This window comes from Oryx dammah, unplaced genomic scaffold (assembly GCF_014754425.2).
Source record: "Oryx dammah isolate SB20612 unplaced genomic scaffold, SCBI_Odam_1.1 HiC_scaffold_2, whole genome shotgun sequence".
NCBI lineage: Eukaryota > Metazoa > Chordata > Mammalia > Artiodactyla > Bovidae > Oryx > Oryx dammah.
The window spans coordinates 146,500,810-146,564,334 of NW_024070186.1; the positions used below are offsets into that span (position 1 = coordinate 146,500,810).

At 39.6% G+C, this 63,525-nt stretch overlaps 1 long non-coding RNA gene across 1 annotated transcript; it reads right to left on the minus strand.

The window, feature by feature from the left end:
* Positions 1–26,340: 26,340 nt before the first annotated feature.
* LOC120853704 lies at positions 26,341–45,846 on the minus strand. The gene is made up of 2 exons (XR_005718825.1): positions 45,155–45,846; positions 26,341–26,944 (listed from the first exon to the last, which is right to left on the minus strand). It is a non-coding gene; the product is annotated as an uncharacterized LOC120853704 (long non-coding RNA).
* Between the last annotated feature and the right edge of the window lie 17,679 nt (positions 45,847–63,525).

Here is a 63,525-nt window from a genome sequence, read left to right on the forward strand (position 1 = left end):
TGTTTCCCCATGACCAACCTAGACAGCATATTAAAAAGCAGAGACATTACTTTGCCAACAAAGGTCCTTTTTAGTCAAGGCTATGGTTTTTTCAGTGGTCATGTATGGATGTGAGAGTTGGACTATAAAGAAAGCTCAGCACTGAAGAATTGATGATTTTGAATTGTGGTGTTGGAGAAGACTCTTGAAAGTCCCTTGGACTGAAAGGAGATCCAACCAGTCCATCCTAAAGGAGATCATTCCTAAGTGTTCATTGGAAGAACTGATGCTGAAGCTGAAACTCCAATACTTTGGCCACCTGATGTGAAGAGCTAACTCATTTGAAAAGACCCTGATTCTGGGAAAGATTGAGGGCAGGAGGAGAAGGGGACGACAGAGGATGAGATGGCTGGATGGCATTGCCGACTCGATGGACATGGGTTTGGGTGGACTCCGGGAGTTGGTGATGGACAGGGAGGCCTGGCGTGCTGCAATTCATGGGGTCGCAAAGAATCGGACACTACTGAGCGACTGAACTGAACTGAAGGGACAGACAGGAGTAAGAGTGTCACATAGTCAGGCTACTTCTAGGAAGGAAGCATCATCTGTTATGGCTCAACCTTGATAACTGGGGTGAGACTGAGGATGTGTTCAAATAAAGGACAGGGACTTTGCAGCCATAGAGTGAAAGGAGGAATTCCAAAGAAGGATACATTTCTGCACAAACATGTGGCTCATACAGTGCCAAAGATAATCTTTGTTGGTTTTCCAGTTTTACCTGAGGCTGTCTCTTATTCTGTAACTTGAACTGAATCAGTGACCCTGCCTGAACCTTACAAGTATTTTGTGGACAAAATATCCTGTGATCTTGCTGAAGCAAAGTAGCTTGGTTAACTCTATATTATAGCCAGGGGCAAGAGTTGGTATTCGATATAAAGTTTGCTGCCTTGCTTTTCATTTGCCCTTAAGAGTTTTCACAATCAATATAATCTATAGTTCTTCCCCTAAAAGGACTCAGTAGACCACTGTACCTCCTTCACATTGATTTACTTAAAATTCTAGTTTTAGAAGAAAGAGGTTAGTCCTTAGCCTTCCTAAATACGGTGAAGATAGTTAATGAACAATGTCAGGGGTACAAATTAAAGGAATGAGGATTATTTGGTATCTTATTCATCTTCAGAACATTTATCAATCCTTTTTCTTTAAACAAAGAATCATTGAGATTAAGAAGTAATATATGTTTAAACTTCTGAAACTGTTTTTAGGATATTTAAAGTTATGGTAATTTTATCTTGATTTTCCTCTTAGGTTATACATTTTGGGAAAAAATGGTATTACTTCCTTTATTTATTTAAAGAAAAACACATTTCTGAATTTATACTTAAAAATTTAAGACATATTGAGCAGTATAAAAGCAAAACTAAAAGTGCCCTGAATTATCTACTAGTACTTATGTAACTGGACTTCCCTGGTGCCACAGTGGTAAAGAACATCCCTGCCAGTTCAGGAGATACAAGTTCATCCTTGGCGTCAGGAAGATTCCCTGGAGAAGGAAATGGCTACCCACTCCAGTATTCTTGCCTGGGGAATCCCATGGACAGAGGAGTCTGGCGGGCTATAGTCCTTGGGGTCACAAAAGAGTTGGCTATGACTTAGTAACTAAACAACAACTCAGGTAACTATGCTGGTAATTACTCAGAATTATCCATTATTCATATATTTTCTACTTTCTCTATTCAGTCATATTAATGCATATGTAAATTTACACTACCACAGTTTTATGTGGTGTATGTGAAGATGTTTACACCTAAATCAAATCTGTCAAATGCTGGATAGTTTTACATGATGCATTGTCACTTAATTTGTCATTGACTGTTCTTCAAAAATATGAATTTTGAGAAATCCAGAAGATAAGAACATATGGATGCACCATATTTTATTTTGAAAGTGAAAGTGAAGTTGCTCAGTCGTGTCCAACTCTTTGCGACCCCATGGACTGTAGCCTCCCAGGCTCTTCTGTCCATGGGATTTTCCAGGCAAGCGTACTGGAGTGGGTTGCCATTGTCTTCTCCAGAGGATCTTCCTGACTCAGGGACTGAACCCAGGTCTCCCACATTGCAGGTGGATGCTTTACCCTCTAAGCTACCAGGGAAGCTGGATATTTTATTTTACTATCCTATATTTTGGGGCATTTCAGATGTTTCTGATTATCTGTTATTAAAAATAAGAGTACAGTGAACACTTTTGTATATCAACTTTCTACTCACCTTTGAGGATGTCTGGATCAAACGTCATGAGTGATTATTTTTGCTTTTTTTAAAATGAAGTATCCTTGATATACAATATGAGTTACATGTGTACAATATAGTAGTTCATAATTTTTAAAGGTTATATTCCACTTACATTTGTAATAAAATATTGGCTATATTCTCCATGTTGTACAGTATAACCTTGTAGCTCATTTTATACCTAATAGTTTGTGCTTCTTAATCCACTACCCCTACATTGCCCCTTCCCCTTCCATCTCCTCAAAGATGACCACTAGTTTCTTTCTATATTTGTAAGTCTGCTTCTTTTCTGTTATATTCACTACTTTGTTGTATATTTTAGAGTCCACATATAACTGATGTCATACTGAGTTTGTCTTTTTATGTCTGTCTTATTTCACTTAGCACAGTGAAGTGAAGTAGCTCAGTCATGTCCAACTCTTTGCAACCTCATGGACTGTAGCCCACCAGGCTCCTCTGTCCATGGGATTTTCCAGGCAAGAATACTGGAGTGGGTTGCCATTTCCTTCTCCAGGGGATCTTCCTGACCCAGGGATTGAACCCAGGTCTCCCACATTGCAGGCAGATGCTTTACTGTCTGAGCTTAGCATAATGCCCTCCAAATTCATCCTTGTTGTTCAAGAGACAAAATTTCATTCTTTTTTATGGCTGAGTAGTATTCCAAATAAACAGCTATTTAAAAATAATGTTTGGTACATATTCTCAACTTTCCTTCTGGAAGAAGTGTGTCAGTTTTTCCCGGTCACAAGGGTGCTGTCTCATTGTATCGTCATGTACTCTTCAGAATATTATGCTAAGAACAATGCTGGGCAAAACTGCCTCCGATTGTTTTAATTATTTTTATCTCTGATAGTCAAAGATCACTGATGCATAAGATATATTTCTTATATCAGTGCTCTGTAAGACATATTCATTTTCCTTTCCCTTCCTTTAACCCTTGAAAAGTAATGGTAATAGTTACCTTGTGGGGAAGTTTGGACATATAAATATGTATAAGCATGCTATATACATGTTAGGAATTATTATTGCTTTTAAGCCGTATGTCAAGATGGAGAAATCTTCATTAAGTGAGAGTCAGTTGTAAATAGCATGGCCCCTGCTGTCTCCTTTGCTGTCCTCGACTGAAACAGAGGCCCTCGGGGCCCAGGTTGCACTTACTCAGGTCTCTTCTGATTTTAACCACAGCTGTGGTGGACAGAGCATGGAAGCTCAGGTTCTTCTCTTCCTGCCAGGATTTTGCAGCAGCACTTGCGCCGTCTCTCTGCAGTCCTCCCCAGAGCCTTCTTCAATGCACGTGTCCCCCAGCTGGTTCACACTGGGGAACCCAAAGGTGCAGGGCTGAAGGAGGATGGATGCCCAATGGGAGGAGCCAGTGGAAAAGTGTTCCCTTCTCTCATCGTTCAGATGACCGTCTCTGGGTCCAGGGGACCAAGGGAATGTGCCCCAGCGAACCCGTGCTCTGTCTCTTTGGACTGCAGCATCCGGGAGTCCCTGCTCAAATAGTGTTGAACCTGCTTCCAGGGTCTCTGCCAGCGCTCGGGTTGGACTTCTCAGGAAGCAGTTTCTGAGGAGCTTAGCACGCAGCCTGTTTAGAAAGAAGTGGTCTTGAGATGGAAACCTGGAGAAGCTCAGGGAAGGAAGCGGGATTGGGCAGAGAGTGAAGTTGAGCTGTGTTGCAGAGCTTCCCAGGTGGCGGTTAGTGGTAAAGAATCTGCTTGCCGATGAAGGAGACCCAAGAGATGCAGGTTCAATCCCTGGGTCAGGAAGATCCCCTGGAGGTGGGAATGGCTACCCACTCCAGTATTCTTGCCTGGAAACATCCCAAGGACAGAGGAGCCTGGCGGGCTACAGCCCATGGGGTTGCAAAGAGTAGGAAGGACTTAGTGACTGACCATGCATGCACACAGGTCCAGCAAAAGTCTTAGCTGACTGCCTGGGAGCTCGGGACCTAGAGTTGGGCCAGGTGGGGCAGTCCCGTTTAGTCTCACATCAGTCAGTCATTGAATGTGGGATGCCCCTGGAATGCGCATGACCTTAGGTGAGACAGCTGAGCAGTCCTTAATGGGGCTAATAATGAGCAATGATCTACCTGCCTGCAGTGATCCTGTAGGATCAGGCAAAAAGAAGGGGGTTTGGTATCACATTACAGGGCTCACTGCAGCAGACCCCTTCCTAAGAGTCTGTCCTCACAAGAGGATATAAGCTCTCTGGTACACACACCTTGCCACCAAGTGTGGCCAAGGAGAGGCTGATGGCAGGGTATGGGGCACTGGGGGTGAGCTTCAATTCTTGAGCTGGGATTTCTATATGTGTGTGTATGAAGACCTTTGAGATGTGGGATGGAGCTGGCGTAGGAAGGAAAATGGAACAGGATCAGGCCTAAGGCTGGGGACTGGCTCTTATCGCACTTCATGCTCTAGCGAAGTACCCCCAAAGGTCAGAGGATTGTACATTTGAACCAGGCCTCCCAGGTTGCAGGAATTTTTGCCAAGGCAGAAGAGTAGAGAACCTATGTCATTTAACAGTGTATTAACTTTAAATATTAAAAAATCTTTCGATAAATAGAAGAGGGGGTCCGGTTTGTACTATTGTGTTGAGTCCTGCAAATGTGGCAGGGGACTGTAGCTGACCGTTTCCCCCTGTTGAATCATTTCTGGATAAATTCAGTAGTACAGTTTTCCAGGGCACAGGTTCACTTCGTAAAATTTCTCCCAACTGAAATCCTTAAATTTAATTGTTTCATATTATACTTCAGTTTACCTGCTTCAGAAAAAGATAATGGGGCCTAGAGGCTTCCTCCTTAGGAATTACGGTCATATTCATTTCACCCACTGGAGTCAGTCATATGATCCCCCTTGCCCATGCTCTGATGCACAGGCTTTGGAGTAGCTATTTTTACTGGGTCGTTTTCCAGTATCCTGTGGGCCAGTGGGAGCCATGCTGGGAGACAATCACATTTTCATGACCAGATCGAACTCCCAGCTGCTAAACTCCTTTAGGGTAAGAGAAGAGCAGCCCTTGCTAAAGATGGAAAGACTTTCTTAGAGACATTAGGTTTTTTTTTTTTTTTGATGCACACGGCCCATTTCCCTTCTCAGCTGGAATCCAATCTAAAGTAGGTGGTTTATTCCCCTTTATTGTCTCACATAAGCTAGAATTCTTGCTCACTTGCTCTTCTTGTTTCTAGTAGATGTGTATTGTTTTTGCCCGCCCTGAAACCTGTCCCCTTTACTTTAGACATCTCCCCTCCTGCTCAGGTCAGGGGTGTTGGAGAGCTGTCAATCACAGTGGCCTGCGTAGGGAGTGGGTGAAGGGAGTGTCCATAACCCTGGCACATTTGGATAATCTTTGCCAGGTCTCTAACTTTGAACAGAGTCACAGTTTAGGCTTAAAGTTGGTTGATACTGACTTGTTCTAAGGAAAACGTCCAGAAGAGACCTGTTATTGCTACTGAAGTCTCTCAGGGTACCCTTACTTATCCTTACTTAAGCTTGCAGGGTTGGCTTTCCTGATTCTGTGAGCTACCTAGAAGCTTTCCAATAAGTTCTTTTGTTTACCTGAGTTAGCCAGAGAAGTGTCAGGCTGTTCTTTCTTTGTGGAATGCCTTCCTCCAACCCAACTCTTATTTCCAACTTGACTCCCTACATTTAACACATGTTACTTTCTTAACTTGATGGGATAGTCTGCTCCCCACCCTACCCCCACCCCCGACCCTAGAATTTTTCCTTGCTGGTTGCCTGTATGGCAACTCAGAAATCTCTCTGATTTACTGCAGGGAACTTTTGTTATCAGAATCACTGTTGGATTTTTCTCTCCTAGTGTCTCTATTAGCTTAGTGTGATCATTAAATCTAAGAAACTAGAACTCATAGTGCTCTATGCTAATGTAGATAGCTATGTTTATCCTTTAGAAAGTTCATAAATTGGACAAAAAGCTGAAGTAAAATTAAAGCAGTGTTAAACTGTTCTGTTTCAGGAAGTGTGTATATCAGAAATTGATTGTTGTAATAATTCTCTCTAATAAACAATAGCAATCTTCAGTGGGATATAGCAATATGTGTTTATTTAGCTTCTGAGTCTGCAGGTTCAACCAATCAGGACTGGATTGGGTTCATCTCAGGTGTTCCCCTGGGCTGGGAAGATCTCTTGCAGAAGGAAATGGCAACCCACTTCACTCCAGTATTCTTGCTTGGGGAATTCCATGGACAGAGGAGCCTGGCAGGCTGCAGTCCTTGGGGTCACAAGGATTCAGGCACGATTGAGCAAGTAATGCTTTCACTTTTCATTTTCACATGTTTGCAGTCAGCTGGAGGTTGGGTAAAGGCTCTGCTGATCTTAGCTAGGCTCTCTTCCAGGTCTGGGAGGCTTCTAGGATAGCCTTGCTAGGGTGACTGGGGCAACTCAGCTCTGGTTCTTGTTATTTCTCATTCCCTGGCACAAGAGGGCTACCCGGGGCATGCCTTTCTTATGATAGTGACAGAAGCAAGCTCTCATGCAAGTACCTTCCATGTGCTTGTTTGTGTCACACTCATCACAATCTTACTGGCCTAAAATGAGTTCAAATGTCTGAGCACAAGATGGGAGATTGCTATACAATTACAGACAAAGGTTATAGATACAGGGAAGAATGGCAAACTGAGGCCATTATTACCTTTGATCTACCACAGAGGTACTATTTTTTTCTTTCTTTTCTCCCCTGCTTTTCTACATTTTATGATCTTTCTTCAAGAAACTCTACAGCCTATTTAATAAAGCAAAATTCCTAAACTATTAATAGAACAGACTGAAATTTGTTGAATGCTTAGAACTGTATATATATACATATATTACATACATTTGGCTACTCCATTGGTTAAAGTACATAGTAATTTATTAACACCAAAGTAGCTAACTTGCTTTGCGTTCAGGTTATTTTCACATTCGGTAAGTACATCTTTCCCTGTTTCTATTCAGTGTGACTAGAGTTGGCAATTGAGTGCTGAAATTTATTTCTTTTGTAAACTTGAATGTACCAGTAATACCCTGGTGAGGATTAAGTGCTGTGTGCTATCTTGCTACGGACTGAACCTAATGAGCTGCCTACTTCTGTAAGCTGTTTACAGTGAGTTTGGAATTTCATAAAACTAGAAGACAAATCACCGGAGTCTACTCATTATCTTCTTTTTACATCAACTTTTTGGTGTCCAAGTGATTGTCACGCTTTAAGAGGGACACGAGGCATGTAACAGGTTTATTTTGAGAAGCTGGTCATTTTTGCGCTGTACCTTAGAGCTGAAATGTTGACATTCTGATCATGAAACAGAATTTACCTTGACTGTGGTCCAGGTATGAAGTCTGAAAGAAAGACCACCTCCTCAGAGAGGTCTTTCCAGTTTATCCTCTAAAATATCTACTCTCTACTATTATTCCCTAACTCATTCTTGTTAGTTTCTTTCACACAGCTCTCAACCATGCATAGTTTTTTTTTTTCCATGTTCTTAACCCTTTTATTTATTTTTAAAATTTTATTGGAGTATAATTGTTTTACAACGTTGTGTTAGTTTCTGCTGTATAGCAAAGTGAATCAGCTATACGTATACATGTATCTCTTCTTTTCTTGGATTTTTTTTTTCCCCCTTTAGGTCACCACAGAGCATTGAGTACAGTTCCTTGTGCTATACAGTACGTTCTCATTAGTCATTTTATACGTAGTATCTGTGTAGTTGTTTAATTATTTGGCATCCTCCCCCATTTGCCAAACCATTTGGAATCCCAGCATGCCTTGAGGAAGATGCGGGCTTGATAGGATACAGCTACTGGCTTCTGTCCAAGGTCTAGCTCTCAGCCGATACTCTTCTGCCTTATGTTCTTACTTCTGGCGCTACATCTTGTCCCGTTGCCCATGCTTTTCATTTTCCAAGCCATCTTCTAAAACACCTATAAAATTGTCAGAGGAACTAGAATGTTCATTTGCAAAATAATCAATGAGTATTTTGTGCTATAATCCAAAGTGCTTCCAACAGTTGATTCTTAGGAAAACCTGGCTTTTAAATGCAGACATGGATATTTGCAGCAGACATCTGCCCAATTTCTAATATTGGTAATACAAAAGTCTTTTTAAGTCCATACTTTATGATATGCTTTGCAGGAAAATGCTTCTTAGCAGTTTTCATGGAATCGTGTCTTTTGCATAATAATGAAAGGCAATTCTCCATTTTTGTGCAGCTATTTGACAAATTGAAATCCTCTTTTTTAAGACTGAAAAGACAAAAGAACAGAGAAGGATATTTGGTTTGTGATGATCACTTACCCGGTTGGTAAAAGCCGAAGGTGTTTCTTATGTGATAACCATTGCATTTTAAATAAGTAGCAGAGATGAGTCTCATTCAGAGATAGTAGTTGTACAAAAATCAAATTTTTGTAAATTGAATTATAATATACAATACCCATAAATACACAATATACAGTATTAAATATACAATACCCATAAATTACTTACAGGATTTTTTGTTAGTAGAATATTTGTTTTACATAAATAATTGCTCAATATTCACCAATATAAATTCAGATACTTAATTACAATAGTGGTTTGTTTTAAAAAGGAATCTGTATCATATACATAAAAAGTACATATAAAGTACACAGATCAAATATACATATTTATTATAAGGTAATTTGTGGAAGAAAAGAAAAAAATGCATGTTTGTGAAGGACTCAGTTGTTTCTAAACTTGTAGACATAATGTTTGATACTTGAAAAGTAGTTGTATTGATTTATAAAAAATAGCATATTATTATCTCTTAAGCTGGGCAAAAGTTAGCCACCATAAAAGAAGAAAACAGAGTTTCTTAACTTTAGTTAAAGACTAATTTTATATTTTTAGTCAAACATTTCTATGTTTGTTCAACTTGTTACTTGGAAAAGTTTCAACTTGTTATTTGGGAAGTTTTACCTGAAGAATTTCGTCCTTTATCACACACCATCATTTTACATAGGTGTTACTGTTGAAGTTATTTTGAACCCTTTCCTTCTTGAGTTAGAAGTTAAATGTCATGTTCTCTCTCTTTGAAATGGGCTTAAACTAATTCTTTATTTTGAACTAAAACTTTCGACGCTGCCTCCTGCTAGTAGGGTTCCAGTTGGTTAAATAAATGAATAGGTGATAAATAGTTGGCCCTTGAAGAACACAAATTTACACTGGCTTTTTTTCCCAACAGTAAATGCTTCAATACTACATGATCTGTGCTTTGTTGAAGCTGCAAATATGGAGCAATTGTGAATACAAAAGGCTGACTGTAATTTTTAAGTTAAAATGGAGATTTTCGACCCTGCCTTGTTGAAGTGTCAACTGTATATTCTGGTTACCACAGCAAATCTTTTTTTTTATTATAGGGAGTCTGATTATGAAGGTCAGATCAGGTAAGCAAAGCTGCTTTTACATCTGGAAAACACACAAATCAAATATACATTTCATTGTTCTTAACTGACCAAAGAATGTACATTATATTAACTTTATTATAGTGGAGAATTGCATTCATTTTAGTCTATACACATTTTAGTGGATTGAATGGTGCCCCTCCCCCAAAATATGTCCATATCCTAATACCAAGAACCTGTGAGTGTGGCCTTATTTGGTAAAAAAAAAACAAAGTCTGCAGATTTAACTAAGTTAAAGGTCTCTGAAAAGTGAAAGTGTTAGTTGCTCAGTCATGTCTGACTCTGTGTGACCCCATGAACTGTAGCCTACCAGGTTCCTCTGTCCATGTGATTTTCCAGGCAAGAATATTGGCGTGGGTAGCCCTTCCCTTCTCCAGTGAGTCTTCCTTTCCCAGGGATGGAACCAGGGTCTCCTGCATTGCAAGTGGATTCTTTACCATCTGAGCCATCCTTTTGAAAAGATAAAAGGTCTCTGATGAGATCACTCTGGATCTAGATGAGATTATCTGGGTGTGCCCTGAATCCAGTGACAAGTATTCTTAGATCAGAAGAAAGGACACAGAAACTTTGAGACTCAGAGAAGGCCATGTGAGGACAGAGGCAGAACTTGAAGAGATATGGCTGCAACTCAGGGGCCACTTGGGGCCACTGGAAGCTCGAAGAGGCAAGGAAGGATCCTTCCCTAGAGCTTTCTGGGGACGTACAGTCCTGTTGACATTTCGATCTTCCCTAATCATCTCCAGAACTTGGAGAGAATAAATTTCTGTTCTTTTAAGCCATTAAATCTGTAGTAATTTACTTATGACAGTCTCAGGAAATGAATATATACATCATATAGGAAGAGATCAATATGTTAAAGAGAATGAAAGTGACCCAAAAGGGATCACGGTTCTTCATGCTGGACAATGAGGAAGGAAGCAAACCATCAGGAAGTTCATCTCTTACTTCTGCACTGAAAAGAGAACTTGGATAAAACTTTCACTTACTTCTGCTACGAAGATGTAAAATACTTATTTATTAATTTTTTGTTGCAGTATATAACATATACCCTACAAGGCATACAAGTCTCAAGTGATAAATTTTTATATGCATGTTTTATACACATGTTTTATGTTTATATACTAATGTGTTTTGAATTTCTACACACACACGCACACATACATACACATTGTTTAACTGTAACCACCACCCAGATGAGAATACAGAATGTTTCCAGCATACCAGAAGGAGGTCATGGTTATTTAAGGAGGCTGTATGAATAGTGGAAGAATGAAGAAAAGCAAAAAACAAGGGAGTGAGAGAAAGGTACATCCAATTAAACGCAGGTTTCAAAGGATAGCTAGAAGAGACAAGAAGGCCTTCTTCAATGAACAGTGTTTAATAATAGAAGAAAGCAACAAAAGGGGAAAGACTAGAGATCTACTCAGGAAAACTGGAAACATGAAGGGAATATTCTGGCCAAAGATGGACATAAAAAAGGATAAAAACAGTAGAAACCTAGTAGATGCTGAAGAGAATGAAAGATAACATGGAAGAACTGTATTAAAAAAGATCTTAATGAATTGGATTACTACCATGATGTGGTTAGTCATCCAGAGCCAGACATTCTGGAGTGCAAAGTCAAGTGGGCTTTAAGAAGCTGTTAATAAAGCTAGTGGATGCAATGAAATTCCAGCAGAACTATTCAGATCCCTAAAGGAGGATGCCATCAACATTTTACATTCATTATGTTGGCAAATCTGGAAGACCCAGCAGTGGTGACAGGACTGGAAAAAGTCAATCCTCATCCCACTTCCCAAGAAGGGTAGTACCAAAGAATGCGCTAAGCATTGGACAGTTGCACTCATCTCCCATGCTGGTAAGATCATGCTTAAAATCTTGCCTGCTAGGCTTCAGCATTATGCTAACCAAGAACTTCCAGATGTCCACACTGGGTTTAGAAAAGGAAAAGGAACTAGAGATCAAATTGCCGACATTTGCTGGATCATAGAAAAAACAAGAGAATTTCAGAAACATACCCATATTTCATCAACTACACTAAAGCCTTTGAATGTGTAGATTATGACAAACTGTGGAAAGCTCCTAGAGAGATGGGGATACCAGACCATCTTACCTGTCTCCTGAGAAACCTGTAGACAGGTCAAGAAGCAACAGTTAGAACCCTGTATGGAACAACTGATTGGTTCAAGATCAAGAAAGGAGTACAACAGGGCTGTCTGCTGTCACCTTGCTGTTTAACCTTTATGCTGAGCACATCATGAAGAATGCTGGGCTGAATGAGTTACAATCTGGATTTGAGATAGGCAGGAGGAACATCAGCTACCTCAGATATGCAGATGATACCACTCTAATGGCAGAAAGTGAAGAGGAACTAAAGAGCTTCTTGATGAGGGTGAAGGAGGAGAGTGAAAGAGCCAGGTTTAAACTAAATATTAAAAAAAACTAAGATCATGGCATCTGGCCTCATTACTACATGGCAGATAGAAGGGGAAAAGGTGGAAGTAGTGACAGATTTCCTCTCCTTGGACTCCAAAATCACTACGGATGGTGTGGACAATTGCTTCTTGGCAGGAAAGCAATGACAAACTTAGACATTGTGTTGAAAAGCAGAGACATTACTCTACCAATAAAGGTCCATATAGTCAAGGCTATGGTCTTCCCAGTGATCATGTACGGTTGTGAGAGCTAGACCGTAAAGGTAGAATGCTAAAGAATTGATGCTTTTGAACTGTGGTGCTGGAGAAGACCCCTGAAAGTCCCTTGGACAGCAAGGAGATCAAACCTGAATATTAAGGGAGATCAACAGTGAATATTCACTGGAAGGACTGACGCTGAAGCTGAAGCAACCAAAATGTCCATCCACAGATGAACGGATAAAGGAGATGCGGTATATTTATATGATGGACTGTTAACTTGACCAATAAAAAAGAATGAAGTAGTGCCATTTGCAGCAACATGGATGGACCTGGAGACTGTCATGCTTAATGAAGTAAGCCAGGCAGGCAGAGCTTTACAAGCTTTTTGCCCCTTAGATCCACCCCACTTCTTTAATTGCACTTCCCTTTGTATTTGAACTTGAGGAAATTAGGGGCAGAAATAGTCATTCCTTCATGGGCAGAATTTAATTTTTTTGTGTATTGATTTATTCCTAGAGAGCTTTAAAACTTAGTTTTTGTCTATATACATTATGGATTTGGACTCTAGTTCTTCAGTTTTCCTATCTGTAGTCCCCCAGATGCTATTGTTATATTGTCTGCTAACAGAATAGGCAATCTTTTGGATGGGTATATGTTATATGTTCCTATATGTTGATTATTAATTAAATATTAACTCACTTTAATCACATTATTTAAGAATTAATATTATAGCAACAGTATTATAAAAATAGTAATTAGAGAAGTGGTTTACAATGTTAGATACACAAGATCAGTGTTAGAGCTGATCTTAAGTTTCCAATTACTCAACTACTCAAGTTTCCAATTTTCATTCAGCTATATTTTGTGACTTCTACTTTTAAATTGTTCTTGATTTATTTTCTTAACACATCATAAATGTTATTAGAGAACACAACCATTGTAAATAATTAAGAGAATAAACTGTTAGTGTATCATATGTGTATTTATGGCCTGGGGCCAAGATACTCATCTATTATTTTAAATAATGTGTTCAAAACATTTAGTATTATATATTATGGGAAAATAAATCCCCAAGGAATAAATAATTTGCTTTTAAGATCAAAATGCTTTACCTTCTTAATTAAAAATGTTGATCCTAAGAAGCTGAAGTTAAATTTGCTTAGCTTCTGGATTTTTTGTGTTGTTTTGTTGTTTTAACGGGAGAAAAAGAGAAATTGCCTAATGTTGGCTTAAGCATATGGTCTTATCTCGGGAGCAGTCATAAGGTTTTAATAGAAAGTGTAGAGCATTAAAAATAGGATTTGGGGTACTACTTTCTTGAACTTGGTTAGAGGACAGAACAATTACACAGTGGTTTTATGAGCACTCCTGATGTGTAATATTTATTTTTATTTGCTCTTCATTTATATTTAGTACATTCTGTAAAACTGCATAAGGCTATCAAGTAACTTTAGAAGTTGTAATGGAAAACGGTTCTCAATGAAAAAAATTTTTTTAAAGATTCGCTTTGAAGTGTATTAAAGACTCATTTGGCTGAGTCAAGCAGCCTGTATGCATCATAGATTTAATTCAGACACATAATAAAACCTTTCCATGTGCTTGCAGAAATAATACAAAGATCAATAACCTGAAAGGGGCAGTGGAATGAAAATACATAGTAGATGAGGCTCGTTTTGTATGAGACAAGAGAAGAGAAGGAATATTTAAGGCTTAGTGACAGATTAATACAGTCTGCTTTCCATTTTGCCTGCTGTATTACCAGAGAGTTGCATCTATTTCCAGAATTTTAATCAAAACCACTGAAGGAGAAAAGTGGGCATTCAGAAAAATGAACCTAGTGGATGCCTAAGGACTTTTAGCAAAATAATATATTCTACATGGCCTGTTATCTCTCTTGATTTTATAAGGACCTCATCTTTGAGTTTTGTTGGACATTATATACCTAGTCAGTCTGCGAAGTTATAGTAAATGATGAGACTATCATGATACCAAGACAACTTTCTTAATTTTTGCCTTTAAAAAATGTTAGGGGACTTCCCTGGTGGTCCAGTGGATAAGTCTCCAGGCTCCCAATGCAGGGGGCCTGGGTTCAATCCCTGGTCAGGGAACTAGATCCCACATACTGTAAATAACAGTTTGCATGACACAACTAAAGATCCCACGTGCTATAACTATAAGATAACATGTGCTGCAACTCAGATTTAGTGCAGTCAAATAAATAAATAAATATTAAAAAATGAAAATGTTAAGATATAAAACGATAGAAAAGCTGGTTCTTGATATTGTTGGGCTTCCGTGATGGCTCAGATAGTAAAGAATCTGCCTGCAATGCAGGAGATCTGAGTTTGATTCCTGGGTTAGGAAGATTCCCTGGAGAAGAGCATGGCAACCCACTCCAGTATTCTTGCCTGGAGAATTCCACGTGCAGAGGAGCCTGGCAGGATACAGTCCATGGGGTCACAAAGAGTCAGACATGACTGATCGACCAACAGTAACACTTTAAAAGTAGCATATTGACCCCATAGATATTTGCATGTTAGCCAGAAAGAAAGAATGATCTTAAGTATAATAGTTGTTCCCATTGATATCATGGATTGAGGCTGTTGGTCTGGTTGTCAATGTGAGTGCCTTCTGCTTTCATTGTATTTCCATGGGTCTTTTCCCAGCTTTGCAAGAGATATGAGAGAGATGAAGAGCAGGTGAGGACACTTATCAGATAATGCAGGATCTTCTTTTGGTCAAGGCTAAATAGCAGGGGCAAACTCAAATGCCTACAGGGATTGGGTGGGCTGAGTTTAACAACTCAAACTGAGTGACATATAACAAATAGCACAGACCTCAGAGTCAAGAAGTGGCTGTAACTATGAGAAACCAGAGTATTTGTGTTTGGTTAGAGGGGTAGTTATTGTTAATACCCTCAATTCAGTTCAGTTCAGTTCAGTTCAGTCCCTTGGTCGTGTCCAACTCTTTGCGACCCCATGGAGTCGCCAGGCTTCCCAGTCTATCACCAACTTCCAGAGCTTAGTCAAACTCATGTCCATTGAGTCAGTGATGCCATCCAGCCCTCTCATCCTCTATCTTCCCTTTCTCCTCCCGCCTTCAATCTTTCCCAGCGTTAGGGTCTTTTCAAATGAGTCAGTTCTTCACATCATGGTGCCGAAGTGTTGGAGTTTCAGCTTCAGCATCAGTCCTTCCAATGAATATTCAGGACTGATTTCCTTTAGGATGGACTGGTTGGATCTCCTTGCAGTCCAAGGGACTCTCAAGTGTCTTTTCCAACACCACAGTTCAAGAGCATCAATTCGTCTGCGTTCAGCTTTCTTTATAGTCCAACTCTCACATCCATACATGACCACTGGAAAAACCAAAGCTTTGACTAGATGGACCTTTGATGGCAAAGTAATGTCTCTGCTTTTTAATATGCTGTCTAGTTTGGTCATAGCTTTTCTTCCAAGGAGCAACTGTCTTTTAATTTCATGGCTGCAGTCACCATCTGAAGTGATTTTGGAGCCCCCTAAAATAAAATCTCTCACTCTTTCTGTTGTTTCCCCATCTATTTGCCATGAAGTGATGGGACCAGATGCCATGATCTTAGTTTTCTAAATGTTGAGTTTTTAGCCAACTTTTTCACTCTCCTCTTTCACTTTCATCAAGAGGCTTTTAGTTCTTCTTCGCTTTCTGCCATAAGTGTGGTGTCATCTGCATATCTAAGGTTGCTGATATTTCTCCCAGCAATCTTGATTCCAGCTTGTGCTTATCCAACCCAGCATTTCTCATGATGTACTCTGCATATAGGTTAAATAAGTAGGATAACAATATACAGCCTGACGTACACGTTTCCCAATTGGGAACCAGTCTGTTGTTTCATATCCAGCTCTAACTGTTGCTTCTTGACCTGCATACAGATTTCTCAAGAGAGAGGTCAGGTGGTCTGGTATTCCCATATCTTTAAGAATTTTCTACAGTTTGTTGTGATCTGCACAGTTAAAAGCTTTGGCATAGTCAATAATGCAGAAGTAGATGTTTTTCTGGAACTCTCTTGATTTTTCGATGGTCCAGTGGATGTTCACAATTTGATCTCTGGTTTCTCTGTCTTTTCTAAGTCCAGCTTGAACATCTGGAAGTTCATGGTTCATGTACTGTTGAAGCCTGGCTTGGAAAATTTTGAGCATTACTTTGTTAGCATGTGAGATGAGTGCAATTGTGCGGTAGTTTGAGCATTCTTTGGCATTGCCTCTCTTTGTGATTGGAATGAAAACTGACCTTTCCAGTCCTGTGGCCACTGGAGAGTTTCCCAAATCTGCTGGCATATTGAGTGCAGTACTTTCACAGCATCATCTTTCAGGATTTGAAATAGCTCAACTGGAATTCTATCACCTCCACTAGCTTTGTTCTTAGTGATGCTTCCTAAGACCCACTTGACTTTGCATTCCCGGATGTTTGGCTCTAGGCGAGTGATCACACCATCGTGATTATCTGGGTCATGAAGATCATTTTTGTATAGTTCTTCTGTGCATCCTTGCCACCTCTTCTTAATATCTTCTGCTTCTTTTAGGTCCATACCATTATTAATACCTAGCTCTAATCAACTGCATAAAGGTCTATCATTGCAATTTAATAAATAATTGTATTTTAGAGCTATAATCACCATTACTTTTCCTATGGACAAAATTAAAACTGAATTCATGAAACCCCAGGGAGTTTTGTACTTGTTAAAATTATTTTTGCTTTATTGATGAACCATATGGGTAGAACAGCTACAGTTTCAGTACAGCAAACCTAATGTTAAAGTTGTGGTCATAAAGCTGATATCATAGCCATGGTTGCTTTGAAGATCATTAATCAAAGGAGTACCTACTATGAGTCATGAAACTGGAAGAATTATAAAGATAAAATTATCCATCTTAGTCTAGCATCAATGGATACAATTTAAGTGCATTCAGAAAATAAAAGTCATGCAATTTAACATGTTTCATACAAAGTTTATGTTATACATTTAGTAAACTGATTTCAGTACTTATTTTGGTTTCTAACTATGTGACAAATACTCTCAAAAACTGAGTATTTACTCTTGATTTTCTAATTTCTTATATACCATTGATGGGAAATTGCAATACTGATGCCATTTATGTTCGGTGCTAGAGTGCTTATATACTGAATAGCATTTGGAATATGAGATGACATTTGTACTTCCAAGGAGAGTACAGAAGCAGTTTTAAAATGTAAGATGAAAGAAATCTCAGGAGCTAAATTTAGTCCTTCTTTGTATTTACTCAGCCAATGCCTTTCCCCGACTCTAGAGTGAGTAGCAACAAACACCCTTTCTGGTCTTAACACTAGTTCTGACTAGGACAGGGGTTAAATTGGGAGTTTTTAGTTCCACCAGGAAGTAGTAGGTGATATCATTTTATAGATACAGTCCTGGTAATTTTTTTGCTTGGATAGGGTGGGCATTCCACTGTAGAGGTAACAGCTGGACTTGGGTCATGGACTTGGGTTTACCTCTAGGTCTTTAGCTTCTCTTTCCTATAGTGTTTTGCTTGTGATCCAACTGGAATTCCAGTCTATGAGGCCAAGGCCCTGGTGTTTCTCACGTGGTGCTGTATCATCCTTCTTGTACTATCAGCTACTTGGTTGGCATCCTTCTCCAAGCATCATCAGAAAATAATTAATCTTGTCACTTTTGCTCCTGTTAGTTCATTCCACCCTTTGGATTGGACCTTCCTGAGCAGTCATGCCTGTGTGAACCAAGCTGATTTCTCAAAGTGACCTTGAACAAAATATATTAATTTTTTGGGTATTTGGTTACTCCTACACAAAGCTGAGTATTCAGTAGTCTCAAATGTGAAGCTTCCCTCTTCCCCTCTTCAAGGGAAGTTCTAGTATTTTGTGGTGGAAACTGTCTGAGCCTCAGCAATATTTTGCAGAATTTTGGAAGTTCTTTAGTATCAGAATTTGAATCCCCAGACTACCAGCTAGGTCCACCTTCCAGAACATTGAACTGTGCAACTTCCATAAGATTATATTAGAAAGACAAGCACCATCACAGGGTCAAAATTGTTTATCAAGAAGAAATATTTATTAGGCAAAGCCAGTTTTCCCTTGATTATATCAAAATGGTCTTTAGCTAGCCATGAGATATGCTCATATAGAATTACTTTATTAAAAAAAGATGCATATGAATCTGATTTTTATTGCTTCTTTGGCAATGGCAATAAAATGTTTCTGTCAGAAAAATCTGATTAAATATACAGTTTCTGCAAATATCATCATTTTGGAACTGGGTTTTATTTTGGACACTGATGTCATCACAGTAAGGTACATGTTTCTTATTCCTTTTTTGTTTCTTTTCAAACAACTTTATGTCTCATAATAAGATTGTTGTTAAGGACTTGGAAGCATGAATTGAAAGCTTTACAAATTATTATTATGAATTTCACAGAGAAAAGAAAAAAAAAGTAGAAAGTATGAAAAACCAGGTAACTCTTGCCTTTGAGTTAAAATTTTGGGAGTCTTAGCTTTGTACCTCTGCTCTTGGCTAATTTAAATAGTATATAGTAAGACTGAGTTAGAAAGTGAGCCTTTTTCTGGCATACAGAGGGAGTGATTATGATGATTAACAGAGGCATTTTCCTTGGATTGTATTCTTGGCTCCAGGACAGATTTTATTGGATTCTCTTCCTAAGCCACCATCCACAGTGTTATGAACATACATCATTTGCCATAGCTAGGCGGCTGAGAAATGCAGCATGGTATCTACTCTGCTGAGGAAAAATTTCATTTTCAAATCTCTTATCTTATATTCTTAGGAATTGTGCACAAGAACACTCTTCACTCCGCAGAAGTTAGAGTTTCTCAGTTTCATTATCAGACCTGGGTGATCTATTCTTTTCACACTCACACAATTATGTTCTATGCTCTGAAGATTATTGAGTGTGCTGCCAACTGGCCTTTCAAATATATTCTTCAAATCCTGCTCATGCTTGAATAATGCCATCTTCAGCATGTGTTCATGGCTGAAATAATGAAAAATATTTGCCTAAAAATGAGTTATATAATAATTGAATGTTACTTGAAGCAGTGCATATGATATAAGCTGGCATTTTAAAAATGTAGTATATTGACAGTCACATAAATGAAATTTTGTGAAGCTAGCTATAATAAAAAAACTAAGATAAGGGCATCTGGTCCCATCACTTCATGGCAAATAGATGGGTAAAATGTGGAAACAGTGACAGATTTTATTTTATTGGGCTCCAGAATCACTGCAGATGGTGACTGCTGCCATGAAATTAAGATGCTTGTTACTTGGAAGAAAAGGTATGAGAAACCTAGACAGCATATTAAAAAGCAGCGACATTACTTTGCAGACAAAGGTACTACTAGTCAAAGCTATAGTTTTTCCAGTAGTCATGTATGGATGTGAAAGTTGGAGCATAAAGAAGGCTGAGCACTGAAGAACTGATGTCTTTGAACTGTGGTGCTGGAGAAGACTCTTGAGAGCCCATGGGCAGCAAGATCAAATCAGTCAATCCTGAAGGAAGGCAATGGCACTCCGCTCCAGTACTCTTGCCTGGAAAATCCCATGGGTGGAGGAGCCTGGTAGGCTACAGTCCATAGGGTCGCTAAGAGTTGGACATGACTGAGCGACTTCACTTTCACTTTTCACTTTCATGCATTGGAAAAGGACATGGCAACCCACTCCAGTGTTCTTGCCTGGAGAATCCCAGGGACGGGGGAGCCTGATGAGCTGCGGTCTATGGGATTGCACAGAGTCAGACATGACTGAAGCGACTTAGCAGCAGCAGCAAAGGAAATCAACCCTGAATATTCATTAGGAAGACTGATGATGAAGCTGAAGCTCCGAAACTTTGGCCACCTGATATGAAGAGCAGACTCATTGGAAAAGACCCTGATGCTGGGAAAGATTGAGGACAGGAGAAGGGGCTGACAGAGAATGTGATGGTTGGATGGCTTCACTGAATCAATGAACATGAGTTTGAGCAAACTCTTGGAGATAGTGAAGGACAGGGAAGCCTGGCGTGCTGCAGTCCATGGGGTCGCAAAGATTAGCGACTGATCAACAACAGTGGTGTTAGTAGGGATAGGATGACTTATGCTGCAGTAACAAATTAGCTCTGAAATCTGGCTTAAAACACACAATAAAGATTAGATACAAAAAGAGATTTATGTAATGGTTACACAGACTCTTGAGGTTCAGGAAACTCTCCAGGGCAGCTTCTTTCTGTGTGATGACCGTGTGATGACTCAGGAACCCAGTCTGGTTCTTCCATTTCAACACATGGCCTCCAAGGTTGCTTCTTAAACAGAAGAGAGGCTTTTGAAAGCCATGGTTTGGAAGTGACCTAAATTACTTCCACTTCAGTTTCATTTCCCAGAACAGGGTTTGTCGACCTTGGCCCTGTCGGCATTGGGGCTGAACGATCATTGTTGTCAGAATGTCTTGTACTTGGTAGGGTGTGGAGCAGCGTCCCTGGGCTCTTTATACTAGATGTCAGGAGCACCTTCTACAGCTGTGATAACCAAACATGTCTCCAGACATTACTAAATCTCCCCTGGTGGAGTGGGGTGGAGAGGTGAGGGGGAAAATTACTCTCAATTGAAAACCATCAAACTAGAACTAGTCATTTAGCTCTAACTGCAAGATTGTTGAGAAAAATGGTCTTCTTGTGTTCATGAGAAAGAAAGGAGAATCAGATGTGGATAGCACTACTGCTGCTGCTGCTGCTGAGTCGCTTCAGTCGTGTCCAACTCTGTGCGACCCCATAGACGGCAGCCCACCAGGCTCCTCTGTCCATGGGGCTCTCTCCAGGCAAGAATATTGGAGTGGGTTGCCGTTTTATTTTCTAGGGGAACTTCCTGGACCAGGGATTGAAAATGTGTTTCTTGCACTGGCAGGCGGATTCTTTACCACTGAGCCACCTGGAAGCTCATTTCTGTAATACATTAGCTAGTAGAAATAGAAAAATTTCAAAATTTTACTATATTTCATATGTCTAAACATATATGAAAATGTTAGTATGTTTTAATTTCAACATGAAACAAATAATATTCCATGTTCAAAGTAAATTTAATGACTCTTAAAAACTAATTAAAATTTTAAAGTATAAGAAGCACTAGTTAAATAAAATTTATGTATTAAAAAAGTGAAAAATACATTGAAAGAATTATTAAAAGAGGTTGAAAGGATAACTTTTGTATTTGATAAGAGACTTAAACATTAACTATAATGTAAATATGAGCATTAGAGAGAATAAATTAGTGCTACTCTGAAAACTTGTTTAGCATCTCGGAGCATATGTTTAATGTTGAAGATAATTTCTTCTTTGACATTAAAATAGCCATTTCTAGGACAGACTAGTTAAATGTAAACTTGTTCATGCATGTTGGGATCTTGGTAATTTGCTTTGTAAATGTGTTGCTAAATTGTATGCATTAGTAATGGAATAAGGAATATATATTAGTCACAAGATAATTAGTCAGAATTCTTCCAGTTATATGATAGAAACCTGGTGGAATCATCTTCTGGGAGAGACAGAGAGTGAGAGAGAGAGAGAGAGGGAGAAAGATTGATATATTAAAAGGAGTTTTTGTTGTACAGTTCAGTTCAGTTCAGTTCAGTCGCTCAGTTGTATCCGACTCTTTGAGACCCCATGAATGGCAGCACGCCAGGCCTCCCTGTCCATCAGCAACTCCTGGAGCAAAGCTTTATTTCTTTTTCATGTTATATTCTGATTGTGTCTCTGGTACACATACATTCTCCTTCTGGGAATTGGGCTGAAGAAGCACCCCTGAAATAATTGTAGAACCAAGTTATGGTTCTTAATATTTTTGCTTGTATGTATCATATTCCTTTTGCATATATTCTGTCAGTTAGAGCAAGCCAAGTGGCCAAGGCTGATGACAAAGGGTGAGAGAAATATCACCTCCTACAGGGAGACAGAGCAAGTGACACGACCAAGCAAGGGACATAGAGTCCTCTTTCAGAGAGGGCCACATATCATTGTGAACAGTACTAAAACCTCAACAGATATTGAGATTAATCATTGAAGATGGATACACACCTAGAACTAGGGGCACAACTGTAACCACCTCTGCTTCTTCCAACTATGGAAAGTGCTGCTGCTAAGTCGCTTCAGTCTTGTCCAACTCTGCGACCCCATAGACAGCAGCCCACTAGGCTCCCCCGTCCCTGGGATTCCTCAGGCAAGAACACTGGAGTGGGCTGCCATTTCCTTCTCCAATGCATGAAAGTGAAAAGTGAAAGTGAAGTCACTCAGTCATGTCTGACCCTCAGCGACCCCATGGACTGCAGCCTTCCAGGCTCCTCCATCCATGGGATTTTCCAGTCAGGAGTACTAGAGTGGGGTGCCATTGCTTTCTCCAACTGTGGAAAGTAGGATGAAGTAAATAGCAGTCCTGAGTTTCCATTCTCCTTGTTAGGAACAAACAGAAGGACTTCTCTCCAGGAAGTAGTTCTGAGCATCCCTGGTGAGCTGATTTGTTAGAAGGAACTTGTACTTAACAATAACATGACTGATTGACCCTACTCAAATATCCACTCTACATGGTTAAAAGTAGGATACTGAGATTCTAGCTTGACCATAATCATGTCTTAAGTGGGGAAAGCGTGTTTACCTCAAGGAAGGCAGGAGACAGTGTTGATAGAAGTAGGTACAGGTGCAGGGAAGACCAGAAAACATGCCCACTGTGTACAGAAATGAAGTCACTGAAAGGGAGTAAGCCATGATATAAAGAAAAATAAAAAAGGTGAACTTTCCCATCTTCATTTAACTTTTCCCAAGTCCCATAGTTACACAAAAATCTCTGCCACAGTAAAGGGACTGCAGAGAGCACAAAAATAAATTTTGGGGAAAATAATTCCCTCAGTGCTTCTTATAAACCTTCGAATAGAAATCCAGAATGATAAAAGCTTATTGCACCATTAAAGTTAAATTGCTAACTTGGCAAGGAAGATAACTTAAACTTGTTTTACTCTGGTTCCCAATTAGTATTGATTTTTTTTTTCAAAAATTCTTTTGATACACTGACATTCCTTAATGCAGTGAGTTGAAAAATGGTCAGTGAACCAACAATTATACATTGTAGCCACTTCTAGACGTGTCTGAGATAAAGAGGAGCTCAAATTACAGTCACTGACTTTGAAGTATTTGCAGGTTAAAAGGAGAGATAGACACATTCACATGAAGAGATAATAGCAAATACCAAATGGACAGAGACAATGAGTTGTTCATAGCCAGGGCTCTTAAAATAGTTGGCTGAGATAGTGTAAGAAAATGAGAACACTGAGATCTCAGGGGCAAGGCAGACAATTGGGGCAAGTTTAGTATAGCACTCATTGTAGTACAGGCTCCATTCCCAAAGGAACATGTCTGTCCAGGCAGGTAGATGAACTGTGATGTCAGAAGGGTTTTGCAGCAGGTTCTGAAAATTTAAGTTTCCATACTAGGACAGTGGTTCCCAACTCAGGGTAATTTGGCCTCCTCAGGAAGATTTGGCAATGTCAGGAAATTATTTTGGTTGTCACACCAAAATGGGAGGTGGTCCTATTGGTATTTGGTAGGTGGACACCATGGGTACACATCCTACAGTGCACGGGACAGCCCCTCGCAACAAACACTGTGTCACGCGTTGTGCTAAGTCACTTCAGTCTTGTTCAACTCTTTGCGATCCCATGGACTGTAGCCCATCAGGCTCCTCTGTCCATGGGATTCTTCAGGCAAGAATACTGGAGTGGGTTGCCATTCCCTTCTCCAGGGGATCTTCCCAACCCAGGGATCAAACCCAGGTCTCCCACATTGCAGACACTGCAGACTTCGGTGTCTGATCTACCAGGGAAGCCCAAAACAATGATCCAGCTCCAATTGTCAATAGCGTTAAGTTTGAGAAACCTTGCATTGGAAAGTTCAGTGGAAGTGAGGTAGATTTGGAAAAGGGTGAAGTGTAAGGAAAAGAATCAGTATATGTTAGAGTCACTGCAAACAATGAGCCCATGGGAGTGTGTGTCTGGTACAGTAGAGCCCATAAAAAGTTTGCTCTGAAAATTTTCCATTTTCATACCTTACATTTCAATTAGGGCCCCAATTGGCAATTTTTTCTTAACTGAAGGAATACTAACAATGCTATAACAATTGGAAGGAAACTTAGAGATAATTTAGATCTCAGGTCAAGAAAACTCATATATCTTCAATACCCAGAATAGTAATCAAATATCTGACTTAGGTCAGGTGTAAAATTAAAAGGAGGCTCTGTGAGCTGAGAGGACCCAAAAGAAACAACACCCTAGCAGCAATGAGCATACCTACCACCCCACCCAGATCTTGGTTTTTAATACCTTTCTCTAATACAAGGAACCAAGGCTCCTGGAGAAATGGATGATTCTAGGACTGGGGAAGAAAATGTAAAACATGAATCTTGAGCATCTTATAGTATCAGAAAGTAAGAAAGTGTTTGAAAAAAGGTTCAAATCCATGTTGATAGGAGCGTGTCAAAGAATAGAATCCAACTGAAAAAGCTTCAGAAAGCAAATGCTAGGACAATCCACAAAGTATAAAATAAATATCCATGAGTTCATATTGGAATAAGTGATAGAATAAATTTTAAAAGGAGAAAAGACACAAATCTCCCATACAGAAAAAAATCCAAGGAATTTGTAGAGATATTGCACATGAAGGGGCAAGAGCACAACTCCCCACTCCTTAAATGTGGGTTGCACACAGTTCAGTTCAGTTCAGTTCAGTCGCTCAGCCGTGTCCGACTCTTTGCGACCCCATGAATCACAGCACGCCAGGCCTCCCTGTCCATCACCAACTCCCGGAGTTCACTCAAACTCACGTCCATCGAGTCGGTGATGTCATCCAGCCATTTCATCCTCTGTTGTCCCCTTTTACTCCTGGCCCCAATCCCTCCCAGCATCAGAGTCTTTTCCAATGAGTCAACTCTTCGCATGAAGTGGCCAAAGTACTGGAGCTTCAGCTTTAGCATCATTCCTTCCACACCCAGGGCTGATCTCCTTCAGAATGGACTGGTTGGATCTCCTTGCAGTCCAAGGGACTCTCAAGAATCTTCTCCAACACCACAGTTCAAAAGCATCCATTCTTCGGCGCTCAGCTTTCTTCATATAGTTACTTCCTTCTAAAGTATATAATGTGGAAAGGAAGAAAAAGTACCTTTACAGTGGAATAGCCTAACAAACACTACTTCAGCCAGGTGATCAGATCAATATCAGCAGTCATAAATCATGTTGACAGTAGGTACTGTTGATAGGTACTGTTGATATGATGTCATGAGAATGGTGCTTTACTATCTTCCTCCTCCAAACTTACAACCCTAGTCTATTTATGAGAGAAACATCAAACAAATTTCTATAGATTAGCATCCTACAAAATACCCTGCCAGAATTCCTCAAACCTGTCATAGTCATCAAAAACAAGGAAAAGTATGCAAAAATGTTACAGCCCAGAGGAGCCCCAGGAGACATGAAGACTAAATGAAATGTAGCATCATGGACGGGTCCCAGAACAGAAGTCTTACCGAGTCTAAACTGGTACTGCTCACAGCCCAACAAACCAGTACACCGAGGGATGAGTTGTTGGGGCAAGGGGTAGTGACTTTATTTGGAAAAACAGAAGACCAAGAAGATGGTGAAGTAGTGTCCCAAAGAACCGTCTTGCCTGAATTAGAATTAAGGCTTTTTTTACTAAAAGGGGAGGGGGTGTGGCTGACTGTTGCAAATTTCTGGTTACAGGAATTGTTTGCTCTTGCACCTAGGTTCTTGCATCTATGTTTGGTCACAATGTACCATAAACCTTTGGCAACACAAATGTTATTCTCCATTCTGCAGCTTTTTATCTCTATATAAATGGAAAAGAGTTATACTTTTAAAGGTCATAGCCTTGAGAATGGGCTATTCTGTATATTTCAGGCTATAGGCAATACATACATACATATATATATATAATATATATATATATATATATATTTTAACAAAAGGTGCAGAGCCAGCATGACTAAGTACAGGCCACAGAACACGAAGATTAGACCTAAAGGAATAGATCCAATCTATTCCTGGTATCTGGTCAATTTTTCAGTAAATACAAGACTATTCAAAAATGATGTCTATGAATTTAGAAAAGATACTCTTTTCTTTTTTTGAATTTATTATTCTTATTGAAGGATACTTGCTTTACAGAATTTTGCTGTTTTCTGAGGAAGGAGTAGGGCTATGATATACTAGAAAGTGAATGTTCTGCCTATCTGGCATTTTGAAGGCTGACAAAAAACAATGGATTTGGCTTGCAATGAAACCTGTCCATAGGTGTCAGATTTGTTACCCCTAATCTAGTCAGGCTCCTTCAATAATAGGGTCAGAGTCCCATCTTGAAAGGTTTACCAAAGTCACACAACTATCAGTTGCAGAGTCCAGCCCCAGAAGTCAACTTCCTTCACTTCTGGGCAGTGTTCTTTCCTCTCTAAGCCTGTGCTGTTGAGGTGATGAGCGTCAGTGAAAGTGGTAGGCGTAGTGACCAGACAGTTCATCTTTGCTCTGGATTTTAGATGTGTGTGAACAGACCAACACTGAAACCTGTTGCAAGAGAAAAGCAAAATTCAGGAAACAAAATTCTAAACATATCTATGAGAAGGGCAATTTTATCCTTTGTCAAACTTTTTTTTTAAAAAAACAAAGTACAATAATTCTTTATCTTGTCATGAAGTTCACAGTAGCTAAAATTGATGAACAAAGAATAGTAAACTTGTGGGTCTTTATTTTCTACAAGGGTAATGAGGACAGAATAAAAAAAATCTGGGGATTTAGAAAAAATCTGTAATTATTCAAATGTTACACAATGAGATATTTAAGTAGGAGTCAAAACACAGCTAATTCCTAACTTGGCCAAGCTATAATTTTCATGACTATGGATATGACAGAACCTAATGATAAAGCTAGGAAAATGTTGCTGTGGTTGAATACTTTGATGTTATTAATGCACTTTAGACGAATTGATATTCTTGTAAATGAGAAATGAGCGTAGCATATGAACATAAAATAGGTTTTACAGAAATGTTATTAATCTTTTAACATGAGCGTATTCTACATTAATCACCAGTTTGGAAATTGACTATTTTTATTTTGAAAAATTGGCTATAATTTTAAAGACCTCTAAAAGCCAACTATTGATTTTAAAAAAGGCATACTTAGTAGAAAGAAAATGTGTTTTTCTTTCCCCATCAAATCAAACCCTTGGAGTTTGACTGATTGGTCCAAGTTCCCATCTTCTTTCTGTTGTATTAAAACTTGGCAATAGTTCTGAGAATTTGCTATGGATTATCTCATTTAATTTTTAATATCAATACAACCCTCAGAGACAGAATTACAGTTTTAGGACTTCAAAGATGTGAACATGGACGATGACAGCTAGTAAGTGGCAAAATTGGGACTTCTGTACTTATCATCTATGTTCTACTGACATACTTTAGTTGTTTATAAAAATGAAAAACCGATCATATCATATCCACTTAAAACCCTGCAAAGGCTTCCCATTTCTTTTAGAAGCAAGACTTGGGAAAGTCTTTCCCTATAAATTCTTGCTACTCATCACCACCCCCCCAGAGAAGATCAGGTGGCCTTGTTGTATGTTTACATATAACAAATATCTCTAAAATAATTATCTTGTAATTTTTATTTTACAGTGCCTATCACAAATCTAATTGTATATTTGATAATTTATTCAATAGCTTTTATCCCATAGCCAGTAAACTCTTTCAGGACAGAGACCATATAGTTCATTATTGTTTCCCCAGGACTTGGAACAGTTCCAAGGACATAGCCTATGATGGAGAACATAAATGGTAAAGAACAGTCTATTTAAACAGGACAGTATAAAATTTAAATAGAGTTCCGTAGACTACTTGCCTTACTCTATAATCCATGTGGAGGACTTACTAATATAGTAAGACTTTTTTTACTATCATAATTAAATGTGTTTGGATTGAGTTCTAGAACTGAAATCTGTTCTTCATTCAATGATATGAAAAGGAGGCCTAAGTATATCAAAGTTTGTTTACACATTTTTCTATTTATTATTTTTTGGCATTATCACACCAAGAAATATCAGATTGTTGTAATCATTGCCCTTACTATTGTCTAAATTGCTAAATTGTTTTTAGTTGTTTACCTTTTTGTTATGGGAGTTTTCAAATATATGTATATGTACATATACACATATATTTTCATATATATGAATATATATTATATCATATATATGATATTATATATATATATATTTATATATATATATATATATATGAAACTTTGCAGACAATGGTCCATATAGTCAAAGCTAGGGTTTTTCCAGTAGTCATGTATGGATGTGAGTGCTGGTCCATAAACATTAATGAGGGCCACAGAATTGATGCTTTAGAATTGTGGTGCTAGAGAATCCTCTTGAGAGTCCCTTGGACTGCATGGAGATCAAACTAGTCAATCCTAAAGAAAATCAACCCTGAATATTCAGTGTAAGAACTGTTGCTGAAACTGAAACTCCATTGTTTTGGGTCCTGCTGTGAAGTGCTGACTCTTGGAAAAGACCCCGATGCTGGGAAAGATTGAAGGCAAAAGGAGATGGGTGCAACAGAGGATGAGATGGTTAGTTAGTATCGCCAACTCAATGGGCATAAATCTGAGCAAACTCTGGGAGGACAGAGGATCCTACTGTGCTGCAGTCCATGGGGTCACAAAGAGTCGGACACAACTTAGCGACTGAACAACAACATATGTATTCAAATATATACATATACTTTCAAATATATATGTATATATTTGAAAATTTCTATAATTTCCATTAAAATTCCAAACTTTTTATTATGGGACTTTTCAAATATATACATACATATTTAGTATACACACACATACACACATATGTTTTATTATGGGAATTTGAAAATTCCCATAATAAAAAGGTATACATATATATGTGTATTTATATATGTATACACACACACACATATATATATCTATATGAAGGGAGAGGAGTAAAATAAACATATATGCTAATTATATAGTTTTAGCCTTTATTATAATAATATTTGGCCATTCTGTTTCATCAATACTCCCATCCATTCCCACTTCTAAATTGTTTGAAAGCAATTCCCAGACTGATAATTCTTATTGTAAATATTTCAGTATTTTTCTCTACAAGGAAAGGATTTTTAAATCTAATACATTTATAATACCATTATAAACATTTGATATTTCTTTGATATCATGAAATCTGTTTTCAGTGTTCACATTTGCTCAACTGTCTTATAGAAATTAAAAATTATATTCCCCTTTATTTTAATTGGGTCCTAAATAAGATGCATACAGTGCAAATGGTTGGTATCTCTTTTAAAATATAGATTTCCTTTCTGTCTTCTTTATTTTAGTATTACCTAGAGTCAAATAAATCATCCTCACTTGAGAAGGAGTTTAACCAATGATATTTACCCAAAGGCAATTCTATGCCTGTATCCACCTGAAGAATTATTGGTTCTATAAAATATTAATAACTAGTGTCCCTGGTTGTCACTTGCAGCATTTTAAATTAGAATCAGATAACATGATCCTTGTCAAATTCCATATGGCACTTGTAGCCAGGATGAAGGGAGCAAGAATTTTGTGAAGAAAATAAGTTTTCCCTCTGGTAAGCTGGGTAAAATTTTTCAACCAGCTTATTGTTTTGGCTATTCCATGGTTGACAGGAAAGGCTACAGAAAGGCTAAAAGGATAATCATCACTGTCTTTTAGAGTGTCGCAGTTGATAGGATTTTAAATGTTTTCTCTACTATTGACTGAAGCAGAGTAAGAATGGGTGATGGAATAACATACAAAATGCAGAAATAAAGCCATTTAGTCCAAGAAGCTCACCAATGTGCAATATATAATCATGACTGTTTCCTCCTCTGCAGACAGAATGAAGTATTTAATGATTGGGAGAAGGCAGAATAAGACAAATGTTTTCAAGAATATTTTTAAATGAATTCACATTATAGTGATTTTGGATTTTGTGTTCTTGCTTTGTCTAGATGGCTGACATATCCCATTTTTCAAAATCTGTGTATGGCTTGGTTTGTGCTAATAAATTCCCTCATCACATCCATCCATTTGTCATGTACAGGATTGTTTATCCTTACAATTTTTGAGGGTTCCATTTACTTATTCTTGTTCCATAATGCACCGCTTTTAGTAAACAGAGAAGCTGCTACTGACTCATTACAAGTAGCTTTTCCAGTTGCTGTAAAGAGAGAATGCTTAAATTAAAAGCCATTATATCCACGAGAGCTATTTAGGGTTCCAGCTGTGACTTTAAAACAGAGCAAAGGGGTCTATCCTATATGAATATCTGATACTGAGCAATGAGTGCCGAGTTCTAGTCAGCTCATTCATTTGTGCTTAGTAATCATCCATTATGTCCTAGGTCAGTGGTTCTTTGACTTGACTGCCAATTACATTTACTTGTTAATCTTAAAACAAGGTGAAATAGCGATGCATGATTTTCTTGCTCCAGAGAGTCTGGTTTAATTGTCCTGGATTGGACCTGGGCATCTATCTGTTTAAAAGCTCCCTGTGTGTTTCCAATGTAGAGCAAGTCTGAGCATTCTTCTAGATAGCAGATACAGGGCAAACCGGGAAGATGATAAGGAAACATGTTCTGGAGTGAAAAAGGAGGACCATAAACAAATGGCTTAGACAAATTCACGACCATAATAGATTCATTTAATGCTCAGTTCAACAAAAAGGTAGAAATACAGGGAAAGTGTAGAGAGGTACCAAGGGGGAGTTACTTCAGATCAAGTAGTCAAGGGAAAATCTTTTGGGGTCAGATGAGAATTGAATAGAAAGTTGAATGAGTTTATTATGCTCCAGAGGAGTGGAGAAGGAAAGTTAATTCTTTAAAGATGAGCCAAAATATGTCAATATCCATTTTAGTGTTAAGAGCTTTATTTTTTTCCCAGAAAGTTAAGACTCAGGACTCAACATTTTGATAGTTTAAAATTTTTTTGACATTTACCTTATACCTGGCACTGTGCTTGGCACTGGGGGTACAAAGATGAATAAAGCACAAGAAATTTTTAATATACTGCCTCACAAATGAACATATTTGATGTAACATGGACTGTACTGAAATGGAGGTAATTTTAGGAGGGAGCTTGTGACCCACCAGTGGGTTTCAGGTTCCCTTTAACATCTTCAAGGGACTACTCTCTCAGCCTGTTTTCTGCTTAGCATTTCTTACCTTAATTTTGACTTTTGCCTTGACAATTTAGAAAGCTGGCTTTAAATGAAAAAGCTGCCTTTTGTTAAGCAATTGCGCTGACCTTTGGATAGAATTGATCAGTTGAGTCATTTAGCATAAGACCATTTGCTTCTCTGCTAGGGACAGTAGTGATTCAAAATGAATAAAATGTAGTTAACTATTTGGATAAATTTAAGGAAAAGCCAGTGAAACAGAAAAGAACATAGTCAATCACAATGCAAAATTATAAGTGCTATACTAAGGTGTGCAAACAGCGTGTGGTTGAGTGGAGGAGCGGGTGAGGAACTCACACTGATCATAAACCTTGCTGCTGAGATCCAGGTACCTCAGGGGGCTAGTGCTGACTCCATTCATATTTACTCTACAAGACTGGTGTGACCAAAATAAAGTGGGTTTTGATAGCGCCTCACCATCAGGGTGATTAATTCGATCATTAGTCCATTATTTAAGAACATCTTGGGAGACAGTTAAAAGAATGTTTATCCTTCCATAATCAGTGTATTCGTTATGACTTTCTTTTTCAGTGGTTTTTATCTTTTTGCTCTACTTTACTTTCACTTCAGAAGCAATTCTAGGTGATTTTTAATGGCCCATCAACACCCCAAGGTAACATTTTGTGATTGGGTTTTACAGAAACCATGAATAGGACTTAACAGAGAAATAAGTACAGATGAAAACAGAAGCCGAATAATAATAGTAATTTCACAAAACTTTTCCACCTGGTAACTTAAAACATCTTGTGAAATACAAATAAGGATGCTGAGAATTCCCAGTGGGAAGGTGACAACAATCATAGCTTCCCTTTAGAGAGGGAATTTTCCCCGAGAATCTCTGTGGAAGAGAAAAGTGAGGTGATATAATTGTTTTATAGTGCCTCTAAAAATATCCTTGAGGAAAGAGTTTCCTTGTGCTAAACCAAATTTTCTACACAGTAACTGTTGGTTATGGATACTTTCATTACTTGTAACAGTAGTAAACCTTCAATAAGTATCTGTTATTATCAACATCATTCAGCCTTTGGTTCAGTGGGAAATCTCCAGACTGGATCTCAACTGTGTATACCAGAAGCTTTCCCTTTTTTACATAGAGTTATTCTACATTTTCTATTTGATCCCATTCTTCTATAAATTGACTTTACCCTACTAAACTGGAAGATTGATGTGGGCAGGGAACTCTATCCTAACACACAGGTTGGTCTTAAGAACATAGTATTCAGTTCAGTTCAGTTCGGTCGCTCAGTCGTGCCCGACTCTTTGCGACCCCATATTGTTTACACCTTAACTGAGGTATCACTGAGATACAGGAGCTGTGCATATTGAAGGAGTACAGCTTGATGTTTTGATATATGTATTCACGGTGAAATGACTGCTCTGACCAAGCTGCAACCTCACATGGTGACCATTTCCTTCCTCCTTGCCTCCCACTTTCCCTTCCTCCCTCCCTCCATTTCTCTGTCTCTCTATCTCACCCTCTCTTTCTTTTTGTGCTAAGGAAACTTAAAACCTACCCTCCTAGAAAATATCAAGAATGCCAGATGGTTGGAGCCATCAAATTTTCTGTGATCGTCTCTCATCTCCCCTAGGTAAAAGACAATATGTTTATTCTTTCAGTGCCTCCATGAAAAGCCATTGTAGTATTCTGCAGTTTGTATGTTTGTTGTTTATATCTGCCTTCCTCATGAGATTATAAATCACGTAAAGACAGAGGCCATGGAGTTTCATGTCTTTTTCCTCTGGGCCTAGGAAAATTTGTAGCCACAAACTGGAGACCCAAGAGATGCACACATCATGGAATTTAATCATTACGTTTTCCTGGTCAGTATTCAAAATCTGTCTTCTGGGACAACAATTTCTTGACATAGAGAACATTATGTAGTTTGTTGGTATTTTCTTCGTTTTGAGAACTAAATCTTATTATGTACTCAGAATTTCTTTATCTTATTTTTTCCATGTCAAGAAAATTTTCCATCTTGTTCTGATTATTACTTGAATCAAAATCTGTAATTTTTTTCTGTGAAATGAGTGAATCTCAATCTTGCTTTTTTATTTGATGCATGATTAAATTACGGTTTTGTTTATTTTAAAGGAGATTAAAAGTAAGAAGCATGATGAAAGCAATGGAGATTTTGTGGCAAAATATTTTCTAGAGATGTTTCATCAGGGAGTAAAACAAGCAAATAATGTATTTCTCCCTAGACTTCAAATGCTAAATGCCTTATGTTCTAGTGATCAGTAATGTGACCATAAAGTCAAGCTTTTACCTTTCCCTGTAGTGGGATGGACTCCAAGAATTTACTTTCAAACATGAATACCATAACAAAAGTCTTAGATTCAATAAGCAATCGACATTTGCAGAAGTGGAAGCAAGGCTACAATTCATCCATTTATTTATCAAGGACACAATATGCACTCAGATGAGTTTGTTAGAAACTTCCTGCCTTTGAATATCACTGGGGTACATTTTCACTTATAATGCTTTACCATGTCAGAAAGAAAAACAACACTCAGCCTGCAGAATTTTCAACTTGTTCTTTTCTCTGTTTTGGCTTCTCTTCTCTCAGTTTTGACTTCCCTTCTCTCACTGCATTCTGGACTTATTTTTCAGGATTTGTTTTAAGGCTCTTTTCTTCCAGAAAGACGTTGAAGACCCTGAAGTCTAGTTTTCTGTAGCAGACACTATGGGTGCTCAACACACTCGCCCCCCCTACATTTCTGTATATAGAGACCTCAAAGAAGAATACTTACACACCCTCTTTTCCCCTGCAGCTATAAGTGACCATGTGATAGAGTGGGGACCAATGAACCAAAGAGGAAAGTCCCGCTAAGAGAAGCAGTTTGCCTTCTCTTCCCCATCCTCTTCCTCCTTGGAATGTGCAAATGATCTTGTAGGTCCAGAAAACACACTGTGACCCTGAAGAATCCAGCCACACACTAAAGATGGCCGAGCTGACATACAGAAGGAGACTAGTTCCTTTACAACATTGTTTAACAAATACACTAGCCCTGGACCATCTCCTTTTGGATTTTATTTTTTTTTTCCTGTGAGAGGAAAATGAATTACTTAAAGAGCAATAATTTTTCATTTTTTGCTATTCACATTATAATGCATTTAACTAGTATAATCCGTTCATCCATTCCAGACTGAGTTGAATTCAGAATTCAACTTTCTCTACTTGTAGGATTTGGAAAAAGTCCAGTAGATTAGATAACCCCCTTCTCTCCTTCCTCTTTCTTCCTTATTTCCCTCCAATTCAAAGTCTACTATTAGCTTCACCATTAGATTTAATGTAATACATTTCTCTGAATTTCTTCTCTTGAATAAGTGTTATGGATTTTAAATGACTAGCTCTGATAGAGTGCCTGATGAAATATGGACAGAGGTTCATGACATTGTATAGGAGACAGGAATCAAGACCATCCCCAAGAAAAAGAAATGCAAACAAGCAAAATGGCTGTCTGAGGAGACCTTACAAATAGCTGTGAAAATAAGGGAAGCAAAAAGCAAAGGAGAAAAGGAAAGATATACCCATTTGAATGCAGAGTTCCAAAGAATAGCAAGAAGAGATAAGAAAGCCTTCCTCAGTGGTCAATGCAAAGAAATACAGGAAAACAATAGAATGAGAAAGACTAGAGTTCTCTTCAAGAAAATAGAGATACCAAGGGAATATTTCATGCAAAGATGGGCTCAACAAAGGCCAGAAATGGTAGGGACCTAACAGAAGCAGAAGACATTAAGAAGAGGTGGCAAGAATACACAGAAGAACTGTACAAAAAAGATCTTCACAACCCAGATAATCACGATGGTGTGATCACTCACCTAGAGCCAGATATCCTGGAATGTGAAGTCAAGCGGGCCTTAGGAAGCATCATTATGAACAAAGTTAGTGCAGGTGATGGAATTCCAACTGAGCTACTGCAAATCCTGAAAGATGATGCTGTGAAAGTGCTGCACTCAATATGCCAGCAAATTTGGAAAACTCAGCAGTGGCCACAGGACTGGAAAAGATCAGTTTTCATCCCAATCCCAAAGAAAGGCAATGCCAAAAAATGCTCAAACTACCACACAATTGCACTCATCTCACATGCTAGTAAAGTGATGCTTAAAATTCTCCAAGCCAGGCTTCAGCAATATGTGAACCATGAACTTCCAGATGTTCAAGCTGGTTTTAGAAAAGGCAGAGGAACCAGAGATCAAATTGCCAACATCCGCTGAGTCATGGAAAAAGCAAGAGAGTTCCAGAAAAACATCTATTTCTGCTTTATTGACTATGCCAAAGCCTTTGACTGTGTGGATCACAATAAACTATGGAAAATTCTGAAAGAGATGGGAATACCAGGCCACCTGACCTGCCTCTTGAGAAACCTGTATGCAGGTCAGGAAGCAATAGTTAGAACTGGACCTGGAACAACAGACTGGTTCCAAATAGGAAAAGGAGTACGTCAAGGCTGTATATTATCACCCTGCTTATTTAACTTCTATGCAGAGCACATCATGAGAAATGCTGGGCTGGAAGAAGCACAAGCTGGAATCAAGATTGGTGGGAGAAATATCAATAACCTCAGATATGCAGATGACGCCACCCTTATGGCAGAAAGTGAAGAGGAACTAAAAAGCTTCTTGATGAAAGTGAAAGAGGAGAGTGAAAAAGTTGGCTTAAAGCTCAACATTTGGAAAACTAAGATCATGACATCTGGTCCCATCACTTAATGGCAAATAGATGAGGAAACATTGAAAACAATGGCTGAGTTTATTTTTCTGGGCTCCAAAATCACTGCAGATGGTGATTGCAGCCATGAAATTAAAAGACACTTACTCCTTGGAAGGAAAGTTGTGACCAACCTAGACAGCATATAAAAAAGCAGAGACATTACTTTGCCAGCAAAGATCCGTCTAGTCAAGGCTATGGTTTTTCTAGTGGTCATGTATGATGTGAGAGTTGGACTGTGAAGAAAGCTGAGTGCCGAAGAATTGATGCTTTTGAACTGTGGTGTTGGAGAAGACTCTTGAGAGTGCCTTGGACTGCTACAAGATCCAACTAGTCCATCCTAAAGGAGATCAGTCCTGGGTGTTCATTGGAAGGACTGATGTTGAAGCTGAAACTCCAATACTTTGGCCACCTGATGCGAAGAGCTGTCTCATTTGAAAAGACTCTGATGCTGGGAAAGATTGAGGGCAGGAGGAGAAGGGGACAACAGAGGATGAGATTGTTGGATGGCATCACCAACTTGATGGACGTGGGTTTGGGTGGACTCTGGGAGTTGTTGATGGACAGGGAGGCCTGGCATGCTGCAGTCCATATGGTCACAAAGGGTCGGACAAAACTGAGCGACTGAACTGAACTGAATTATTATGTATGATAATATTTTCATGAAGCCTTGTGCAATCTTCAAAAAATGTATATTTACCATCTGTATGGCTTTTTGGTGGGTTTTATGTCATAAGAGAAAAATGAATCTCCAAGACTTTAAATGTCTCACAGAAGAATAAGTATATGAACATGCATATTTTCAAAATACTCTTTGTTTATAGCTACTGCATATTCTTTGGTTTTCTCTGAAGATGATAAGTTAATATAAGTTGAATATTTGTCCAAATAACAATGAATCTTTGCATGTAGAATACATATTTCAAGGAACATGGCTCAGATTCTAGTTCTATTCTAATAAGAACTTGAATCAACTCAAATTGTTGTTTCAACTTCTAATTTCTAAACATGAATAGAAATATTTCACTTAGTCTTTTCAGTAGGTTGTAGAGAGAATCCATCAAGATATTAAGTTGAAATAATACAATGTACTTGGTAAAGGCAAGATATAATGCTATTAATTATTAACAAAATTCTAAAGTGTGAATACTAGAATTGTTTCAAACCAGGTGTATTCGCTAAGTATAAAGAGAAATTTACTGTTTTTTCTACATCTTCTTTTTTATTTGGCTGGATCATACCAGTGAAGACATTAAAGAGTAAAGAAAAACCTACTTGTTTTCCTAACCCCATTTCCAACTCCATTTGGGGGGTGATTTTCATCCTAAAAATCAGTCTGTGTACTGATGTGTGAAATTGATGAAGAATGGTGAAAATATTAGCATATTTCTTTCCAGGCTGTGATTAGGCTAAGAAAGCCTACTTCTTATGGATTCTCAAGCTCCCAAGAAAGTTGTTGGAAATGACGTGTTCTGGGGAGGGAAAGTCTCTACAAAAAGAATGCATTGAACATAATCATTCTTTTAAAAAAAGAGAAGCAAGAATATCAGTCCAAAAGCAATGGAATTGGTCATAATCATATGAAGGAGCCCAAATACCAAGACAAAAGCTTTCTACTGCCTCAGTGATTCATTCTAGCAAGAGCTATGGGAGACAAAAACAAGTCAGGAGGTGGCAGTACCCCCAGTTCAAGTTTTGCTAAGTGGACTATAAAAGAGAAAAACATTCAACATGGAAGTTCTACATGTGGACCCAAATGCACATACATATTAGTAATTCTTTGAAAATAGGGAAAGCTATCTTGTACCTGACTGAGAACACCGTTAACACTGGAAAAGAATTTAATTTTCTCTTATAATGTATTTCAAAGTCTCATGGTATGTCTTAAAATATCTGCTTTTATATAAAATCTGTCTGCCTGAAGTAACCTTCTCTACGTTATGAATAGTTATATTCTGGGTTTCAGTTTTTTTCCATTGGTCAAGCTTATTTTTGTATTAAATATACATGAACATTTTAGAATGTGTCCTTCTTAGATTATCTAGCTGTGCTTTGCTGCTGCTGCTGCTGCTAAGTTGCCTCAGTCATGTCCGACTCTGTGCGACCCTGTAGATGGCAGCCCACCAGGCTCCCCCGTCCCTGGGATTCTCCAGGCAAGAACACTGGAGTGGGTTACCATTGCTTTCTCCAGTGCATGAAAGTGAAAAGTGAAAGTGAAGTCACTCAGTCGTGTCGGACACGACTGAGCCTACCTTATAGGAGAATATATTTAACTGGGTCATCTCCATAAGCAGTTACATTTTATACATGTATCTTTTAAAATTGTAATATTCATAAAGAGTACTTTATATTTCTATTTGTAACTTAAGTATGCCATTTATTAATTAAATTAAGCTCCACCCATTTCATACTACTGCACCTGGTGGGAAGCCCCCACTCGTACTGGTACCTCCCCAAAGCTACTTCTGCTTCTGGGGGCCAAGCCCTTACACCTGCAAGCCCATGGCAATCAGAACCCAAACACAACAGGAGGGTGCATGACAGCCCACACAGGGGATACCCCTGGAGCACCTAGCTCTCATGATCAAGAGTGTACACTCCTGGGCCCCACAGAACACCTTCTACATAAGGCCACTCTTTCAACACTGGGAGATGAAGCTGATATATCTAAGACATGAAACGAACACAATGTGTCAGGCAAAAAGAGAAGACAGAGGAACACCTTCTAAACAAAAAACCAAGACAAAACCCCAGAAAGAACTAAACAAAACAGAGATAGGCAATTTACCAGACAAAGAGTTCCAAGTAATGGTCATAAAGATCATTGTACTCAGGAGAAGAAAAAATATACTCAGTGAGAACTTCAACAAAGAGATGGGGGGAAAAAATCAATCAGAACTGAAGAATACAATAATTGAAATGAAAAACACACTGGAGGTCATCTACAGGAGATTAGAGGATGCAGAAGAACAGATCAGCATGTTGGAAGACAGGGTAGTAGAAATCACCTAAATGGAAGAGCAACAAGAAAAAAAAAAAAAGGTACTTTAAAAGACCTCTGGTAAATTAAGCATGCTAACATTTTCATTATAGGAGTCTCAGAAGGAGAAGAGGGAGAGAAAAGGACGGAAAATCTATTTGAAGAAATAGTGGCTGAAAACTTTCCTAACTTGGTGAAGAAAACAGACGTAGAAGTCCAGAAAGTGCAGACAGTTACAGACAACATGAACTTCAAAAGATCCACATCAATACATATAATTAAAATGTCAAAAGTTTTTTTTTTTTAAGAGAGAATCTTAAAAGATAAGAGGAAAGGGAACCTTTATAAAACTATTAGCTAATTTCTCAGCAAAAAGTGTACAGGACAGAAAAGACTGACTCAATACACTCAAAGTGTTAAAAGGAAAAAACTTATAGCCAAGAATACACAGCAAGGTTATCATTTCAAACTGAAGGAAAAATAAAATGTTTCTCAGACAAGAAAAAACTAAAGGAGTTCATCACTACTAAATTGGTCATGCAAGAAATATTAAAGGGATTTCTTTTAATGGAAAAGAAAAAGATATAACTAGAAACAAAATTTTGAAAGAAAAAAATCTCACTGGTAAAGGTAAACACATAGTAAAGGTAAAGGGTCAACCACTTTAAAGCTAGTATGAAAGTTAAAGGTCAAAAGTAGTAAAATAATATATGTTTAAAATAATTAATTAAGTAATACACAAATAAAAAGATATAAAATATGGCATCAAAAACAAAATGTTGGGGGGAGAAAAATGTAGTGTTTTTAGAATGTGCTCAAACTTAAGTGATTTTCAACATAAAATAGACTGCTATACACATAGACTGCTATATATGAAACTTATGCTAACCTCAGATCAAAAAATCTGTAGCAGATCTATAAAATAGAAAGAGAAAATTGTACAAATGTGACACTAAATAAAATCATCAAATCACAAGGGAAGAGAACAAAAGAAGAGGAAAAAAAAAAACAAAAGAACTACACAATCAGGAAACAACAACGTTAGCAATTAATAATCATTAATTATTTTAATGTAAGTAGACTAAATGCCCAAATCAGAAGACATAGAATGATGGTATAGAAAAAAAATCCATAAATATGCTGTCCTATGAGACTCACTTCAGATTTGTTCCCTGGTGGCTCAGATGGTGAAGAATTCACCTGCAATGCAAGAGACTTTTACACCTAAAGGAACTAGAAAAAAAATAACAGCCTAAAATTAGTAAGAGGAAGGAAATAACAGCCCTGACTAGAAATAAATGAAGGGGAGACTGAGAAAATAATAGAAAAGATCAATGACAATACAACGAGTTTCTTTGAAAGCTAAACAAAATGATAAACTTTTAGGCAGGTTCATCAAGAAAGAAAGGAGGGACCAAAGAAATAAATCAGAAACAAAAGAAATTACAATCAACACCACAGAGATGTAAAGGATCATAAGAGATTACTGCAAGCCATTATATGCCTACAAATTGGACAACCTAGAAGAAATGGACAAATTTTTAGAAACATACAGCCTACCAAGACTGTCTAGTCAAGGCTATGGTTTTTCCAGTGGTCATGTATGGATGTGAGAGTTGGACTATGAAGAAAGCTGAGTGCCGAAGAATTGATGCTTTTGAACTATGGTGCTGGAGAAGACTCTTGTGAGTCCCTTGGACTGCAAGGAGATCCAACCAGTCCATCCTAAAGGAGATCGGTCCTGGGTGTTCATTGGAAGGAATGATGCTGAGGCTGAAACTCCAATACTTTGGCCACCTCATGGGAAGAGTTGACTCATTGGAAAAGACCCTGATGCTGGGAGGGATTGGGGGCAGGAGGAGAAGGGGACGACAGAGGATGCGATTGTTGGATGGCATCACCGACTCGATGCACATGAGTTTGGGTGAACTCCAGGAGTTGGTGATGGACAGGGAGGCCTGGCATGCTGTGATTCACAGGGTCACAAAGAGTCAGACACAACTGAGCAACTGAACTGAACTGACTGACTGACCAAGACTTAGAAGAAACAGACAATTTGAACAGACCAATCACTAGAAGTGAAGTCGAATTTGTAATAAAAAAAACCCAAAACTCCCATCAACAAAAGTCAAGGATCAAATGCCTTTACAGAGAATTCTACCAAACATTTAAAGAGAGTTAATACAAGCTACACAGACAAACAGAAAGATATACCATCCTCATGATATGAATGGATAAAGATGAAATATACATATGTATATAATGGATAAAGATGTGATATATATATTATTGGACAACCAATAAGTGGAATATTATTAAGCCAAAAGTGAAATCTTACCTTTTTAGATAATATGAATGGATCTAGAAGCTATTATGCTAAATGAAATGTCAGACAAATGTCATATATGATCTCACTTATATGTGGAATTTACAAAGCAAAATAAAAACCAAAATGAAAACAGACTCATAGATACAAAATCAAACAGGTAGTTGCCAGAGGAAGAGGGTGGGGAGATAAGGTAAGTGAATGGTACAAATCTTCGGTTATGAAATAAATAAGTAATTGGGGTATAATATTGGAGAAGCCTGGTAGGCTGCAGTCCATGCTGTCGCTAAGAGTCAGGCACGACTGAGCGACTTTACTTTCACTTTTCACTTTCATGCATTGGAGAAGGCAATGGCAACCCACTCCAGTGTTCTTGCCTGGAGAATCCCCGGGACGGGGGAGCCTGGTGGGCTGCCGTCTATGGGGTCGCACAGAGTCAGACATGACTGAAGCGACTTAGCAGCAGCAGCATACAACATAAGGAATGTATATATTGCAATAATTCTACATGGTAACATGTTTACTAGACTTATTGTGATAATCATTTCATAATGTATGCAAATGTCAAATCAGTACATAATACATTTGAAAGTAGCATAATATTGAACATCAATTATATGTCACTAATAAAAAATGGAACTACGTTTCATAAAGCTGTGCTGCTGCTGCTAAGTCGCTTCAGTTGTGTCCCACTCTGTACGACCCCAGAGACAGCAGCCCGCCAGGCATCCCCGTCCCTGGGATTCTCCAGGCAAGAACACTGGAGTGGCTTGCCATTTCCTTCTTCAGTGCATGAAAGTGAAAAGTGAAAGTAAAGTCGCTCAGTCGTGCCTGACTCTTAGCGACCCCATGGACTGCAGCCCACCAGGCTCCTCAGTCCATGGGATTTGCCAGGCAAGAGCACTGGGGTGGGGTGCCATTGCCTTCTCCTCATAAGGCTATAGTTGCCATAGATACTGATTCCTTTGGTGGATCTGGGAAAAATCAATTTAAACTCTTCTGGGAAGGGTTCATTATTCTAGATTTCATTAAGGACATTTTGTGATTCATGTCAAGAGGTCAAAACATCAACAGTATGAGGAGTTTGGAAGAAGTTGATTTCCCCCTCACTCTGAGGGGTTCAAGACTTTGGTGGAGGAAGTAACTGCAGATGTGGTGGAAATAGCAAGAGAACTAGAATTAGCAGCAGAACGGGAAACTGTGACTAAATTGTTGCAATCTCAAAATAAAACTTAATGGACGAGGAGTTGTTCCTTATAAAAAAATGGTTTCTTGAGATGGAAACTACTGCTGGTTCATTGAAATGACAACCAAAGATTTAGACAATTACATAATGTGACTGATAAGGCAACAGCAGGGTTTGAAGAGATTTAGTTCAATTTTGAAAGAAGTTCTGTGTGTAAAATGCTGCCAAACAGCATTGCATGTTACACAGATATTGTTCCTGAAGAATCATCAATGCAGCAAATTTGTCTTATTTTTTAAAATGGCCACAACCATTGCAAACTTTAGCAACCTCCACCCCGCTCAGTCAACAGCCATGAACATGGAGGCAGAACTCTTTACCAGCAAAAAGGTGATGATTGGCTGGTGCTCAGATAATGGTTAGCATTTTTTAGCAATAAAATATTTTAAAATTAAGGTATGTACATTTTTCAGACATTATGCTATAGTAGACTCCAGTATAATGTAAACAGGGCTTCCCTGGTGACTCAGCAGTCAAGAATCCAGGAGACGCAAGAGACATGGGTTCATTCCCTGGGTGGGGAAGATCCCCTTGAGGAGGGCATGGCAACCCACTCCAGTATTCTTTCCTGAGAAATCCCATGGACAGAAGAGTCTGGCAGGTTGCAGTCCATGGGGTTGCAAAGAGTCTGAAATGACTGCTATTGAGCACACATGCATACACACGCGCACGCACACACACACACACACACACACACACAGACACACACAGTTATATGTGCTATGAAAGCAAAGAAAAAATGTGGGTGACTGGCTTTATTGCTATATTTGCTTTATTGAGGTGGTCTGGAATAGAACCTCCAATATTTCCAAGATATGCCTATAATTGATCACTGGTTCTTAACAAATTGACCAGATTCAGTTGGCTATTAAAATGGTGAGTTTTTTCACCAATGTAGTCAATTATTTTTCTTCCTGAAGTGACTTGGGATAGTTGTGTTTAATTTTTGTGATTAATGTGAAGGCTGGACTTGGATTTAGGAAAGTATATGTGTGTGTGTGTGTGTGTGTAGCATATGTATGTAGCATACATATCTATTTGGTAAACTAGAAGAAAAACGTTTTGACTTTAAGAATAGTGAATCAAAAATGAATTACACATTGTGCTTTTTTGGCAACTTTTGATCTCTTGAGCTATTCTTGGTGGCAATGAAGTTTAACCAATAATGTCAAAGCCTGGCTTCCAAAGCCCCTTTTAGAGTGACTGATTCACATGTTTGTGATTGCATCTCTGTTTATGCAATGAAATATTTTTGGTTGTTGGTCTCTTTTAAAAATTTCTAAAATAGAATTTTATCCTATTTACTTACTTTCTTGAAGGTAGAACTAAATAGTCAGGGTTTTTTTTTCATTAGCATGCACACAAAATTAAATAACTTCATATATTAATAGCTTTTCCACTTAAGAATTAGTTATTCAACTTATTGTAGGTGTTTGGCCCTTGGCAAGATTCTTTTTGTTATAAATAAGACCTGATATTTGCTCTTGAAGAACTTGTTGTTTAGTTGGGAAACAGACACCTAAATGGTTGACCATAATATACAATAATGGGCTTCCCTGGTGACTCAGATGGTAAAGAATCCACCTGCAATGTGGGAGATTCAATCCCTGGGTTGGAAAGATCCCCTGGAGGAGGGCATGGCAACTCACTCCAGTATTTTTGCCTGAAGAATCCCCATGGACAGAGGAGCCTGGAGGGCTACAGTCCATGAGGTCACAAAGACTCGAGCACAACTGAGCGACTAAACACAGTATACAGTAAGAAGTGTTTTAAAGGACAGCAGAGAAGTCTCTGTAATTTGGAAGAGATGAGGGTAGAATGAGGGTAATTAAATTGACAGAGCTTCACACAGCCATGTGGGTGAAAGCCTTCTGGTCAATGGCAGGTGAAAGAGAATATTGATCTTGGCAGGGAAGCTGCAGTGAATTCTGATGATCTTGCTGAGAATCATAATTTCATAGCTCAGTGAGATTAGTATAACAGGGGAGTTTGAAGATACATATATAAATCTTTAGAAGAAAGAAGTTATACATATTTGAAGATAGTAGATGGGTAATAAAAGGACTTCTAAGCAGATTGTAACATTTTCTGCAGACTATTGAACTTTTCCCTATCCACATTGAGGGGATTTTTTTTCCCAAATATACCATCACATCTAATCTTTATAAAACATGGACAAACCTCTGCAGAAGATCAGCAGTTGCTCCACCACTTCCTTGAAGACAAGTACATGTATACTTACTTTTGTTGACAGCATTGCAGACAAGTCCCTGTGCCTCATTCCATCCTACTTCCTCAGTTCACATCCTTTCAACAGTGGAGCTGGCCAGGAATGGGCTTAAGTTTACTCTCCATACTATTTACATCCTATTTACATCCTATTTACATATAAAGGCTTTTCTCCTGCATGGAGTCAGTTCTTCTGCGAGTATGATTTTTCAACTTCAACTGCTTCAGCGCTAGCTGGGCCTTTCCTTTGAAGCTTTCTCTCTTCATATGCATTCTCAGCATATTTCCCTGCTTATGTATTATTCCAGCTGCAAATTCATTCCAGCTACAAATTCATACAGCTGTGTCCTGTGGAAACATGTGGTCACAAAACTGAAACCCAAACAGATACAAAGATAGAATACATTAAAAAAATTTCAACTCACAGCCAATTTTCAGAAAATTGACCTTAATAGAACATCAGGCTTCCATTGGGTATTCAAATAATTGGAGCAAAACCTAGTATTATGCAGAGGTTTATCATAAAGAATGCCAACCATCAAGTTAGGTCCCTGAATGATAAGAGCTTCATACAAGAATACATTGTAGTGGTATGATTAAATTATTGTCATTCAATGTATTTCCTGACACCAACATGAAAACAGACTATTCCTATGCAGTGGGGAACTAATTTATTTTGCTCATTGATAGGACAGACCAGTATTTATCTTCATGGATCTGTACTGAATAGTAAGTTATTGTAAAAAAAATTTTAATGCCACTATAGCAAAGAAACACTCCAAGTTAAAGAGAAAATGCCCTGCACCAAAATCATTCTATCTATGGAGCCACTGTTTGTAGAAAGACCAGGAAAGTGATCCTTAAAGTTAGGGTCCTAGTCAAGGATCACACTTGTTTTGGACACTGTATGCCCATGAGAGCATCTTTGGGTGGATATCTCATAGTAACAAGTATGATCATAATCATTGTTAATTCTCAAAACTGATTAAAATGTGTGTGTCATATGAATCATTGTGGAGATGTCACATATTTAAACCAAATCAAATAAAGCACTATTAAAATTTGTTTGAAGTTAGGACATTTTTAGAATCAATAAACCACTTTAAGACTTCTAAAATGCTAAAATGATGTATGTTCATTATATAAATACATGCTCACTATGAACTCTGTCTATAGAATAAAATTTAGTTATTTTTGATTTTTTACCTTTTGCCTGGTGGCTTTGGTTTAATATTCTTCAAGAGGGAGATGTGAAAAATAACATAAACCAATGACCTTCTGGAGTTAGAATGGTTGAATGTTTTGACTGTGGCTTCCATTGTTATCTTAAGTAATTGGATCAAGAAGTGTCTCTTAAAACAATGTATATCAAGCAACATGGAGCTTATATGGATCAAGGAATTTCATCTCTTGTGTCGATGAATAGAAGTTATTTATAAGGAATAGGGTAAAAGAAAAACCTACATGCTCCTAGTGTCCTTCCCCACTAGCCAGACATGGGACCTAAGATGCTGTCATTGTAGATGCTTCCTCTAGGTGATGATTCCATAGGACCTGGTAGGATCATGGATGAAATGTCCCCAGAGTACAACCTGGTATCCATAAGCACCTGGAATTCAGAAATCTCATCTTACACTTTGTGCTGTGTCTCTCAGTCCTGTCCAGCTCGTTGCAGCCCCCTGGACTGTAGCCCACCAAACTCCTCTGTCCATGTGATTTTCCAGGCAAGAGTACTGCAGTGGGCTGCCATTCCCTTCTCCAGGGGATCTTCTCGACCCAGGGATCAAACCTGCATCTCTTAGGTCTCCTGCATTTACCCCTGTCGCCACCTGGGAAGCCCCTCATAATACCCAAACCATGTTAAGAGCACACTATGCTCAATATTGAAAAAGGCAATAATGAAATTTTTCATGGTCTTTACAGTTATAAAGACACTAAGATGGTGGCTATGGTCTAAAAAAATATATATTTTTAAGGATTGTAAGAAAGAATGAAAGGACTTCCTGCATTAGATAAAGTTCATTTATTCATTCATCAGGAATCTGTTAAGCATATGATATTTCAAATAGCAAATATGTAGTTGCTACACAAGAGGGATGGGTGCTGGTCTAGCTGCAGCTCATGGAGGCTGATGTTCTGGTGGTACTCACAGGAAAGCCTGCCCCAGAGGCATGAAAATACCTCTTTACCGATAGATGGTCACACTTACAGTTTCCATAAATGACCTTTTACTGCCCAGACCCCTTCTCAGGATCCCTTGTGCCCCACCTTCATCCAGCGATTAAGATGATATCTGGCACATTTGGAGATCTCTTTGACCCTCTTTCCATGGACCCCCGCTCCCTGCCCAGCACAACTGCCATTGCCTATTCTGAGTGGTTCATGTGAACTCATTTTAAATATCCCCTCTCCACCTGTGCAACTGGGGCAAGTTCTGTGGTTGTCAAATTTCCATTATTCTTTAGAATCAAAACAGATGACTGAGCCTGTCCTGCATGCCTGCGTACTAAGTCACTTCAGTCGACTTTATGGACTGTAGCCCACCAGGCTCTTCTGTCCATGGGATTCTCCAGGCAAGAATACTGGAGTAGGTTGCCATGCCCACCTCCAGGGGATCTTACCAATCCAGGGACTGAACCCACATTTCTTATGTCTCCAGCACTGATTTGCAAGCCTGAGCCTACACTCTCAATTTAACCACATAGATGGGATCTAGGCAGGTCAAGAACAGTTGTGCTAGAGGAATAGGGCTGAAGATATGGTGTATTCATTGGAAAGAAACTCATCAATTAAAAATGAGATTCTTAGCAAACTAAGGCAGAAACTGTCCAATCAAAAACTCTCAAGACTAGGTCTCAATCTTGTCACATTGGAGTCGCTTGTCCATAGTACTTCCCTGCTGGCTCAGATGATAAAGCGTCTGCCTAAAATGTGGGAGACCCAGGTTCAGTCCCTGGGTTGGGAAGATCTCCTGGAGAAGGAAATGGCAACCCACTCCAGTATTCTCGCCTGGAAAATCCCATGGACGGAGGAGCCTGGTGGGCTACAGCCCATGGGGTCACAGAGTCAGACACGACTGAGTGACTTCACTTTCACTGTCCATAAGGAAAAAGACAACAAAACAAAACACCAGATTTATATCAGAGTTTTACTCCAGAAATTCTAACTGAATTCTAACTGAATCAGTATGTCTTGGACACAAGTTTTTGGTTTTTTTTTTTACGCTTCCCAGGGGATTTTAATGTATAGCCACCAAAGTCAAGAGCTACTGCTTTAAGCAGAGAATAAAACAAGTTAGAACATTTAGCCTTGGGCATAAGTTTAAAAGGCTTGAAAATGGAAAAAAATAAAGATACATTGATAACGAGGTGCGTGTGTGTGTGTGTGAAAGAGACAGAGTGAAAGCAAGGCAGCACAAACTAAGCTAAAAGGATGTGGTATAAATGGTCTCATAGCTACACTTTTTAAAAAAAGATTTTCCTAGATTCTAGCAATGGAATTATTGTTATCTTTGCTTTTCTTCAATGTATCTCTGGATGGTTGATGGATTTGACAGTTCTGATTATAATGGCCCTGGCCTATAACATTTCACAGCTTTTCAAGTATTACAAACACAGCTCAGCTCATTAGGTGCCTCTTCCTTCCTTTTCTGCTTCTTTCCTGAACTCCCTACTGCAGATCCAAGTAGTTTTTCTTGTTACCCTAAAGAGCCCACTTCCAGCCAGGACTGTGACACCAGCTCTACTTTCTGGAGTGGTTTGGAATTCACTTGTGGTGAGAACGAGTTCCAAGATCCAGGGCCCTGAGGCCAACCTCAGCTGTTTGTGTAACTCCAAACGTGTTACAGCTTTAATAATGTCCACACTCCAGATCTCTTGCCTGGAAAATCCCATGGATGGAGGGGCCTGGTGGGCTGCAGTCCATGGGGTCTCGAAGAGCGACTTCACTTCACTTTTCACTTTCATGCATTGGAGAAGGAAATGGCAACCCACTCCAGTGTTCTTGCCTGGAGAATCCCAGGGATGGGGGAGCCTGGTGGGCTGCCGTCTATGGGGTCACACAGAGTCGGACACAATTGAAGTGACTTAGCAGCAGCAGCAGCAGCAGCAGCAGCAGCAGCAGCAGCAGCCTCCTCTAAATGTTTGCTGATTCCTTAGAATTGGGCTTCTGTCTTTAATCTAAATTTGCAGTGTCAATCCCTCCAGCCAGAGACTTCCAGGAGCACAGCTGTCATTGGACAAGTTGGGTTTTTTACTTGTTTCGGTGATGGGGAACACACCCCATAGGAAACCATGGGCTGTCTCTGTAAGAGGGCATTAGGAAGGTCCTCTTAGAGGATCTGGGCTTTGAGTGATCTGAAGGAGGAGCTAAGAAAGCAAGAGTTCACTCTAGATTGGATGCTGTCAAAAAGCAGGGCGAATTTTATAATCAGTTATCAAGAAATCTTATCTATAGAGATGGCAGAATAGTAAAGAAATGGCAGCCATTCATTTTGGCAAAGAAAGAAGGTGTTTGGTATTTTATGGGTGATAGAGTAACCTCTATTATATCTGTGCTTAGACAAGATTATGAAGTAGGCTTGTTTTGTCTCACTTATCTTGGTCTCAGAGTAACTTTGTCTGAAATTGGTATTCTGTGAAATTGTTGATGTCCAGTAGGAAAATAACATGACCTGACTGTGTGTGCAAGGTCACCCACTGGATGTTAGGCTCCACTTCTTATTTCTTTCTATTTTCTCAGTAGTCTGCATGGTTATTCTGCCCAGAATCTCAGTTTCTTTCTAAACCTAGGATAGGACCAAAACCCAGCTATGTTAGGGCAAATACTATCCTCATTTCTAGGCACTTTTTTATAGATCTTGTGCGTGCTCAGTCATGTCCGACTTTTTGTGACCCCATGGACTGAATCACTGCAGATGGTCACTGCAGATGGTGACTGCAGCCATGAAATCAAAAGACGCTTGCTCCTTGGTAGGAAAGTTATGACCAACCTAGATAGCATATTAAGAGACATTACTTTGCCAACAAAGGTCCGTCTAGTCAAGGCTATGGTTTTTCCAGTAGTCATGTATGGATGTGAGAGTTGGACCATAAAGAAAGCTGAGCACCGAAGAACTGATGCTTTTGAACTGTGGTGTTGGAGAAGACTCTGAGAGTCCCTTGGATTGCAAGAAGATCAAACCAGTCCATCCTAAAGGAAACCAGTCCTAAATATTCATTGCAAAGACTGATGCCGAAGCTGAAGCTCCAATATTTCGGCCACCTGATGCAAAGAACTGACTCACTGGAAAAAACCCTGATGCTGGGAAAGTTTGAAGGCGGGAGGAGAAGGGGACGACAGAGGATGAGATGGTTGGATGGCATTACCGACTCAATGGACATAAGTTTGAGCAAGCTCCAGGAGTTGGTGATGGGCAGGGAAGCCTGGTGTGCTGCAGTCCACAGGGTTATAAAGAGTCAGACATGACTGAGTAACTGAACTGAGTCAAACTGGACTGTAGCCCATCCTCTGTCCATGGAATTTTCCAGGAAAGAATACTGGAATGTGTTGCCATTTCCTACTCCAGGGTATCTTCCTGGCCCAGGGTTTGAACCTGCACCTCTTGCATCTCTTGCATTGGCAGGTAGATTCCTTGCCTAAGGCCACTGGGGAAGCCCTCCGTTTTACTGAGAGTTAGGACAATGGTGGGGGTGAGGTTCTCTAGCCACTGCTTAGGGTGCTGCTGAGGATGGGCTGATGTTCTGAAACCTTGAAATCTGCCTTCATATCATTGCCTGGGAACCTCCTTCCCAATAGCTGAACAGGGCGCACTGATATCACCTCTTGATTCCATCATTCCTGTTCTGACAGTTGTATTGGAGAAGCCAGTAATTCTGCTGGCTTAGCCTGTGCATCTAGGGTAGCTGTATGCAGCTTGTATTTGTACCCAGAATACCTTTCCTTTTCAGCCCATAGCCTTCTTCTAGCAATGCAGTGCTCTGTATCCTACACATCTCACATATAAGCAAGTCTCCATGGGAAGAAAAGCACTGATGCTGAATCAAAATTTGTCTCATTGAAACTCCCCTTTGTCTTGTATTTGTCCAACAGTCTTTCAACTCTGTTATGGATTGCATGCTTGCTAAATGAATAAATCATCTCCCATATGCTAGAACCCAGCAATAGGTAGCCCTTTCTTTTGTTTAGGAACTTTGAAATATTAAAAACAAATTTGGACTGTATCAAAGACTGGGGAAAGGTCATGGAGCAGATATGAAAAAAAGAAGTCCATGAAGAGAATATAGTTTGTGGTACATAACATTTCCATGGGAGCACCCCCTTGAGAAATCTGTATGCAGATCAAGAAGCAACAGTTAGAACTGAACATGGAACATCAGACTGGTTCTGAATTAGGAAAGGAGTATGTCAAGGTTGTATATTGTCACCCTGCTTATTTAACTTCTATGCAGCGTACATCATGAGAAACATTGGACTGGACGAAGCACAAGCTGGAATCAAGATGGTGGGGAGAAATACCAATAACCTCAGATTATGCAGATGACACCACCCTTATGGCAGAAAGCAAAGAAGAACTAAAGAGCCTCTTGATGAAAGTGAAAGAGGAGAGTGAAAAAGTTGGCTTAAAACTCAACATTCAGAAAATGAAGATCATGGCATCCGGTCCCATCACTTCATGGCAAATAGATGGAGAAACAATGGAAACAGTGACAGAATTAATTTTGGGGGCTTCAAAATCACTGCAGAGGGTGACTTCAGCCATCAAATTAAAAGACACTTACTCCTTGGAAGAAAAGCTATGACCAGTCTAGACAGCACATTAAAAAGCAGAGACGTTAACAAAGGTCTGTCTAGTCAAAGCTATAGTTTTTCCAATAGTTATGTATGGATGTGAGAGTTAAACTATAAAGAAAGCTGAGTGCTGAAGAATTGATGCTTTTGAACTGTGGTGTTGGAGAAGACTCTTGAGAGTCCCTTGAACTGCAAGGAGATCCAACCAGTCCATCCTAAAGGACATCAGTCCTGGGTGTTCATTGGAAGGACTGAAGCTGAAACTCCAATATTTTGGCCACCTGATGCAAAGAGCTGACTCATTGGAAAAGACCCTGATGCTGGTAAAGATTGAAGGCAGGAGAAGAAGGGGATGACAGGGAGTGAGATGGTTGGATGGCATCACCAACTCAATGGACACAAGTTTGAGCAAACTCCAGGAGTTGGTTACGGACAGGGAAGCCTGGCGTGCTGCAGTCCATGGGGTCGCAAAGAGTCAGACACGACTGAGCAACTGAACTGAAACTGAAACATAACATTTTGGGTTTCCCAGGAGAATCATTGGCCCAGAATCTGCCTGCCAATGCAGGAGACATAAGAGACAGTTTTGATCGCTGGGTCGGGAAGATCCCCTGGAGGAGGGCATGCATGCATGCTAAGTCACTTCAGTCGTGTCCAACGCTTTGTGACCCCATTAACTGTAGCCTGCCAGGCTTCCCTGTGCATGGGATTCTTCAGGCAAGAATACTGGAGTCGGTTGCATGCCCTCCTCCAGGGGATCTTCCCGACCCAGGGATCGATCCCTGTCTCCTGTGTCTCGTGCATTGGCAGGCAGGTTCTTTACCACTAGCACTCCCTGGGGGTGTAGCTCATTCTCTGATGTAATCACATAGTTACCCAGGAATGTTGGATGGTCATATCATAAGGGATTTTAAACAGGAAAACAGTAATAAAAATGTATATAATGGGAAGAAATGAAGGCCATGGTAGAATGGTCCCTGCAAAGAGAGAAGATGTGAAGGTTTTTTCATCATTGTGAAAAGCAACTCTGAAATGCAAAGAAAAACCCAAATGACTTGATCAAGGTTGCCTGGGACCTCGGGGCAGAATGAGGTGGGTGGATTCTTTTCACACTCTATCTACCAGGCGGTGCCGTCTCAGTAGCAGTCTACCTGCAGGCTAAAGTCTTCCTGCAGCAAAGTGAGCACTGTGCTACTGCAGAGACTTGAAGACAGCAGAATCATCATTTCAGGAGAAAGATTTATAGCGGTACTTAATGAATCTGAGTAGTTGTTTTTTTATAAGTACATAAACGTCTTTAGTACAGAGGAACAGAATTCAGTTTTGATAGCCACCTTGCAAATGTTGACTGTAAATGCTTTGTTAGTGACAAGTCTAGCTAAAAGGGAAATAGAATATTTATGAACTGCCATGAAAAAAATATCTTTGCAAGATTCACATTTGGACTACAGTAAATGTGGCCTGCAGTAAAAGTGATCATATAGAATATTTGAGGGAACTTTTTAGGGACTGGCTGGTGTGGTGATTCTGAGAATTCCCTGTATAAATAAAGTCAAATTGGAAGGGTAGGCCATTGTGTGTTTACATAGGAAAAGCCATTTCAGTTTTTAGGAGATTATCTAAAATGTACTAAATGGAGATTATCACTTGCTTAATTTTCTTGAGAAATCATTGACATAGGACAATACAACAAAACAGCTCTGGTCAATAATTAGATTGAGAGCCAGAGGAGTGGTTGTGAACACACACACATGTAAAGGCTCTACGGTATATTCATAATTATTATCTTTATCCAGATTTGAAAGAAGATAAGGGTAACTACTATTATAATAGAAAAGACCCATAAATGGCAAGATCATAACAATTCTAGCATTCTACAGAGTCAAAACCAAAGGACATATGAATCGCATCTTTTCCACTTTATCAGATCGTAAATCACCAACCATCGCCAATAATACAGCTGATCTAATGCAGATGTTTGTTTTAATTTCTATCGCATTACATTCTGTCTACCTTGAAATGATGATTGGCATTCTTTATGAAGCCGTTAGATTAAACCCGAATCACAAGCTTCTGAGGACAAGTGGATGGATATTTGGGACCAGGAGGAAATAAATGATGATAAGAATGTTTTCTGTGCAGACATAGTTTAGGGAATGTTTTCATGGAGAGCATTCTTCACTTCCCCTAGTGAGTCACCTGAACTGCTACTTCTTCATATAGGCAAATGCACCATGGCTCAAAATAATCGTAAGACAACCTTTCAGCCTACAATGGCCAGCCTTCTTTTCCTGCTTTCTTGTATTCTCCCAGGACAACTGCAAGAAGAGTAGAGAAGCACGCTTACTGATGCTCCATAACATCTTCAGTTAAGGTGTGGACGAGGCGTTCCAGTGAGTGACTTGGCGCCTCACTTCTATAAATGCCGTATGTGTGACTAAGGCATTCTTGAGACTAGTCCAAAACAGAGTGGCCCTCCTCAGTGTGGTATGAGCTATGCTTTGTTTGCAAACGCAGACCTTGTTGGGGCCTGCAGCTTCCCGCTGGCTGCCTCCCCTAACCATCAAGCTCCTTCTGAACCAAGCTTTCCCCTGTCAGGAGGGCCAGCTTCTCTCATCCTGGGGTCTGCCATCCTGCCCAGCCTTTATTCTTACCAGCTGGTTTTGACTGTGGCAGAAACAATGTTGACATAGCAGATGGTCTTGATATTTCTGCAAACCAGCAACATCTTTGCCACTTCCACCCCCACGCTCTTGGCTACTATTTCCCCTTCAAGTGGTTTGGGTCATTTTTAGAAAACCTGTATATTCTGATGATTTAAATTTCAGAACAGGAACCCTGCACTGTATAACTACCTGTCTAGAATACAGACATAGGCAGAATACAGAGCTCTCTCATGGAGAAACTCATAAGCTGAGATAAATTTTGTTTGGGATGATGGGTTCCTAAATGAATTAAGATGAGCAAATAGTGAGTAGATTTTAATTATTTGATGTATGAAGTACTGGGACTTCCAGGGTGGTGCTAGTGGTAAAGAACCCGCCTGCCGATGCAGGAGACGTAAGAGATGTAGGTTCGATCCCTGGGTCAGGAAGATCCCCTAGAGGAGGGCATGGCAACCCACTCCAGTATTCTTGCTGGAGAATCCCATGGAAAGAGAAGCCCGGTGGGTTATGGTCCAGAGGGTTGCAAAGAGTCAGACACAACTGAAGTGACTTAGCCTGCACACACACACACACACACACACACACACACACACACACAAAGTACTAAGCAGTGAGATGTGACTAATGGATCGTGCCAGTAGAAATGGAGTCTAAAGTTTGTGTTGTTTGAACCCATTTTTAAAAGTAATATTCCACTGAATAATGTTTATCCTTATTGGACTTAAGAGGACTGGAGAAAAGGGTAATTGGGTTAAAGACTGTTCCCCAGCAGTAACTGCAGAGCCAAAGCAAAACGAAGGTGCTGTAACATCTTGATGATCTGAGACCCAACCCAGCCATTCTGAAAAACCAAAGCAGGCTGATTCATTCTTCCTTGCTTGCCCCATGGAAACAGGCAATGTGAGCAGCCTCTTAAACTCACTGACTAATGGTGTAAAAACTTCTGCTGCATTCAGGCTATATCAGTGCAATTTGGGAAAATGCTCCTTCTCCTGGAAAAGGACTGCACAGATGGGAAGGAGACATGAATAATGGTGGTTTCACAAGGTTCAGCCAGCTTTTTATGAGTCAGCATCCCTCCCAGGCCTGTGGGACTCACCATTGGAGATTGTCTTTTGGGTTGGCTAATAAAGATGGGTGAGGACCCCAGAATGTCACAGTCAAAAGACAGCTTACTAGATATCAGCATTTTCTTCTCATGATAGTAGTAAAGATCATAACAGCAGTGAGGTTTTAGCTAATAAATTCCTTTGAATGCCCAAGGCAGAGTCCTAAGGACGAGCACAGAGCCATATGGATGCAGGAACTGTATAAAAGGGTGGGAGGAATTTGTGAAGGTGGACATATGGGGTGTCCTAGGTAGGGCAAACTGAATGCAGAAAACGAATTTGAAGGTGAGGAATATGAAGGTGGGACGGAAAGAAGACATACACGTTTCCCACCAGAGCAGAGAGTGCTGGCTCCATAGCTCATCATGGGAATCTGGGGGTGGAAGAATATCAGGTAAATGATCTAATTTCTAATTCCTCTCTGTCCTGATGATAACATTACCAAGGTCTTCAAAGTAATGCACTACTTCGTTTAGAAGATTCACTTAATCATGGAAAGCAGCTCACTCAACAAAGAGTGAGATCACCCTCTGGTAACCCTACCATCAATTTGGCTTATGATCTCTAAGCACATAAGAACAAATATAATTGAGAACTTAGATAATGTGAAAAACATTTACCAGCAAGAGAAGTGAAAGTCACTCAGTCATGTCTGACTCTGTGCAAGCCCATGGACTATACAGTCCATGAAATTCTCCAGGCCAGAATACTGGGGTGGGTAGCCATTCCCTTCTCCAGGGGATCTTCCCAACCCAGGGATCGAACCCAGGTCTCCTGCATTGCAGGCAGATTCTTTACCATCTGAGCCACCAGGGAAGCCCAACAGCAAGCTAGGATGGCCACAAAACAACCAAAGCAGACCCAGTCACAGAGTTGGATTAGAGGGGAGGTGGTGGAAGGAATGGTGGGGAACAGGGGTTTAGAATCATTCTAAGGGTACCCAGGGATTTCTATTTTAATAACCAGTCAAACCAGCCAAATACGTGCCCCGAAGACAGCCAACATTTCCATCAGTCATGCAGTGAAGTAGATTTGTCTAGAATAGTTTGGGAGTCCATTTTAGAAACAGTAATGAAGTTTATAGTCAGGAAAAGAGCTCACAGTGGAGACCCTTCTCACCCGTGAAGACTTGTTACTCTTTCTCAAACTGCATTTGTTAACCAAATGAGACAAATAATTAAAAAGAGATTCTCACACAGTTTTTCTCTTCAATACTAGACAGGAACTTCAAGAAAAAGTGCCGAGTCAGGAAAGAGTTCAAATACAAATCACATTAAACACAGGAACATTAAAACAGAGGTCAAATTGATCTAGTCCTTCTAGGTTAACCTCTGAATTCTTAAGTACATATTCAGAGCAGATGTTGAGCCCAGCTGGGGATGCACAATGGCCTGTGATCCAGATTCTTGCTAGGAACTGCAGAGCCCTTGACACGTTTGAGAATAGTGCTAATTCCTAGAGTGTGTTTGGGTTTCAGAGTGTTTTGGAAACACTTGGTAAATCCTTGCAAATATAGTATATGTGTATATGGGTGACTGTCCTTGGAAACAGGTATCCAATTGATTGCTTAGTGACTACATTATCTGGGCTTTTTTTTTTTTCCTCAAGAAAAAAAGTGGTCAAATTTTTAGGAAAATGTACTCCACACAAACTACTTAGCCTCGCACAGTGATGTGGCTATCAGTTCAGTTCCGTTCAGTTCAGTCGCTCAGTCGTGTCCGACTCTTTACAACCCCATGAATCGCAGCACGCCAGGCCTCCCTGTCCATCACCATCTCCCGGAGTTCACTCAAACTCACATCCATTGAGTCGGTGATGCCATCCAGCCATCTCATCCTCTGTCGTCCCCTTCTCCTCCTGCCCCCAATCTCTCCCAGCATCAGAGTCTTTTCCAATGAGTCAACTCTTTGCATGAGGTGGCCAAAGTCCTGGAGCTTCAGCTTTAGCATCATTCCTTCCAAAGAAATCCCAGGGCTGATCTCCTTCAGAATGGACTGGTTGGATCTCCTCGCAGTCCAAGGGACTCTCAAGAGTCTTCTCCAACACCACAGTTCAAAAGCATCAATTCTTTGGCACTCAGCCTTCTTCACAGTCTAACTCTCACATCCATACATGACCACAGGAAAAACCATTGCCTTGACTAGACGGACCTTAGTCGGCAAAGTAATGTGGCTATGGGTCTTAAATATTTATTGTTCTTTCCTAATGTAAAATACATCTATCCATCCACTTTCCTACCTACTATAAATGGTCCTTTTTTATTGCAAGGCAAGGAGAAGTCTTAGTGATCTTATAAAAAAAATAAAAATTAGACAAATTTTAAACATTGCTTTAGACCAACATCTCAGTTAGGAAAAAGATTTAATATATGTGTTTTTTATAAAGAAACTTTCTTTGTGTTTAAAATATTTGATAAAGCATGCCACATGTGAAAAATGTATAGATGTATAGAGAGGTTGGATCATGTTACAAATAGAAGGATGATAAATCCTGCCAACTGGAGATAGATTCCAATATTAGAAAAAAATTGTTTTCCAAGCTTTCTGCCGTTGTATTTAGCAGATATCTCACCTGAGTTCTAAATTTATTTCTCATGGCAGCTAAGCTGCTAGGGGAGAAAAATTATACTGCCAGGTATGAGTTTATAAGGAAACACACACAGATGCACACCTCACAAATCACACTGAGTACAATTCCACCACAAGCCTGCCACTAGATCATCCACTAGAATTTCAGGTGAGATGAGTAAAAAATGTCAATTTAAAGGAACTCTTTCAAAATCATAAAGACTAATTAAAATGCAGTTTAAAAGTTAATCTTTCACGAACCTATATTTTTTGGCCAATTTTAGTTATTGCAAATATCCATCTACCATCCCCTAAAACTTTGCCAAAAACACCTTGGTTTTGTTTTACAGCAGACAACATTTAAGACATTCAATCATATTTGTTTTACTTCTGCCTTTTCCTTGCTGTGTTTCAAGGCAGAATCCAGGCTTTGAAATTTGTTGCTGCATGGATGATGTAAGCCTGGCCGAAAACACAAGCCATAGTAAACCCAAATCTTTTTTTTTTTGTTCTCTATAAAAAATCTCAGCCTTTAGCAATAATGGAGTGCCAGAGCTGGTGAGGAACAAGGGAGAGGATTGGAAGCAGGGAAACAGCTAAGTCAGAATGAAAAGGGGAGAAAGGACCACAGGCTGCTGGTGTTAAGGACTCGAGCCCTGCAGTCTGACAGCACCAGCAGAGTGAAGTGAGGGGCTCCATTTCCGCAGGCCCACCCAAATCTGTACACCCTAAGTGTGACCCAGGGCAGCTTACAAGACACAAAGGACCATACTAAGCATCCTCGAAAGTAGAGAGTAAATTGAAGGATCTTAGAAGGACCTTTCCAAAGATGAGAACTTGTTTTTATTCTTATTTTTGCATCATCAGAGCCTCATCCGTGTGTGCGTGTATATGCACGTGCACACACATGTTCATGCACACTTGGGGGAGTGGGACTGGAGGCCAGGGTCAAGCATGGGTGGGAATTCAAAGATGGGTCACAGTTGAACTAAGCTGATTTAAGAAAACAAAAATGTGATTTTTCTCTCACTTCGTGTGGACCAAATTCATCTCTACCACAGATGGCCACTGAGGACCATGTATAAAGAATGGAACCTTTTGGGTTGGATATAAAGGGAAACCATTGGTTTTCTAGGAAGACAAATACATCATGCCTACTATGTTTATCTCTCACGAAGTTCAGTACAGTTCAGTTGCTCAGTCGTGTCCGACACACGAAGTTACTCCATGTCAAACTGTGGGCCTATCTGTTTGCTCTCCTGCCAAACGAGGTCATTTATTATTTTGACACTTTCATGCCCTGGAGAGGTGCAATGAATGTTACTCTCTGCTTAAACTCAAAACACACTGACTCACCCCCCAAACATTTATAACCAGTGTTTATATACTGTGTCTGCTGCTGCTAAGTCACTTCAGTCATGTTCGATTCTGTGCGACCCCATAGACGGCAGCCCACCAGGCTCCCGTCCCTGGGATTCTCCAGGCAAGAACACTGGAGTGGGCTGCCATTTCCTTCTCCAATGCATGAAAGTGAAAAGTGAAAGTGAAGTTCCTCAGTCATGTCCGACTCTTAGCGACCCCATAGACTGCAGCCCACCAGGCTCCTCCATCCATGGGATTTTCCAGGCAAGAGTACTGGAGTGGGGTGCCATCGCCTAGTGTATACCAAACGCTGACCTAGGTTTTGAACTATTAAGCTAAATGGCATACAGCTCGACTTCCAAGGCACTCAGAAACCCTGTGTTGACAACCTGCTTCACTCCCAAACTTCTTTTCATATGAGGGAAACCTTGTATTTGACAGCGATCAGCCAACCAACAGTGTGCCATAGTGACTGTTTTAGCCAAAAGAGTGGTGATTAACTAGTCACACTCTTCTTGAAGATCAATTTGTATCTGGGTATATAATGCTTTCCATTCGCCATCAATGTCTTCACAATACATATAGCGTGTGTGATGAATATGAGTGTAGGCTAGAAATGACTGTATTTCACAAAAATATCAGCAAATCTTTATATTTCAACATGGACGTAGATATCTACATGTAATATAATTTCAAGTGCATTTACATGACATGGATTGGCCAGCTCTCAAATATCTGCTACACTGGTCAATATCTTTGTCAGATACCTCTTCATCTTCTTATACATAGATGGAATTATTGCCATCTACAAGTAACTTCTGTTGGTTTTAGTCATATAACAATCTGCTTGGCATAATCAGAAGTGCCAGAAACTGGATCAAATGGTAGGGGTTAAGAATGAAGGCCACCCTCTCTACTTTTGTTAAATTCAATACCTTTTCTTGATTATATCAACATTTCTCTAGCTCTTTTCATTTAAAGAAACACATTTTGGGGGAGAAATATTTAGCTATGATTCAGCAATATAGAACATGCAGCAAAATGCAGAGATGTTTTTTAAGTGATACCCTAAGCCAGGTTTTTGCCCTGAAGACTTGTTTTTGACTCTGCAGCATTTATTTCCTCTGTTTCAAGATGTCTGTAATGGAAAGAACAACTCAGAGATTAAACATCAGTGTTATTCTAAAAGCAATCACCTGAAAAATTTACATCCTTTCTACAATGACTGCCTTGAGAAATGAAAACCTCAGTCACACAATTGGTTTTTTAGTCCTGAGAATATCAAACATTTTATTTGACTGACTTTCACTAAATTGACTGTTTAGTCCCTGTTGAACGACCTGCCCCTTAGGTAAGACAGCCTGGGAAATTGTTTCCGAAGCATTTGGGACTCACAGCTTTTTTCACCCCAATTTTCAGCACAGCTTGAAGATTATCCACTTAGCTACCAGGCATTTTCTAGGGCGCTGACTTTTCCATACAAAGGGTTGATCACCTCTTCATCTGTTGAAACCTCTCCAGAGAGGTACTCCAGTTGCTTATTGTAAAAACAATTGTCTTACAAATCACTTTCATTCCTTTAATCCCTGGGCTTTCTCATTTCAGTACCAAACAAGGATCAGAATGTTTGTTTCCATTCTTTAGCATTTTCTTTCACCTACAGTCACTGTTCAAAGGTAACCTGGGCATCATTCACAGGGAGAAATTTATGATGTTGTGCCTGACACTATGGTTCTGTGCCTTGCATGGATACCGTAGCTCACAGAGCATCAGTCTTAGTTGGTGATCAATAACTGGTTATGGAATAAATGAAAACAGGAATGATTGAATGACTATAACCGAAAACATCAATCGGTAACAATGAGTATTGGAGTTCCTGAGTAATCAGATACCCTAGGAATGACTTCCATATTTTTCCAGATTCATTTTTTTTCCCCTAGTAAGAAATATTTTCCATTCCAGTGTTAGCCAAGTTAGGCTATTCAATTGCTTCACCCAGTGCCCAGGCATAATATCATGCTCTCAAAGGGACCATTGAAGAGAGTTTAATGAAGAGAGCATGTACAATGAAGTGGGCAGGGTTCAGCAACAAAGGATAGGGCAATCCTTAGGGCCAGCAAAAGCAGAGGTTTTGAGGGGTCTGGGTGGGGAGCAGTTAAGTTACAGGAACAAACAATAGCTCAGTGAAAAGGGCCGCCCTGTAGAAAGTGGGGCCTTGGGTAGAGGGTCAGAGGCTGCCTGTAATGACCTGGCAGGAAGGTTGCTATTGGAATAAAGATGCTTTTTTTCATTCTTCACTAATCCTTCAATTTCTTGACGAATGTCTCCCATTGGCTGAACTGAAAGTTGGAGGGCAAAGAAGGCTGATGGTGAAGTCGTCAGAAGTTAAAGTCTTGGGGCTCACAGCAGGATGGAGAAGGGTGGAGAGTGGATGTGGGGATGCAAGCCAAAACTACTCAGATGCCTCTTCTACTAGCTGAGGTGCTAACTGTAATCTACAAAGTATTGACACTTTCCTTTATGTCTGAATATGCAGGATAATCAGAAACAGGGAAAACATGAGTTTCAAATATGAAAGAAGTCCCACAAAAAGAAAACAAAGTATTGCAACAGAATAAAGCCCAGCACTATGTTCTATTTTAGATTTGTCATAGTACAATTGGTAGAAAATCAATATTAAACATTATTAATGTCCCTCAAATTTGATAAAATCTAAAAATTAGACTTGGTAAAAGTCTAATATATATATATATCATTTATATTTAGGAAAAAAGTCTTTAATTCTGTCTCCAAGAAAAAGAGTTGTATTGGGTTGTCGACTGACACAGGGATTCTTTCAGAGTGATTTAGGACAAGTCTTCAAGGCCACAAAGACAGCAGGGTAGTGCAGGAGAAGAAGCTAAATGAAAGCATGGTATCTAGCTCAGCCTGATTTCATGATGGGCTCTGGAGCATAATGGCACCACAGAATTCTCCTACAAGGGGAGAATCCATCCTTGTGTGTGTTCAGTCACTTCAGTCATGTCTGACTCTTTGCAACCCTCTGGACTATAGCCCACCAGGCTCCTCTGTCCATGGAATTCTCCAGGCAAGCATACTGGAGTGGGTTGCCATGCCCTCTTCCAGGGAATCTTCCCGACCTGGAGATCAAACTTGCATCTCCTGCATTGCAGGTGGATTTTTTAACCTGTTGAGCCACCTGGGATGCCCAGAATCTGTCGTTGGGAGCAAGATATTCTGGTGGTGGTGGAAGAACATGTCCTAGGCATCTCCAGGCAAGGGTGTTCTCCATGGCTGACACACACACACACACACACACACACACAAAATAAAATAAAATAAGAGGGGGCATCTGTGAACCACTAGAAGAAACTAACACCAGCTGCTGGGGGATGGGTGCCCTGGCTCAGGAAAGGAGGTCCGGTTGGGGGACCATCTACTGATTCCATATAAGCTTGTAGGTAGAATCTTACCCACCTACGAATATTCCCAAATTCTAACCTTGGAGACTTAATATACCGTGTGACCCACTGCAGAACACAGCAAGTCACCTATCTCTGAGAAAATCCTATAGAGCAATCAGGCAAAGATAAGTTGACCTGAAAGAATGCTAAAATAGAGAGTGGCTTCGCGACCCCATGGACTGCAGCCCACCAGGCTTCTCCGTCCATGGGGTTTTCCAGGCAAGAGTATTGGAGTAGGTTGCCACTGCCTTTACAGCAGAAATTCTCTCCCAATGCATCCTCTTTTATTCCCCCTTCATGACTTCTCCTAGCTTTTTGTTTCACACATGTTGGAATTGTTCTGAGATCCCTTTTCATCTGACTGTACCGGATACTAACGTTAGCTGAGATGGTAAATGATAAAGTTTAATCAGGAATGACATAAAAA